Source organism: Tiliqua scincoides, chromosome 3 (genome assembly GCF_035046505.1).
Source record: "Tiliqua scincoides isolate rTilSci1 chromosome 3, rTilSci1.hap2, whole genome shotgun sequence".
Lineage (NCBI taxonomy): Eukaryota > Metazoa > Chordata > Lepidosauria > Squamata > Scincidae > Tiliqua > Tiliqua scincoides.
In genome coordinates, this window is record NC_089823.1 from 218,403,182 (window position 1) to 218,465,251 (window position 62,070).

The 62,070-nt window shown below is 41.7% G+C and overlaps 2 protein-coding genes across 7 annotated transcripts in view; both read left to right on the forward strand.

Moving 5' to 3' along the window:
• The window catches only part of RSRC1 (arginine and serine rich coiled-coil 1), a 241,903-nt gene extending 228,306 nt beyond the window's left edge, over positions 1-13,597 (forward strand). Inside the window, exons 8-10 of the mRNA XM_066621738.1 lie at positions 9,114-9,220; positions 11,294-11,440; positions 12,486-13,597. Of these exons, the coding sequence (XP_066477835.1) occupies positions 9,114-9,220; positions 11,294-11,440; positions 12,486-12,578 (347 nt within the window). The 3' untranslated portion in view covers positions 12,579-13,597. The remainder of the gene's footprint in view (positions 1-9,113; positions 9,221-11,293; positions 11,441-12,485) is intronic.
• Positions 13,598-30,846: 17,249 nt separating this feature from the next.
• Positions 30,847-58,648, forward strand: MLF1 (myeloid leukemia factor 1). 6 transcript variants are annotated; one of them, XM_066619103.1, is made up of 10 exons: positions 30,847-30,954; positions 36,134-36,284; positions 47,127-47,171; positions 47,306-47,350; positions 48,252-48,296; positions 53,405-53,491; positions 54,183-54,311; positions 55,568-55,727; positions 55,963-56,095; positions 57,329-58,648. In XM_066619103.1, the coding sequence occupies exons 1-10, from the start codon at positions 30,908-30,910 to the stop codon at positions 57,438-57,440; spliced, it is 954 nt and encodes a 317-aa protein (XP_066475200.1). In that variant the 5' UTR covers positions 30,847-30,907; the 3' UTR covers positions 57,441-58,648. The 6 variants fall into 6 exon arrangements, with proteins under 6 accessions (XP_066475200.1, XP_066475202.1, XP_066475203.1 ...); XM_066619105.1 differs by lacking the exon at positions 48,252-48,296 and having other exon boundaries at positions 30,848-30,954; XM_066619106.1 differs by lacking the exon at positions 47,127-47,171 and having other exon boundaries at positions 30,848-30,954.
• Positions 58,649-62,070: the final 3,422 nt, after the last annotated feature.

Genomic DNA, 62,070 nt, shown 5'->3' on the forward strand with positions numbered 1-62,070 from the left:
TTCATTCTTCAATTCCTTAATAACTCTTGGGTGGATGCCATCAGGGCCCGGTGACTTATTGATCTTTAATTTATCAATGAGGTCTGAAACATCTTCTCTTTTAATCTCTATCTGACTTAACTCCTCGGTCAGGAGGGGCCGTTCTGGCAGCGGTATCTGCCCGAGGTCTTCTGCCGTGAATACAGATGCAAAGAACTCATTTAATTTCTCTGCCATCTCTAAGTCTCCTTGTATCTCCCCTTTCCCTCCCTCACCATCCAGAGGGCCAACCGCTTCTCTGGCGGGTTTCCTGCTTCTAACATATTTGAAGAAGCTTTTATTATTCCCCTTAATGTTGCTGGCCATGCGTTCCTCATAGTCTCACTTGGCCTCCCGAATCACCTTCTTACATTTCTTTTGCCACAGTTTATGTTCCTTTTTATTCTCCTCATTAGGGCAAGACTTCCATTTACGGAAGGAAGCTTCCTTGCCCTTCACAGCCTCTCTAACTTGGCTGGTTAGCCATGTGGGCACCCTCCTGGATTTAGTGGAACCCTTCTTTCTTTGCGGTATACACCTCTGCTGGGCCACTATTACTGTTGTTTTAAGCAGCCTCCATGCACTCTGGAGAGATTGGACTCTTTTTACCCTCCCTTTCAACCTCCTTCTAACCAGCCTCCTCATTTGAGGGAAGTCCGCCCGTCGGAAGTCAAGGGTTTTTGTTAGAGATTTGCCTGGTATTCTTCCCCCAACGTGCACGTCAAAACGGATCGCAGCATGATCACTGTTCCCCAATGGCTCGGTAACGTTTACATCTCTAACCAGGTCCTGCATACCACACAATATTAAATCCAGAGTCACCTGTCCTCTGGTGGGCTCTGTGACTAGCTGCTCTAAGCCACAGTCATTTAGCACGTCAAGAAATCCGGTTTCCTTATCGTGACCAGAACACAAATTGACCCAGTCAATATGAGGATAATTGAAGTCCCCCATGATTACAACCCTGTCCCTCCTTGTCACCTCCCTGATCTGTTTCCTCATTTCAAGGTCCGCATCCGATTTCTGGTCTGGAGGACGATAGCACGCCCCCAGTATTACATCGCTGCACAAGCCTGGTAATTTAACCCACAGAGATTCTACGGTGGAGTCAGACCCACCTTCAATCTCTACTTTGCTGGATTCTATCCCTTCCTTAACATAAACGGCCACCTCACCTCCAACACGCCCCTGCCTGTCCCTCCTGTAGAGTTTATAGCCCGGGATTGCGGTATCCCACTGATTCTCCGCATTCCACCAGGTTTCCGTTATGCCCACTATGTCAATGTTTTCCCTCATGCTAATCCACAAATGGTGAGATTTCTTTCTCCATCTCCAAGTGTGTCCTCCTTGTGCTCTCAGGGCCTCCTGGATCTCTCTCAATCATTCACTGATTCTGCAAAGCACCTAACCTACATGGAACTGGTGGATACAGGTGATCCCATAATTTCCAGTGCAAAAGAAAAACAAATGGTAGTTTAACTTAGTATTGAGAGAACTCATCACTTAACTGTACAAAGATTTGTCATAGATCTGACAAGTGTACCAAATGTTATAGTTTACTGAGCCTGTTGTGATTCTGAAACTGTTTGTACAATTCAAAAGTACTGAAAAATTCAGATTCCCCTTGTGTTTTCATACAAAATGCAAGTGAGTTGGTCATTTGGTTTCTGAGGGAATGACTAGTTGTTTTTCTGTTTTATGTGTATTGCAATCTTAAATTTTCCTGCATAGCTAGTATAAACTTGATGTTGATATGAGTTTGATGAAGAAGAGAGATAATTTGTTGAACCTGTAAGGCAGCCATTGGAATGACTTGCTGTTAACGATAATCCTTGGGGGGGGAAACGACTGACAGTTAGGACTTGTAGGAGATGAGTGCTTCTCTGCTGTGGGACCTGTATATCTGGTGGCTTTGATAAGTTTAAACAGCCTTCAGTATACAACTTCTAATCTGTTAAAATCGTAGCGGCTTCTTATTGCTGCACAGAAAAGAATGAACAAATTCACTCACCAGTAACTGTAAATCTGAAATACAAAGACATTTTCAGTGCTTATAGTGCACACCAGATCCCATGTCTGGCCTGCGTCAGTGCTTACAGAGTTGTTACCATTGCAGTGTCAGAGGGCAATGTGTACACTGAATGCCAGATTCTGTACCATCATTCCTGTTGGATGATTTCCACTTCATTTGCAATCAAGATGATGAGAAACCACCAATCCGTACACATTCTTGGTGTGTGCTAAATTATTTTTGGAGTATAGCTGATTACCATTTTATTAAGTGGAGATCATCTCAGCTGTTAGAAAATTATCTGCTAAGCATATTTTGTCATACAATTTTTGTGTATAAGTTTCTTAAAGGGCAGGATTCACAAAATATTTCTTTTCTGATTCTGTATTATCACAGACAGCAACAATTGTCTCTTTACCACCTCCCTGCTAATTGTGCATGAACTTCCTATCTCTTTTCTGTGAACTTTAATCATTACTTTCTATACAGTGTTAGTTACTGAAAAATATGTTGATAGAAACGATGTGTATGCTAAAAGTAATTATGATGATAAGGTTTACGAAAACAAATTGCATCAAGGCAAATTTCTTAAGTTGTAAAAGGAATCACAGCCTTGAAAGACAACTCTTTCTTTAAAGAATACCATGTGGATACCAAACACAAGAGCCCTAAAACCCTGTTGCTTATGTGTTGGACTTTAACTGGTAACACACCGCCACCTGCTGCTTTCAGATCACTACTGCAGTATTATTGTGCTGAGTTATTCAAATAAAACTTAAGTGATTGGAGCTGAGAGATTGAAATTTGAAACTTACCATATGAAGGTCTTTCCAAGCCTCCTGCAGGACTGCATTAATAGTTTTCTGATATAAACATATTTATTCTACTTTTCTCACCATCTTTGGTAATAAGATAAAAAACAAAGCTGCTAGAAGCAAGTTTAATTGTAGTTCTCACAGAAGGAAATGATTTATGTATGAAAAATGGCATCAACAGTTACTAATACAAACAGTTCTGTATTTTCAGTCTGACCAGAGTAAAAGGACTTGCTGTACAATGAGTTAGTATTGATTTTTTTTGTCTCTACCCTCTTAGCTTTCTGACTCCATTATTTTTGATTTTACTATGAAACATATATCCTTTCTACTGACATCTGACAAACACTATATGGAAGTCATTTTATCTACAATAATGTGTTTGTCAACAATGTCGTAGACTAATGGATACAGCTTCCTTCCAGTCCATTTTTATCCAGTTAACGTCACTGAAATATGTTCTCTGATTTTGTTTCTCTTGGTGGCATGTTCCCACTTTGTGACTGTCATTCACAGCAGAGCACTCGTAAACATCATAGGTCATAGGCTGATGGGTTCTGAGCTGTCTGTGACAGATCAGGAGAGAGATCTTGGGGTGGTGGTGGACAGGTCGATGAAAGTGTCGACCCAATGTGCGGCGGCAGTGAAGAAGGCCAATTCTATGCTTGGGATCATTAGGAAGGGTATTGAGAACAAAACGGTTAGTATTATAATGCCATTGTACAAATCGATGGTAAGGCCACACCTGGAGTATTGTGTCCAGTTCTGGTCGCCGCATCTCAAAAAAGACATAGCGGAAATGGAAAAGGTGCAAAAGAGAGCAACTAAGATGATTACGGGGCTGAGGCACCTTCCTTATGAGGAAAGGCTATGGCGTTTGGGCCTCTTCAGCCTAGAAAAGAGACGCTTGAGGGGGGACATGATTGAGACATACAAAATTATGCAGGGGATGGACAGAGTGGATAGGGAGATGCTCTTTACACTCTCACATAATACCAGAACCAGGGGACATCCACTAAAATTGAGTGTTGGGCGGGTTAGGACAGACAAAAGAAAATATTTCTTTACTCAGCGTGTGGTCGGTCTGTGGAACTCCTTGCCACAGGATGTGGTGCTGGCGTCTAGCCTAGACGCCTTTAAAAGGGGATTGGACGAGTTTCTGGAGGAAAAATCCATTATGGGGTACAAGCCATGATGTGTATGCGCAACCTCCTGATTTTAGGAATGGGTTAAGTCAGAATGCCAGATGTAGGGGAGAGCACCAGGATGAGGTCTCTTGTTATCTGGTGTGCTCCCTGGTGCATTTGGTAGGCCGCTGTGAGATACAGGAAGCTGGACTAGATGGGCCTATGGCCTGATCCAGTGGGGCTGTTCTTATGTTCTTATGTCATCCCCATCTCTTATCTGTGGTTTTCCACTCCATGTATAACCCTGCAAAGCAGGCACTATGTGTTTATCACATATGGCAGTTCACGTATAGTATCTATGCCTTATACTGCATGAGTGCGTAATCTGTAATAAGTGTCCTCAGGTGCAAAGCAGCACTTAGACACAAGCACAGAGCATTTTAGAGATACTTCTAGAGCAGCTTAGCATGTGTTGGCTTCTTGGGCAGGCACTGTTATAAAGGCTTTTTTTACCAGCCTCCTGCCATCTAACCAACAGTAATGGCAACATTTGGAGGATACATAAGCACATACAGGTATGTATTGCTTAACAATGGGGATACCTTTCCCAAAGCCTGTTGGTAAAAGGTGAACTAAAGCATCAAATAAGCTCACCTTGCTGCTTGCTGCTGCTCCTGAAAGCCCTGTTAAAAGCACTTTAAAAGCCTTCCCTGTGATGGGCCAACACCAGAATGTCGTCCATCAGCTGGCCCTAAGTGATTTTTTTTCCCATTTCCAACATTTTTGGACATGAACATTTCCCAAAAAATTTTCCATTGCTGAATATGCTAACACAAGGTTTTCCAAATATCACTGGCTGTTTGACTGAAGAAGTGTAGTTTACATATGCAAAATTTACATGTGCAAAATTCTGTTATGTTTGCTTCTGGAAAGGCAAAAACTTTAAAAAGCAAAATCACATACAGGTTGAGACTAATTATTCACGTGGGTTCCGTTCCAAGCACTCATGTGGATGGCAAAAAATGCACTATAGCAAATCAATTTAAAAAACAAAGTTTCTTTGCTCCTGTGATATAAAAACAGCCTTGCTGACCTTTGTGATTTAAGATAAGAGTCATTAACAAGACAATCATCCTCAATCCAAGACTATCAATCCACAACCATCAATCAATCCTCCTCCAAGAGCTTACAAAGAGCTGAGAGCTTGCACTCAGCACCTCCCTTCACCAATGCAAAGAGATCACCTTTCTTTCACATGCTAAGGGGGAACGGAGAGGTCCACTGGGGAGAGAAGGATTGATGGATTGTCAGCTAGCCGCCCCCTCTGTCTCTCATTAAGGAGTCTATTGTTAAAGGACTATTCAGTTTTTTAAACTGATTTTAAAGGGATGCATTTTTCCCCTTCACCAGAGATCAGCACATTCCTTCTCATTTGCAGGGGTCATTCATGTTGAGTCAAATCCATGTATAAAAAAATCCTTGTATAAGTAGGCTGGACCTGTACATTGCTTACTCATAGACAGATACTGAAGTATTCTGCTGGATAAGGGTTGGTGTACGTAGCACCCTAAGTGGCAGATGTTGTAAACATTATCAGGGTTCTGACACTACTTGACTGGATGCCCTAGAGTCAGTCAGTCAGTCATGGGTTCGGACCTGCAGATTTGAGTCACCAGGCCTCAGAAAGCTTCCGGACATGACCAAAACATGCTTCCGGTCATATCTGGGGATCAGGTAAGCCCCAACTTGCTGATTCACTTATCTGCAAGATTCAGCAACTGCAGGGGTTCTGGTAATGGAAGCCCTGTACATGCCGAGGTCAGGTTGTATATTGATATATACAGATATATTGACAGTGAATTGGGGCCTCTTCCCCCCACATAGCTCCAGGATGTCTAGAGACCTTTTGTCATGTTATACCCCTTCTGCTCCCCTGGTGATGCTTTCTAGTATTGGACTCCTTCAGTTGTGCATCAAGGAACATATTTGTGTTGCATCTTTTTTTACCAGTGTATAACTTGACCTTATTAATTTAATTTCTAATTGACATTTTTTAAATGAAACTCAAAGGACATGGAAATGAGTCTATACACAAATTTTTTCATAACCCCTGCTAACTGGGTAAGAGGCACTTTTTCAAGTGGGTGCTCCTTTTTTTAGCAGGGGGAGAGTAACTGGCCCACCTCACCCCAGCACTGTCTGTTCTAGTGGCTGTCTGCTGGTATTCCTTGGCATCTTTTTAGATTGTGAGCCCTTTTGGGACAGGGAGCCATTTAGTTATTTGATTTTTCTCTGTAAACCGCTTTGTGAACTTTTAGTTGAAAAGCGGTATATAAATACTGTTAATAATAATAATAATAATAATAATAATAATAATAATAATAATAATAATAATAATAACCCATTTGAAATTATTAAAAGATAAAAAATTCTTAGAATGCTGTATGAAAACAATCAAAATATTAAAATGATATACATAAATACAATATGGAAACTTTCACGGAGCTTCTTTAGTGCATCACGGTTCTTTGCGTACAACCAGCCATCATTATATAGAAGTGATTCTCATGGTTGTATGTAGGTCTCTTTCAGAGGCTTTGAGGGCTGTGCACATCCTTTTTTTAAGTCAGGAGGCATAATACCCTCTGCTTCCCCTTGGCGTTAAAATGGACTATTTGTCTTTTCTTTGTGCAGTGTCTGGGAGGGGGGATGTGCTGTACTCATTGCAACAGAATCAAACTAACCATTAATGACTGCTTTTGCAATAGTGTCATCCTATGTATAACTGGAGTAAATGGCGCTGTAGCTGGGTGGTGCTGTGAGGACCACAGCTCCACAAACCAGTGCTCAGTGCTGACATCATTATTGAGCGGCCCTGAAAGTGGGAGTGTTGATAGCTTAGCTGCTGCAGGTGCTCTTGGCTGGAAAGAGGTGGGAGGGTTTTAAACAGCTGAGGGGTGAAGGTAGAGCAGAGGTGGGCAAACTCCAGCCCATAGGCCATTCATGGCCCTCAGGGAGCCCCAGTCTCCAATGAGCTTCTGGTCCTATTGGAGCCCCGTGCTGGCCTGCAACTGCTGGTCACAGCCGCCAGACGCGAGTTGCGGGCCAAATTAGAGCTAGGTCTTTTGTAGTCTTCATGTGTTTTCTGCTTTTCCCTGGTCATTATTTTTACACCCCCCATTGCCTCTGCACAACTTATGTCTCCATGTGTGTCTGACTTGGTCTGTATGTTTTAACTGTGCAAGAGGTGCGTGGCAAACAGTTAGTAGTAGTAGTAGTAACTTCATTGTCATTGTGCTACAGCACAACGAAATTTATGCACCTTTGAGGTACAAGCATAAATATAGACTACAATTCCAACAATCACACTCTACACACTCACCCACACATTCTATACAACATGCATCATAATATAAAAACAGTATAGCAGACCATAATGCCCAGGAGCATGGTAACAACTATATTGCCTTATTCAGCGTAATTATGGCTGTGGGATAAAAACTGTTCAGGAATCGTGTGGTGCTGCTCTAATAGTTCTGTATCATCTACCCAAAGGCAACAGTTCAAAGAACTTATGAGCCAGATGGAAGGGGTCTCTCAGAATGCTATGTGACTTCTGCAGACAGCAAGATGTATAGATGTCCTCCAAAGCTGGTAGATGAAGGTTGATGTTGTGCTGCGCGATCTTAATAATTCTCTGCAGAGCTTTTTTGTCCCCTGCAGAGCAATTTCCATACCACACCAAGATATCATAGGTTAGGACACTCTCAATGGTGCAAAGATAGTAAGACATAAGCAGCTGCTGTGACAAATTTAACCTCCCAAGCTTCCTCAGAAAACATAACCTCTTTTGTGCCTTTTGTATCAACATGCTGGTGTTAATAGTCCATGAGAGGTCCTCTGTGATGTAAATACCTAGGAATTTGAAACTAGCAACCCTCTCCACCTCCTCACCATTTATGTATAATGGTGTATGTGTGTTCATAGTTCTCATATGGTTCTACATGCCTGTATTATAATTCTCATGTGTATTATAAATAAGTTCAGAAAAATTCATTCATTTATATCAGTACCACTTCTAATGTATTCGTTTATGTAAATTTATTCAGATTTGAAATGTAAATGAATTCTTCCCCCCCCAGCCCTCAAGGCAGAGAGGTGATGTGGCCCACCTTCCAAAATGTTTGCCTACCCCTGGGGTAGAGGAAACAAAAGAGAGAGGGAATCACCAAGCAGAGCAGAGAGGACAGTAGCCAAGAGAGAGGAACAAGAGGCAGTGGAGTGATCAGAAGGACAAGGGAGGGTTTGAGTGGAGATAGAGGCAGGAACCAGGGATGATAGGGAGAAGGAGATGGTGAGAAAAACACAGCGAGCCAAGAGAGAGGTAACTGAGGTAGGGGAGAGACAGTGGAGCAAGTGAAGGGAGAGTTGAGAAGGTAAGTGGAGAGACAGGTGGAGGTGTTGAGAGAGGCAACAGTGGGAGAAAAGGGAAATAGAGGTGGGGTGGGTTGAAGGGAACAAGGAAGGGAGGCAAAAACTAGTGGAGGAATGATAAGGAAGATGGGGTCAGATTAAAGAACAGAGAGGAGTTTGAACCAGGTCAGATTTTTAGGGCAAAAGGGACCAAAACAGGCTTGGAAAGCAGAAGAGGAAAGACAGATGTGAAGAGCATCACTCTGTCCAAGGCCAAGTCAGGACAGCCAAGGCAGGTGAACTGAGCATACCATGTCAGGACCCTTCCTTTGTAAACTCTGATGTAAAAGTAAACCTCCCTTACACAGAGACTATGACCTCCAAAGCCTTGCCCGTATCTCATTTCCTATTCTCTAGGATGTGAACCTTTCCCCCGTGGGAGGAATTTGAGGAGGGGGCCCTGTGCCCAGAGGTACTCACATTACAGTTTCAGTGCAGAATGACAGCCCAATCCTGAGCTGCCCTGAGCACGGAGCTGTGCTGCCGAGCACAGGATTGGGTTCTGAGTTGTTTTAGACTCTGACCAAAGCAAGAATAGGTTCTCCGTGGCAGAGCCATAGTTTAACAGAGAGTTTTCTATTTCTTTAGTAATATACTTTAGAAGACTATTGCATAGCATTAATCTTAAATTTATTCTAAACCAAACTGACATTATATTCTTTTCCATAGACCAAATCAGTCTGGTAGAACAAGTGAAACGAGTAAAAGAAATTGAAGCAATTGAAAGTGACTCCTTTGTTCCGCAGGCATTCAGATCAAGTAAAGAAGTCAAAAAGGTAAGTTTTCAATCTCCTTACTTTGCATATTCCTTGTGAGTTACTTCAGAGCAGGTGTATTCTTTGAATTTACATTACCTGTTCATACTGGCAATCCTAATTCCAGTTATCAGAACTCATACAAATATAGATGCAGAGAAATATGAAGTCACTCCTGCTGGTTGTGGGGGGCTTTTTGGCCTCCCCCAAGAAGCCCCCAAAGGTTAAGGACTATCTGGAGCAGCATGTCATATGATGTGAGAGGCTGCCACCAGAGAAAATCAACACCTCTGACCTTGTACAAACAGAAGTGCATTGTGTGCATACGCAGGTTTCCCTAGATATAAGCCAATATCTTTATTAAAATCTATTTACAGTCAGACCTCATTATCCATAGGGATTCATTCCTGGACCCCACATGGATTCTGAAACCTGCGAATAAGCAAATTCATGAGTCAGTCCATTATTACCTCCAGGTGCAACCAGAGATGTTCTCTGGTCACATCCAGAGGTGTTCTGAGACCTCCAGAGTACAAGAAAGGCACTACTGAAGAAGAACCTTTTATTACGGTCACTGACCAGTACAAAGGCACTACTGAGTTTTCATAAATACTGGAAGTGTTTACCTCAGGAGGCGTTTCTGAGGCCCACAGAGGACATAAGCCTCAGAAAGGTCTCTGCAGGTACTGGAAAGGCACTTCCAGTTTTTGTTAAAATCAGAAGTGCCTTTTCCAGCACCTGCAGAGGCCTTTCCGAGGCCCAGAGAGGCTGAAAGCAGTTTGCGGGCCTCAGAAAAGTTCCCAGATGCGACTGAAGAATACTTCTGGTCATGTCTGGGAACTCAGGTCCAGCTCTCCACCATCAGTTTGGAAACCCACAGTGAGTTAAATTAAGGTCCCAAATCCACAGATTAGGAGGTCAGGTATGTTTACAAACATAGAAGGTATAGATCAGAAGCAATATTCATTAAAGGAAGTTCTGTTGCATAGGAAACATGGATTTGGGAGCAGGTTGAAGGAGCCAGAACCTTTTGGAAAGTTCAATTTCTGAGAGATCACTTTGCAACTCAGCAACTGAGAGGTGCTCTGCAAAGTGATATTCAGCTGAAGTTGTGCTACTGAAAGGGCTGCCCATGTGATAATTGGGCTCTCCCAGTTTCTCCATTCTCCCTTTTTTGCACCCCTCTTGGTCTGTCTCTTCCCTTGTACCATTCCAAACCTTCTGAGGCCTCCTTCTGTCTCTCTCTCACAATACCACCGCTGAAAGGGCAGTGCTGAGAGAGCCCAATTATCTGATGGGCCACCCATTTAGCAGTGATACCTCAGCAGAAGTGGAGCTGCTGAAAGGGCAGTTTGCATGATAATTAGGCTCTCCCAGCACTGTCTTTTCAGCAGTGCTACTTCTGCCAATGCATCACTTCAAAGCTTAGCAGCTAAAAGCAGCTGATGGTAGTGCTGAGAGAGCTCAATTGTCACATGGGCTTCCACGGACCATATTTGGCCCCCAAGCCTTATATTTGACAACCCTGATCTGGCTGTTGCTTCTTCTGCAAGGGTATTGCAATAAATATTTGTTTCAGTCAGAGCATGACATGTCATTCCTTCTGTTGGACACTTGGCAGGTTTTGCTGCACGAAACATCCCTTTCTTAAAACAGATGATTATCTGTGAGCCCTGGCAAACACTTGTTTTTCTGTTTCTGTTTTGTTTCACAAATCACAGATATTTGTACCAACAGTTTGTATCAACTGTTTTGAGACTTTAGTATAAGACTGACTACAAAAATACTTGAAACACCATGTCAAAACCAGAAAGTGCACTAGAATCTCACAAGTTCAGATGTGCTAGGCTGCTCCAGCAGCTTCATATTGCAGGATATCCTCATGCCTCCCAGTGATTAGTGAAAAACAAGTGTAGTGGGCCAGTTTAGGTTAAAATATAATAGGTGGGATTATACGGAGAGCAACACTCCTCTCCTTGATTATCCATCTGCTGCCACAAGACCATGGTGTTGACAAGTCATTCAGAGCAGAATTAGATTGTCCATTAAGTCAACTTTGTGAATTCTATTCTGTACTTGATCATTTCCCCACAGACAACAGATGCTGTTGAAGTTAAGAATGAATCTGCAACAATAGAAGTGGAAGGTGTGAGTCTGACTACGCTGGAAAAAGAAACAATTACTGGAAGTATTCCAACTGCTATCAAATACCAAGATGAGAACTCATTAGCCCATCCCAATGTAAGCATGGTGATACTTATTGTTATCACAATCTTTAACAGTGATCATTTGGTAGGGGAAGAGCTGAAATCACATGTTTAATGTATCTATATGTATATACAGTTTAAAAAAATATATAACATTACTCAAATTATAGGGGAATTAGAGGATCCAGCCCCCTTACCTTCCTCCTAGCTACCAATCTTAGAAGACTACAGAGGGGCCATAAATTTATTAAAATGAAGAAGAGAGTAGATTTCCTTAATGGTTCCTTTTGATTCAAACACTGCAACATACAGTTTTCACAAAATATTTAATATGAGAATTCATTAGAATTACTGTGTAACGGTGGAGTCCAGTTGTCACATTCAAGTTCTAAGTAGGGTGATTGAAAGAACTAGTCCTTTTCAAAGCCATTCTTTAATTTTTTTGTTTTCAAAAAATTGTGTGTAACTACATAGTATGCAAGATTGAAAGGAAAAGCTTCATTTCTCACACTTTTTTTGCTGCTACATGTCTACATTCACTTATGTCCTCATATGTTACTGTAAGTTAGTTATTGTAAGATAACTGGAGGAAGAGATAAATGTCTTCCCGGTCTTCCTTTCCAAAGAGCTTAGCAAGACTCTCTTCAATTGCAACAGCAGGGAGGCTTCTGAGATGCATGGAAGATTCAATGATCTCATATAGGCGTTTATTGTAAGCAAAGGTTCCAGACTGTCAGTCATACTTAGATGTGTGGCTGCTGATTGTGATTGTGGTGAAGAAAGTGTACTTGAGATATGCTCAGAGATATTCTCAGATTTGTTTGATTACTGAATTTTGGTTTTGAAAACTGGTTCCTGGGTTAAGATCTAATGTAAATTTAGGTAAAATTTTACAGAAATTGAGCATTCATTAAAGGGCCAATAAATTACTTATTAAGGGCTTCTGAATGTATGTTCCGCAGTGCAATACCAACTGCTTGAGGTTTCTGGCAGGGAACATCACACCCCAAGCAACACTCACAAAGCCCATTCTTCAGCGAGATGCCCATATAAGTTATCCTTTTTTCCTTCTCTTGTAGCTGTTTGTTGACAAGGCAGAAGCTGAAGAAAGGTGGTTCCAGAGGTTGATTGCTCTTCGCCAAGAAAGGCTGATGGGCAGTCCCGTGGCCTGAGTGAATTAACGCCACCTGTAGAACGCCACCATCTTCTGTACTACAAAACTGCAATGGTAGAACTGGAGAAAGGTCAAAGTAAACATGACCTGTAAGGAAAACCCTAAACTAGCCCCTACTTGAGACCCACACTGTTTTAATTCAATCCTGTAATGACATTACAGATATGTGTTACTGGAATTACTTGTTTTGTGGGCAGAATGGAAGTGGTGAGGAAAAGCATGAGGAGCTGGCAAAGCACTGCCAGAAGGGGAAAGGAGATCCCTCATCCTGCAGCCAGCAGAGACATCTTGGCTGTATTTTAAGTCAGAATCTGGTCTTGTTAGAAAAATAATCAGGGTTTGGTTTTTCAACCCATTCCCTAGGGTTGCCAAATGTGAACACAATTTCTTAGCAATTTAGAACTGAAAGTTACGCAGAATACAAGACATTCTCAATGTCAAAGTCTTTAAAATTTATACCTTTCCCTCCCAAGACAAGTAAACAAGTTTCTGAGTTTTTCTGTTCTTTAATATTGTTGCTATTAAAATTTCATCATATGCTTTGCTGTCTGTGCATCAAATTACTCTGAATACTGAATGTCGCTGAATAGAGGATCAAGAAGGAAGTGGAGAAGCTATCATTTGACCCTTTTCAAACAAGACCCTTATCTTGCACAGTTGTTTTCCTTCTTAAACTATCTGATGAGTAGATGTAGGCATATATGTGCAACTGTAAAGATACTGTTTGATAGTTTTGTGCTGTAAAAATGAAATATATTACTAAAATCTATTCTGTCTTCCCCACTGATGCTCAGTTCAATTAATTTGAACATATCACTAGCAAAGTCTAGGCTTGCAACTTCTTATAAGAACTGAGATTTGGCAATCATATCAGAATTGCAATCAATACTCCTAAACTATAGGAGGATAACACGGAATTAAAAAACTATAACCTGGTTAAGTTCCACATTTCTTCAGACTTACTGAATATTCTGTACGCTCTTCAGTCTCAAGTTCAAGTGGAACTTGAATGCCTCATCAAAGTGGAATGCCTCATTAAAGATAGAATCTCAAAACACACAGACGAACAGGCCCTGCTGAGGGAGAATCAGCATGGCTTTTGTAAGGGTAAGTCTTGCCTCACGAATCTTATAGAATTCTTTGAAAAGGTCAACAGGCATGTGGATGCCAGAGAACCTGTAGACGTTATATATCTGGACTTTCAGAAGGTGTTCGACATGGTCCCTCACCAAAGGCTACTAAAAAAAAATCTCCACAGTCAGGGAATTAGAGGTCTTCTCCTGGACTGAGAACTGGTTGAACACCAGGAAACAGAGAGTGGGAGTCAATGGGCAATTTTCACAATAGAGAGAGGTGAAAAGCGGTGTGCCCCAAGGATCTGTCCTGGGACCAGTGCTTTTCAACCTCTTCATAAATGACCTGGAGACAGGGGTGAGCAGTGAGGTGGCAAAGTTTGCAGACGACACCAAACTTTTCCGAGTGGTGAAGACCAGAAGTGATTGTGAGGAGCTCCAGAAGGATCTCTCCAGACTGGCAGAATGGGCAGCAAAATGGCACATGCGCTTCAGTGTCAGTAAGTGTAAAGTCATGCACATTGGGGCAAAAAATCAACAGTTCATATATAGGCTGATGGGTTCTGAGCTGTCTGTGACAGATCAGGAGAGAGATCTTGGGGTGGTGGTGGACAGGTCAATGAAAGTGTCGACCCAGTGAAGAAGGCCAATTCTATGCTTGGGATCATTAGAAAAGGTATTGAGAACAAAACGGCTAATATTATAATGCCGTTACAAATCGATGGTAAGGCCACACCTGGAGTATTGTGTCCAGTTCTGGTCGCCGCATCTCAAAAAGAATATAGTGGAAATGGAGAAGGTGCAAAAGTGAGTGACTAAGATGATTACTGGGCTGGGGCACATTCCTTATGAGGAAAGGCTACGGCGTTTGGGCCTCTTCAGCCTAGAAAACAGGCGCCTGAGGGGGGACATGATTGAGACACACAAAATTATGCAGCAGATGGACAGAGTGGATAGAGAGATGCTCTTTACATTCTCACATAACATCAGAACCAGGGGACATCCACTAAAATTGAGTGTTGGGAGAGTTAGAACAGACAAAAGAAAATATTTCTTTACTCAGTGTGTGGTTAGTCTGTGGAACTCATTGCCGCAGGATGTGGTGATGGCATCTGGCCTGGACGCCTTTAAAAGGTGATTGGACAAGTTTCTGAAGGAAAAATTCATTGTGGGTTACAAGCCATGATCTGTATGTGCAATCTCCTGATTTTAGAAATGGTCTATGTCAGATGCAAGGGAGGGCACCAGGATGAGGTCTCTTGTTATCTGGTGTGCTCCCTTGGGCATTTGGTGGGCTGCTGTAAGATACAGGAAGCTGGACTAGATGGGCCTATGGCCTGATCCAGTGGGGCTGTTCTTATGTTCTTATGAGTAATATTCTGGTATTTAAAGTTACTTTTCCATCTTTCACTAAACGAAGAGGGTTTTCATTTAATTTATAAAGTGACTATTCACATTTTATGGTGTTGTGACCAGGAACCAAAATGCTGTCTGCAGTATTTCACACATAAATTTTCAGCTACTTAGCAAGCAACCCAAAACCCGCTTGGAAGGTTGGGGGACCCTAGAACAGTGATTTTCAACCACTATGCCATGGCACATTGGTGTACCACAAATAGTCCGCAGGTATATCACAGGAGTTTGGGAGAGGGTGATTTATTAATAGGGCCATTAGGGAATGTGAGTCCCCACCAGCAGTGTGGTGTGCCTTGTCAGTTGTCAAAACACTGATGGTGTGCCTTCACAATTTTAGCACCTAGACAGTGTGCCGTGAGATGAAAAGGTTGAAAATCGCTGCAGAACAACACCGTCAGGAAATGTAAGGGTTTGCTGTTGAAAGTAATAATTAACCAACCGTTCCTCCATGTGCACAAGGAATTGTTTTTCATATATCTTTCTGGATTCTGTCCCTTATGTCCTGTTATTATGAAACACTTTCCCATCTTTATAACAGATGAAGCTGTACCAGGTTGGAAGCTATGCACAACAGAGAATTCTATAAATGTGGTCTGTACAATATATCCTCATGGTATCTATTTGAGAAAAGGAGGAGAGATCTACTTTTCATTGCCAACTGATAAATCTCTTTTGCAAAAGGATTAATTATTTTAACTTTCTGCATAGCAAAACTTTTTTGGGTTGTTGAGAAGCTGTTACACTAGGTGTGCATGAATGTGCAACCAGTTTGTGCACATACTGGTGAGATTTTAAGGGCATGATGAGTCTTGCGTTCTTTTCTCAATTCATACATAATGGGTTACTTACATATATCTGCTTTAGGAATAAAGTAAAATAATGGAATGTAAAGTAAGAAACGTTTTTTGCTGTCACCAGATACTTAAAAAAGGAATATATTCAAAGGAGACATCCAAAGGCTTGGGATTGATGACTGACTTTCACTGAAATAAAAAAGTAAATCTGACTCTCTATCAGACAATGATGGGTAGATTTTAAAATACTCAGTTACTAGGTGGGCATAGAAAACAAATCAATAAGCTAAAGGCATTTAGTATGGCAAATATACCTCTTGCTCAATGGGGTTATATTATCCACTAATTTTCATCCCAGCCAGCTACAAGGCATTAGATCATATCTTTATCTCCTCTCATATATTTGTATATATAGTGCACATTAGTTCTTGAAGCATCATAGTGTCAACCAAACTTTGTTTCTTCCTTTAAAACATTTTCATGAAAGCTGAATAAGAGATTGAAGAAAAGAGAGAAAGAAATTGCTTCAATCCTATACAATTTACTTGGGGTTAAGTTCCATTGAACTCAGTGGGATTTACTTCTGAATAGACATATATAGGATTACATTGTTGATCTGTTATGTAACCAATTGAGTAGCCCTATTTTCACTAATTTATAAGAACTCTGCCTACTTTAATCTTATTGACAGTATGCAACTGTTCATATTATATAGTGTGTTCTGCCAAGGTAAAGTAATTCTATGTATATAGCATGATATTTTACACATCAAGAGAAAGAAATCCCACAGCGAAGCCTCTCTCAGAACCTACTGTGTCTTATGATCCATAGTGGAGCATCTCTTTGTCTTATATTGTCAGGTCCTACATTGTCAACTGAATATGACATTAAAAGCAATCACAAAGTGCTGTATTTATGTACAGTACCAAAACCATCTGTACATAAAATCTGAGCCAGGGAGATGCATATGCAAAAGTTACATACTAGCATACTTGTCTATAGTTCAATCTGAATTATGATTTAACTTTCGGTTCACAAAGAGTGGACTCCACCACCTTTGATAAAAGATAACGTCTTGTTAATTACTGATGGCCCAATCCTATCCTCCCCCAGCTGCGCAGAAAAGGTGTGCGCTGTATTCATTGGGGGGGACGGACAGCAGGAGGCTTCAGAAGGGAAAGGGGATCCCTTTTCCCTCTGTAAGCATCCTGCCCCGCAATGGTTTTCCTCAGACCTATACCAGTGATTTCGCTGGTACAAATTCAAGGAGAGGAAAGGGGTGGGGAGGCTGCGAATCGGGAAGATAGGATCTGGCACGCACCATTGCTGCTGGATCTGCCCCCTTCCCTCCCTTCTGGGAGATAAGGACAGAGCACAGCTTCTGAAAGACCACCTAGATCAAATGAAATCCAGTCAATCCTAGAGACGTTCTGAGTAGTGTGTATTAAATGCACTTGAGATATCCTATCATGAGACAGAGCTTGATACTCTGAGCAAATCTCCTATTCTAATTAATACATCAGAAAATGCAAATAAAAGTTTTCATCATAAATTAATACTCAGATTCTTAATTTTTCTCCAGATGTTTGATGCAGTTTCATCATGTTTCCTCTTTAGCTCTTTTGAATGCCAGCTTAATTTTTTTGCTGTTCTGGTATCTTCAAAAAGTCTTCTTCAGACAGCTACCAACTGGATCCAGTGGCAAACCCACCCAGCCCCACGTCTGGGGCAAAGGTCCATGAAGCTACCACCTCCCCACTCACCTGGAGCGAAACAGAGCCTAACATGGCTCCAGGACCAACAGGAGAAACCTCCTAAGGCTTCCCCGTGGTCTTCAACTATGCTTTCAGCAAACCAGAAGCACAGTTTCCAATCCCATCGGGAGCTTCAATGAGGCTTCCCATGTGGTCCTAAAGGCACACGAACTCAGTGCCGAGGGCATTTACCCCCTTCACAGAGTGCTACATCTGCTAACTGAATCCTAGCTAGATGGCAGTTCTACTTGCTGGTTGGGATGGGAGGATAGAGTTAAGGCAGCTGTTGACACTGGCAAATAGACAGAACCAGGCTGATTTCTCCAGGCACTAAGGATGTTCCAAAAGGGGTTCTATTTCAATAACTACTTTGATACCAAAAGTACAATAGACTGTAGGGTGGCAAATATTTTTGACCAAATCCTGTTCTGTCTGCAAAAATATCTTTTTCAATGAAAATAGAATATGGTCTCTAAGAAGCAAATTCAAAGGTCATCTACACATGAGATTATATACTCCTTTGAATGGGAAGGCAGACTTCTAATGACCCCATGAAGCGACTACACAGAATTTACTATGGATTAGAGGACTTACATATGTCATCAACTTACTATTACCAATTGATCCTCATTGTAGAATAAGTTTAAAACTCCTACAGCAAATCACACTAAAATGTCTTACATTCTTTTATCGAAGGTGTTTTCAATATATCAAAGGTTTTTTAAAATTTCTTTGGCTATACATATTAACCATTAACCTTTGTTCTCCATTAACCTCTTTTCGCTGGGTTAATGAAGTCCTTATAATCTATTGAAGATGTTTAAAGAAAGTGCTGATGTAAATGAGCATCTTCTAAAAGAATAACAGAAATGTTCCAATTTGAGAGCTTGCCTTCTAGAATTGCAACCTTATGAATATTTTGTGAGAGGTACATCACAGGTTGCTGACCTCTGACACAGTATAAAAGATTTTTGTTGCTGTGACTTCAGTATATAAGCATTATTTACTTACTGGTAAATTATTGATGATCCTCTAATTCATAAGTGATGGGAGGAAGTGGGCCTGCAAGTGACTTATAAATGGAAGTGTGTCAAGAAACTGTAGAAATCAGTGATGAATCTATCTATAGTTAGTCCCAGTGTAGGTTCTGTTTATGCAACAATGATGAATGGCAGATTTGCTAATGGAGATTTTTTAAATGTCATTATCAGTGATTGATGTTATGGAACTTGGTACCTTGAAAGATGTGTTTTCTGTGATGTATGTACAGGTTTTCGTGTTTGTTTTTTTGAGCCTATATACCAGTACCAAAGGGGAAATGAACAATGTAAAAGGATTTTTTCCTCCCCAAAGGGGACACCAATTTATAGTGTATTGAGGCCTTCTGCAGTAAGTAACCTATTGGTTGTGTTGAAAGCCCTGCCATAAACATTCATAGGGATGCACAGGACACTTTGAATTCTCATTTACCGTTTGTTTATACAGTTGTTGCCTCAAAAAAATTCAGCCCAGTTTACTGTCAAATTCGAATTGTGACCAATCTGTTTGCCTTAGAACTAAGTTACTTCGAAGCAGTTTAAACACATGCTGAAATGACCAATGTTTTTCTCACTATTTTGAATGTAACTTATTTGCATTCCAGAGATCTTTACAGAGAGTCTAAAATTCTACTCTTTAAAGGCTGTTAGCAGAACACATTTATGTGTGGTCACATGCATGGTGAATGTGCAGTGCTCTGATTTGCAAAATGTGTAGTTTTATATCAGGAATTGGCGGAATTGTAGATGGTCTGCTCTTTGGGACAGGAATCTAACAACTTGTTGTTGCTGTAGTGTTGTGCTATGACAGGGGTGTCAAACTCGTTTCATACCGAGGGCCAAACAGCATTCATGATGCCTGCTGAGGGCCAGAAGTGATGTCATTAGGCACGAAGTGATGTCATTAAACAGTTCATAACCAAAAATAAGCACTTTTTCCTCACTTAGGAGCTCATTAGCTGCAAATGACAGAAGAGAAAATACACAAATCTTGATCATATTTCAAGATATAAGAGCCCAATTTTCATGTGGGCTGCCTTTGCAGCAGTAACACCTCAGCACTATTCAGCAGCTGAGGGCCAGATAAAAAGCTTCTATGGGCTGCATCCAGCCCCCGGGGCCTTATGTTTGACACCCCTGTGCTATGAAGTGCCAGGTACACTGATGGTGCTAATAACTCATTCATGTGTGGTCAAGCTCTATAACAAACATGGTATCATCTGTTTGCAAGGGCACCCCATTTCTGAAGCATAGGTGCAGTTAGGTGCATAGCATTACATTAAAATCTGAATATTACTATAGACAAAGTTTTTTTAAAGCTGTCACCCTGAAGTGTATCACAACTTGAAAGAATTTAGTTTTCTTACAAGTGAAACTAAAGAAAAAAATCATTGTACCTTGTTTAAAATTTGGTAGGACCAGCAAGAGCCAGTTAAAATTGCCATGGGAGCTGGTCTGTTCTGTAGGCTCCCAGTTGGCGTTCCTTGTCTAGAAATATGCTGACAATGTTATAGATGCTCTTTTTAGTATGCTGATTCCATTTTACACCAGAAGGTGGCAACCAACAATCTCCAGCTTACTACTTGCAGCATCTCACAGTATATTATGTTATCTATGTAAGATGTAGCTACTTAAATCTACTTAATGTAAACTTTTTCTTTTTCCTTTTTCGGAAGAAGAAAACATTTATAAATTTTAACTGACTATCAGATGTACTAATGAAATGAACTAATAGCCTTACTGGAGGACTAAACTTTTGTAAATCCTACTGGTCTCACGATGTGTAATTTTCACCTTCAAATCTAATGTATCCTTGCTAATGAAGAATAATCATTTGGGGCGGAGACAAAACAGCTGATAGTTGGCTAACTTTCAGTGACTGTACACTGTATCCTCCAGACATTTTCATAGTTTGTTCCCCTTGCCTCTGCTGTTTTAGTTTAACTAAATATAATAATATAAAATATAGCTATATAATAATCCTGCTATGTTGAAGCTATACCTTCTTACAGTAGCAAAGACCAATGAAAAGCAAAATAACCTGTGGACAGAAATAAACTTGGGGGGATTCTAATCCATAAACAAACTATTCAAATAACAATTTATAGTGAGTCCTTATCTGAATACACTGTTTTCTGTATTCTTCTTATCAAGTCTTCATGCCAGTGAAAATGTATGCATTAACGCTTGTTTTTTCTCCCTTTGTTATATGAGTAATGACTGGATGAATGGCCTTAGGGATGGACCTCAACAAGTGGGAAACCCTGGCCTCTGAGCGGCCCGCTTGGAGGCAGGCCGTGCAGCATGGCCTTTCCCAGTTTGAAGAGACACTTGGCCAACAGTCTGAGGCTAAGAGGCAAAGAAGGAAGGCCCATAGCCAGGGAGACAGACCAGGGACAGACTGCACTTGCTCCCGGTGTGGAAGGGATTGTCACTCCCGGATTGGCCTTTTCAGCCACACTAGATGCTGTGCCAGAACCACCTTTCAGAGCACGATACCATAGTGTTTTGAGACTGAAGGTTGCCAACTGTATGCAGAAGAACATTTTTTGTCCTGAAGCAAGTTCTATCCCCTTTCTCCCCCCTTCCTAGTAAAAGCTATTCAACCCCCAGAGCGGTTGTGGTCCTTTCTTTTAAAGTTGAGGGTTTTTCATTTCTAAATGTCAAAGATTGATGCATGCGCATACATACAAATATACATACATACGTTCTTTTTAGACAAATCATTTAGACAAATCATTTAGACAAATCATTAGACTGAAGGTTGCCAATACAAATGACTGGATGTTGTTCAGGTCGTTTGAATAAACACAATGCATGTATGCTACATACCTAAGCTTCTTAGATAAAGCATATGATACAAACAGATATAATTTATTGGGAACCTCTTTGCACACACCATATTGAAACCAAGTGTGTTGTAACACATTCTATTAAGAGGAACTTGTGCAGGAAATGTTCCTGATGCATTGTTAAGAAATTGAACACTATATTAACACTAACAATACAGTATATCAGTATTGTAACATGACCTTTTTGTTCATGATGAATGTGCTTAACAAAGCTGCCAGTTCTGAATAAAGATTTAAATAGCCATATCTTGCAAATGAATAGGAATTAAGAAGGTAAATTAATTCCTAAGGGGAATCATAGTAGAACTCATTAGTTCAAGAATAAAAATACCTCAAAACTTTTAATTAAAGATATTTACTCAGAATGAATAGCACTTGGCAGATTTCTGCAGACGCCATAATCTCATTTCTGCTAATTTTTTTTTTATATTACAGGCGACATCATTAATCTCATTGGAAATGCCCTCTAGACTGACAATCCTGTAGCTGGGAGATGATTTCCTCCAAAATCCTTTTATCTGTATAAAAGAATTCTAACTCAATCAGACAACAATCATAAAAAGGTCTGAGCAATTAGAGACATCACTCTTGCAAATGGGCTACTGACATTAGCATGTTAGTTTGCCTCTCATAATGAGCTTCTCTCTTATCAGGGCCCGTCTTGCCTCTCACATTCAGAAGAATTAAGTTTTGAAAGCTCCTCCTCCCCAGTTCTACAACTGTCCACTTTCAGACACTCAAGTGAAGTGAGAGGAGGAAAGCACCAGTCTCCTAAAGTGAAAGAGTATCTGGGAAATCTGTTAATAATCATGGTCCACAGCAGGCCAAAGGCCTCATATTGCTATTCCATTAATGGTAGCGAAAAGAGACATATTTTGTCCTTCTATAATGAACATCCAAAGAAGGCTGCACTGTGTGTTCTAGCCTAATTTATGACATGAGTGTCTGAACATCAACTACAAATGAATCCAGTATATTCTTTATTCAACTAACTCTGTACGGAACACATAAATTATATAACTAGGCAGAAGCAAGTTTTTCACAAAATAATACACCCCAGAAGTTGAAAATGTGTATGTTCTACATGTCTAAATTAAGGTTAATTTGATAGTGTTGTGAATTGTTTAGGAAAATATTAGGGCATTCATACAAAGAATTATTAATTGCTACAGTAATTAAAAATGAATGTATGGCATGGGGGCCTTGCCTCAGGTACTTCTGCTCTCTCGGTTGGTTTCCATCAGGCCAGGGGGGAGTTCCCCTCTAACTCCTGGGGCTGGTGAGGCACAATATAAGGGGTGTTCTGTCTCCTGTGATTCACAACCCCTGGAGGAATCTCTCTCCCAGTAGTGCCTGGTGGGGGGCATTGAGTCTCTCTGGTGGTGATCCCCTCTGAGACATGGTTTCACCGAGTCAAACTCACCATGAAGCTCTCCATGCTGGCCTCTTTACTCATTGGCACACTTACTTGTCTTTTATACATCCCCCATCCCAGCTGTGTCCAGTTTCCCAACCCTTCTGCTTTGCAGCTTCTCCTTCCTGCTCCCTGGTTGCCCAGCCAGAACTCTCTAGTCACAGAACATTCTCTAATCACATGTAGACCAGTCTTCTTTGGCTGTCTTTGGGGCATTCTTTGTTTTACTTCCAACCCTACTGAGAAGTTTCCCCAAACCAGGTCAGCCAGGTACCAGCTGCTGCAGTCCTTGATAGAGTGTGATGAAAACCCCAATACTGAACAACTCTTGGATGAGCCAATTCCACTCTTCCTTTCAGGACAGAATCAATGACTGCTGTTTCCACTGAAGAATATTTGGGACATACTTGACGGTCAATAAATTTCATGTCATTTGGGATGTGTGAAATGGGGTTCAAATATGTACATATTCTCTTCCGTTTTGCTGTCTGCTGGGATTGATCAACAACAGATCACTGGGTGTAGAAGATGGCACCCAGGGTTAAATTCTGGAATTTGTTAAGCAACTAAAGCAGTTTTTATCATCTCTTCCAATAGAGTAATGGAGAAAATCCCAGCTTCTGCCTGTGGTGATGGAATATGTGTTGTCTGTAAGAACTTAAGGAAAAGCCTTGCTGGATCAGACCAAAGACTCATCTAATCCAACTTTCTGTATCTCACAGTGGCCTGCCAGATGCCCCAGGGAGCACTCAAGATACCTGTATCCTGTTGCCACTGTCTTGAATCTGGCATTCAGAGAGAGTCAATTCTAAAACCAGAAGGTTGTGTTATACCCATCATGGCTTGAAACCTATGATGGGAGTTTTCCTCCCTCAATCTGTCCAGTCACCTTTTCAAGACATTTAGGCTAGATGCTATCACCTGTAGCAAGGAGTTTCATAGATTAATTACACACTGGGCAAAATAGTTCCTTTGTTCTGACTCTCCCACCAGTCACTTTTGGTGGATGTCTTGTGGTTATGGTGTTGTTCGAGGGGGAAAAATTTCCCTTTCTCCCTTGCATAATTTTATATGTCTCAATCATGTCCCCCCTCAGGCACTTTTTTCTAGACTTTCTAAACCTCTAAATAAGGTCTTTCCTCTAAAGGAAGGTGCTGTGGTCCACTAATCATTTTGATGACTTTCCCATGCCTTTTCCACTATATCCTTTTTGCAATGCAACCAGAACTGGACACGATACTCCAGATGTGGTCTTGCTATCAATTTGTATGTTGGCATAATAATACCGGTCATTTTTCTTCTAAATTCTTTTTTTTTTAATGATTCTGAGCATGGAATTAGCCTTCAAAGTCAGTTTACAGGACTCTGGGTTGGCACTTTCATTGAGCTATGCCCCCTCACCCCAATCTTTCTCTGATCCATGATAGATAGCACTGCGCCTATCAGTGTATCTGTAAAATTTTGATTTCTTGTCCCATTGTGCATCACTTTACACCAGGGATGCGCTCAAGTCCATAAGTGTGACTTGAGTCCTGAATCAGCTACCCCGCAACTTGATTTGCAGATTGTAACACATGACCGTTGCAACTCAACTGAAAAATTTTGAGTCATTTTGAGAAACTAGTCTCATGCAGCAAAACAAACAAAAAACCACTTAAGCCTTACTCCTCAACCCATAGACCCTACCTCCTGCAACCAACCGACCCTGCTGCTGCTATCCTGAATGCCAGCTTCTGGATCACCCATGTAGTCTTTAGGTACAATGCAGAAAGGGAAAGGGACAAAAATGTAAGCAAGAACACACACACAAGATAGAGACTCAAGTCGTTTTGAGTCCCAACTCTTAAGAGTCGCTGGCCCTGAGTTGTGGTCAGTGGCATGCATTACGCAAGTTAACACAAGTCATCCAAAAACACGTTTTCCGGCAACTCTAGTTTTGGACAACTCTAGTACTCTCAACCAGTACCCTTTCCAGCACTGACATAAGGGTAATGCAGCTCTGAGGTAAGGGAACAAACATTCCCTTGCTTTGAGAAGGCCTCTGTGAGTGACACCCAACCGCGGGATGCAGCACACGTCCCACTGGAACTGCTCTGCCAGTGCTGGAAAGCACTGACATAAGGGGTTAGGATTGCACCCTTAGTTACATTGAAACACATCTGCCATTTTGCTGCCCATTCCCTGAGTTTTGAGAGATCTTTCTGGAGCTCTTCAGAACCCTCTGTGGTTTTCACCACCCACAAACGTTTAGTGTCATCCACAACAGGGCCACCTTGCTGCTTCTTCCCAACTCCAACTCATTAATGAACAAATTGAAAAGCACTGGTCCCAAGACAGATCCTTGGAGCGCACCACTTTTCACCTCTTGGTTGTGAAAATTGCCCATTTACATCCAATCTGTTTCCTGTTCTTCCAGCAGTTCCTAATCCCTAAGAGGACCTGCATACTTTGGTATACCATACTCAGATACAGGGGGAACTGAAATTGGAACCCTCTCAAAGTTGAATATCTCACCCTGCAAGATTTTGGCTGCAATCCTAACCACACTTTGCTGAGAGTAAACCCCATTGAACAAAATAGGACTTACTTCTGAGTAGAGCTGGTTAGGATTGTGCCCTTTGTCTCAGGAAGCACAGCTTGCAAAGTGAGGTTTATCTAAGCACTTGATACTAAAAAAGGGTCAGAACACAGCAAACTGCACAACTGACCATAGCGTTGAGAAATGGATTGTTTCTAAGTATCAACGTAAGCAACTACAGAATGAACTGAGAAATCTTCTGGTTGTGTAGTTTGTTATCATGTTTGTGACTGAATTTTGTTATTAAAGAGCTGTAATAAATTTTAATGGTTAAATCACTCCTACCTTCCCACTAGAAATCCAGTCTTTGTAAATAGGAGATGGAGTAGTATAGTATTACAGCGCAAAGCTATCCATATCTACTCAGAAGTAAGCTCCATTGAGTTCAGTAGGGCTTACTTCCAAGTAAGTATTATGGGATTATAGCCTAATAAAGTGTCAAGCACGTTTCTTCTGTATGAGAACAGGGAGAGAAATGAACCCAAGGTGAGACGAATAGCTGGCCTGGCACCTCTAGTAAACTTCCAGGTTGCAGCATTATGACAGGTGTTATGTTAGTATACCTGTTACGGTTCTGCATTGTGTGCAGCTATCAATGGCACAGATGGTTGTGCCCTATTCTGGATCTGGGAACCCTGGATCTTTTAAGCCTGATCTTGACTGTTCAATTAGAAACCATTACTGCTGTCAGGCCCATTATTTATTTCATTACCAAGACTATTAAATCCAGAGCAGAGTGCTCTGCTCATATTTCTCTCTTTTTTGTGTGTTCAGATATCCACTTAACCTTGTGGTAATATTAAGGTTTGACCCTGAGGGATATTTTTTGCATATAAGAATCAGCAGGCAAGCAAGGGGAAAGGACACAATTTCAGATTTCACTGGGGGTGGGAAGGAAATTCAGAACAGTGTTCAAAATCAGAGCTTAGTGGTCAAGTTTTAAATGGCAAAACATCAGCATATTTGAAGAGCATTTGTTAAGTATTTTCACAAGTTAGAATAATGGCTGTTAAGGAATAATCACTTTACCTGAAATGCAGGAGCTGTTGTGCTCCTGCCTTCTTCTGGGTGGCCCTAGAAAAGAGTTGCAGCAGTTAATATGGGGCACATGATCCTACTTTCTTTGATTCTTAGTGCCAATTCAACAGCCCAAATCCTCATTTAACCAAAGAAGCTAATCAGAGTAAGGAGGGCCTCCTTGGGGGATGCCTGTTTTTTGAGGTGGCGCTCAAATTGTGGAATGCTTTCCCTAGATGTGATCATCTGCTGCACTCATTGTTCTCTTTGAAGTGCCAGGTAAAGCCTGTCCTGTTCTCTTGGGCTTTTAAGAGTATTTAGAATCCTTATAATACACAGTATCTTCCTTGATTTCAGCTGCCATCTGGTTATGAATATTGTTTGGCTGCTTTTATTGTTTTCAGTGCATTTGTAAACCACCTTGAGGGCTTTTAAAGTCAAAGGGTGCATATAAAATTCTTCAGTCAGTGGCAGGTCGTTTTCATGACAAATACTTGTGTAGGATTTGGACATGAAAAATCTACTCCATCAGCTAAGCATTAAGAATGGATTGTCATTTGTGATTATGTCATTTGGAGTAGGATTACTGAGTTCCTCCAGTGACCCAGCTCATGTTTCTGCTGCCATCATCATTTACAGGAATCCTGCACTCAAATTTTATCTATTGTAGCTAAAGGGGATAGGAAAGTTATTTATTTTTCACATTTTTAAACCGCCTTCCTCTAAGGAGCTAAAGGTGGTGTACATAGTTTCTCCCATCTTTTTGTTCTCACAACAACCCTGTGAGGTAGGTGAGGCTGAGATAGTAATAGAAATTATAAGTCTCACTAACAATATCTCAGTAATAAATGAAAGATGAATAGAGACTTGGAGTACACACATTATAGTCAGGTCCTGAGTCTTCAGCCCTCTTCAGACAACCTCCAATCTGTGTGGAAGAATGTATGGAATGCCCCCCCCCCCAAGATCTGTGTTAGCCCAGGCCCTCTGATGACTCACATCAACCCTGTCCTGCCCTTCATGCTTTCAGCATTTGTCCGTAGTGGCAAACACTGAACATGGGGAGAATTGATCTGTGTGATGCCATCTGGAACTTCCCAGAGTGACAGTTTATAATTCTCAATATGTTCAGTATTTGTTGTTTCTAATAGCCCAATCCTACCCATTTCCTTTCCTCCCCCCCCCCCATCCAGTCGCACCCAAAAGGCTACGGCTGCATCCTGAAGCAGGGCAGTCACAGAGGTCTCCTTCAGGTAAAGAAACATTTGTTCTCTTCGGGGGGGGGGGGGTAAGCTTCCACAGTCTACTCAGACTTGTGCTATCAGATTTGCTGACACAGATCCACGTGGACCCACAGGATTGGTAACAGGATTGGGTCCAGAAAGGGAGCTGGGATTCGGCTGCCACTGCTGCCACGGAACCTGATCCCTTCTGGAACCCAGTCCACCCGTTCCCTGTCATAAACAAACATGAATTGCAGCATATCAAGTTCCATGGCACATCACATCCAAACAGGTGCTACAACAGACTGCATGCATGCAAAAGGATGCTATGCCCACAAAAACAGGCATAGTACTCAAATGTGTGCTGCAGAACACCACAGGCACACCACCCAAAATAGGTACTGTGCTACATGCGTGCTGTGTAGACAAATGAGTTCCACCAGTGTGGGCAGTGCATGAAGGCTGCCAGTGAGCACAATATGAGAGGCTGTAGTGTTTACTGCTTACAATGTGTGGGAGTTAAGGCAGAGACAGGCTGCCTAGGGCAGCCACTTCCAATCTCTATGCCTTCTCAAATGGTAAGTGAGGGGGAGACAGGACAGTGGTGGCTGAATTGCAGCCTGTGCCCCAATGCATCTCCAGCAAGCGCTAGGTTGACCGTTGTACTATGTACCATGCGGGCTTTCTCCCTGCAGCATTTCACTGAAGGTTCAGGCCCTGACTCTTTCAGCAGGATTTTTCTGACCCTGTTTGACCTTTTCGTTCCTGTGTTTTAGTAGGTTTTCTTGCATTAACAATGATTTTTAATTGATATTGTCAGCTGCCCTGGGTCTCTGAAGGGGAAAGCATTAATAATAATGCCTGGCACATGTTGACAGGATCAGCCATCCAGCTGGCCCCAGTGGGACCCGTAACAGGTGGGTGACTCCTCAGCTTACTGTCTATCACTGCCTTGGTTGGCCATGTGACGATCGTCAGTGGGGCAACGCTTCAACTCCTGCTCACACATCCCCGGCAAGAGAATGCAGTGTAGGGGTGCCCGTGAGACCTGGGCATGAACTGCTTGCAGGACTCCTTTCATGAGTAAGCATCAGTGGCATAGCTAATGGTGTGCAGGGGGTAGCAGTCGCACTGGGCAACAAGCTTTAGGGGGGCAACAAGCTGAGCTTGACACGAGTGGCCAAAATTGTGAAAATCTTGGTATGTATGAATAATACCATCATGTTATAGATAATTGGAAAGGTAATTTAATGCAGAATGCAATGGAACAAACCACATTAAGATATCTGTTTTCTATCAAACGTTATGGCCAGTTAAACAGCAAACAAAAACACAACTGCCTTAAGTAACAATACATGGTTGGCAACCTTCAGTCTCAAAAAACTATGGTATAAGCCTACAGCACCTGGTATTCCCAGGTGTTCTCCCATCCAAGTACTAACCAGGCCTGACCCTGCTTAGCTTCCGAAATCAGGTGAGATCAGGCATGTGCAGGGTAACTCTTATACCTTAAGTAACAAAAAGTGCATTTTCGTAACTCAAAACTGACCTATAAGACTGATTGTTCTGAGAGCCTATGAGATGTTACTATGATACAGCATGGAACCAATAAGGTGTTAATATGAGTCAGCTCTCATTTCCATTTATCAGCTACTGCTGCTAACTTGTAAAGAGGCACTTTTTCAAGTGGTGCTCCTCTTATATGTAGCAGGGAGAGAATAACAGTCCCTCTTCACCCCAGCACAGTGTCTCTAACCAATAAGGGGCACACTTTTTATTTATTTTTTTACTTACTTAAATTTGATTTTTTGTCATGGGGGGGCTACAAAATCTTTGATCCCAGGTAGCAGATAGATGCCTTAGCTATGCCACTGGCTGGGGAGAGGTGACAGATCAAGTGGGTGGTAAACTGCTGGGGGGAGGAAGCAGGTTCCCCCCCAATTTGCACATTTTGTAAAGCCTGGGCATGATGTCACTTCCGGTTGTGACATCGCTTCCGGGGCATCATTTTGAACTCTGTACCGGGCTACACATTCATTAGCTGCGCCACTGGTCAGCATGGTTGGGAGATTCCCTTTCTTGAGTTGGGAGAGTTAGAACAGACAAAAGAAAATATTTCTTTACCCAGCATGTAATTAGTCTGTGAAACTCCTTACCACTGGATGCGGTGATGACATCTGGTTTAGATGTATCATGTGGTGGGAGTCAGGGTGACCAGACATCCTCTTTTTCCAAGACATGTCCTCTTTTTTAGCCTCAGGTCCTGGAGAAGAACTTAAATGTCCTCCTTTCCCCTGTGAGCAGGCAGCACAGAGCCTCCTTGGAATTAATAAATTATATGAAATAAATGATGTATAATATAGCTTTAAATTTAATAAAATGTAACCTAGTGTTTAGATTAACCACAGGAAATCAATAAGTAAGTGTTTTCTAGCTTTTATGTTGTCATGTCCTACATTTTTCTTGAATGTCCTACATTTTGGGGTGCCTTGTCCTCTTTTGCAGTTATGACATCTGGTCACCCTAAGTAGGAATACTCCTGCTACCCAAACAGAATTGAGTTAAACCCTAAGAGAAGTCCAGAGCTGACAGTTGTGCTTTGGGGCAGGATGCCCAGATGCCCTCTTTTTCCAGCCCCATCCTGTGCGTGTGTGTGCAATGGAAGTAAATTCTATTATAGCCAATGGGACTTACTCTCAGGTAAGTGCATGAGTGAGGGGTCTTACTCCCTGGTGAGTGCTAATCCTATGCACGTCTACTCAGAAGAACGTCCCATTCTAGCCCATGGGGTGAGGACAGGATTGCAGCCTCAGAGCCAGTCCTTTGCTTGCCTACGCAGAAGTAAGTCCCATTCTAGCCAATGGGGCTTACTCCCAGGTCAGTGAGGACAGACTGGCACGCTCCACCCAGCCAGTGCCAAGCTGCTGAGTCAGGAGGCTCTGGGGGGAGCAGCCGCACCGAGAGGGCAGCCAAGCGGGCGAAGCCCCCCCCCGCCCAACAGGGCCTGGCCTTGCAGCCGGTTGCCATGGCAGCAGCGCCGCCCCCATTGACGCCCGCCAGGGCCAATGGGAAGGCGGAGGAGCAGAAGGGGGCGGGGCGGAGGAGCCTCGTCTCTAAGAGCCGGAGACCGACGCGCAGCCCCCACGGAGAGCGGGACGGAGCCACAGCCATGTTCGGAGGGCTGAGCAGGGTCTTCGAGGACGACCCCTTCTTTCGGTACGTCGAGGGGAGCCTCAGCCAGTGTGTGCGCCCCCCCACCCTGTTGGGGGACGGGAGAGCATGCCTGGGAGCCCTGGTCTGCCTGCCTGGAAGAGGCGGCTCCAGCGGGCTGGTGCAGTGGGAGCCCAGGTCGGCCCAGCAGGTGGGTCTGGGCTCCAGGTGTGGGAAGGAGCCCAGGTCTACCCGCCTGGAAGAGGGCAGTCGGAGGGGAGCCCGGGTCTACCCACCCAGCACACCCTGGCCTCAGAGGCCATCAGGGAGCCCAGGTCTACCTGCTTGGAAGAGGGGGCTCCAGAGGGCAGTCAGGGGAGCCCAGGTCCACCCAGCAGGTAGATCTGGGCTCCAAGCCCAGGTGGTGGTGTTACACAACGGTGGTGGTGCTTTTTGGAGGACTCCAGTGGGTCAGGAGGCTAAGCCTCCCCACCCCACTGCATGTCCCTGGCTTTGAGGGGGGTTTTGGGGGGGGTGTGCAGGGTAACCCCCCACCTCACAGAGGACGCCAGCTGGATTCTGAGAGAAAAGTGGGGTGTCAATCAAATAAAGAAGTAGGTATCCTATTGATGCAGGAGGAAGGAAGGTTGAGCATTTCTTTTGCATCCTTCAGAGCCTGGGCAGGTTTCCTCAGGCTGCAGTCCTATCCACACTTTCCTGAGAGTAAGCCCCATTGACTCTAATGGGATGTGCTTCTGAGTAGACATGATGCATAGCATTGAACTGTCAATGTTTTAGTAGTGCTCTCTCTCTCATGTACTGGTCTACTGTTGTTATTACTTTAGTTTAGAATCTATCTTCCTCCCCATACAAAGTTGGAAATATCTCTATACAGATAGGTTACCCCTTAACCAGACTATCCCAAAACCCAGACCTTTTTTTGGTCCACACTTGTTTTCTGTAGCTTGAATGCTAGAAGGTCTTGTGCTCATTCCCATGTACAGTGCAGGCACGGGCTGTAAGTTCAACTCTGTGGTGTGTGCCTACACAGGCATTGTTGAAAAATGTCAAAGAGGACAACAGACACTCAAATGGGTTACAGTGAAAAGAGCAGGAGGAAGCATTCCTCATTCTGTTTATGCAATGATTCCAAAATCCAGACAAAGCCAAAATCCAGACCCCTTCCTGTTCCATGTAGTCCGGATGAGGGGCAATTACCCTGTACCAATTTTATTTCAGGGCACAACTGTTAGCAGTTGTATGTGTGAGAGAGAGAAAACTTGCCAAATATGTGTACTGTATTTAGGCAGAGATATGCAAAATGTGTGTTTCTCTCAGTAAATTTCATTTCCTGATATGCCAAATGAGGATAACCTTTTGTGTTTTTGATGAAGTGACTCTTATCATTTTAAAATATATTATTAAAAAATACAGTGTTTATATACTGTACTGCTTTTTCTGCAAAATATTCACAAAGCAGTGGGGGTGGGTGGGTCTCTATTACAAAAGGGGCTTACTATCTTCACATACACCCCAGAACCACTGGAAAGATACTATGCTGAGATGGACTCCCCTGCTGAAGTTGAGCACCATGACTTGAAAAGAGTCTTTAAAAAAACACACACAGTGTTAACTAGGGTAGCTGTAGTCGAAGTTTAATCTAGGGGTAACTAATCTAGTCCCAGAAAGTATCTTTCCTAATCTTTTTGTCTAAGGCTTTTGTGTGTGGCAGGATTACCCTCCTGGAACCTTCTCCCTGTTAGTAGAACTGGGTCACTGACCTCTATGCTTAGTTGTCAGATACCAGCATTGACACGCACACAATGGTTCTGTGTTTACAGTTAGGAGACCTTGTATAAAAATGTTCCCTGTTTCTTTGACACTTCTTCAGCATACCAAACCAGGTAGTCTCTTGTTTTAACTTGAAGGGTAGGGGAGGAGGATTAAAACTACAGGCACACAAATGGAAAAAGACTTGTATTTTTAAAAAGTTGCTTATTGCGTAATTAATGACTTGCCTTTAAAAAAAATGGTTGTTTGTTCATATTGAAAAATGCTCAAAGCAAGAAGATTGACCAAATGAGACAAAAGATTTCTGTTTTATTTCTGTCTTGCCCTATCATATTTCACAGTATGCAAAAAAAGGAGAGCGTACTGTTGATATTTTTTTGTTCTCATTTGAGATATTTTGGTTACATTGATTCAAAATTCTCAAGTAGGGATCTGATTTGTTTTAAAATGGTGTTACCATTACAGTAGTGAACACAATGGTGGCTCATTATTTCAGAATACAACAGTGATGCAGAGTTCCTTGTAGTAGATATTTGTAAACATTTCTAAACTACTTCAGTATTTGAGATAGCTGGGTGTGTGTGTGATCAGAACTGCATAGCAAGCAGCTTCTTGGTAGCCTTCTACTTGTATGACCAAGTTCAACCAAGGATAGTTTTAAGTATCCATCTGTGATGTTAAAATACTTTATGAGTGCCCAGTCTGAAATCGGTTATGCAACTTTGAGGTCCAATTTCATCTTTGTGTGTATACTTTGTTTAATACAGCTTGATTATATGGCTCAGTTTGAACTGACCACCCATCGTTTGTGTTAGTGAACTCCCTCCCTTAGTGAGGGCACACCCCATCCTACCTGTGGTGTATCTCCTTAAGCTAAAAAGTACAAGGTCACCAGGCTTTTGAAGTCAGAGTGGAACTTGCCTATCATGTTTAGAGTGCGTCAGCAGCTTTTCAGTGCTTCTTTTCTAGAGCAGTTGACAAAGCTTTCAGCTCTGCAGACAACTCCCTCTTCCTTGAAATTCCAGGGCACCAATCCAAAGACTTGCATGCATGGGCAGGTTCTTCTCCTTGTCCTTGGTCCTCCCTCTTCTGAACCTCCCATCTTGTCTTTTAGTCATGCAGAAGTTAGTGGAAGAATGGATGCCAAAGCCATATGTCTGTGCATGCTCTCCCTTACAGGAGAAGAAAGTAGTCCTGCTGTATCAGGGCTCAGTGCTGGATCTGAGTTTCAGATTATAGTGTATGTAACCTAATTTCTTTATTCTAGTTCCCTTTGCAACTTAGCAGGGGGTTAAACTTGAACAATTCATAGCAAGCATTTGTGTTAGAACTGCAAATACAGTTCTGCTGTTTTGCTCTGTGGATGTCATGAAGAAGTGTCAGCAGAATCCATGCTGAAGGAATAAACTTTTATGAATGCACAAAGTTAAAAATGGCAGCAGGAACGTGCCAAGATGTGTTGCCTTTGTAATGGGAGCACCAAAGGGTAATAGCAGGCTCAAGTTGATAATTACACTGACAGTTAATATACTTCTGTCTGCAGGCTGGGTGTACCTTTGTTGCTAAGGTGAAGCAGGAAGTCCCCAGTTCAAGTATCATCACTTGTCAGGATCTCATTTTTCCAAATCTGCTTTTCCAGAGTTCTCAGTGAGGGCTTGCACTGCAGAGTGAAAGAATCCAAAATCTGTGCAGAAGGTTCAAAGTTACAGTATATGCCATAACTCAGTGTGATCCCAGTGGATAAGTCTGGGATGAAACATAAAAGGCTAGTAGTAGTTTTTTGAATCTCATTTCTGGTTTGTAAAGTCATATTCAATACAGATGACTAGCCAGATGTAGGAGCAAAACATAATTTGTTTCCTTTTTTAAGGATTTGTAGTCGCCTTTCTTGCCACAGGAGAACCAAGGCACACAATAACAAAAATAAAAGTGGAGACATAACAAAGATACCAAAAATCCCAGCATCAGCACCAAAAGGCAACACTGGAACCAGTAATCCAAAAGCCCAACAGTGCCATAAACATCTCAGTTCCCTCCAAACTTTCATTATAAAGTCTGAATTTTGACTGGCTACCCGGAAAAAGCACAGGCCATACCAGCATCTAAAGAGAGGGCATTCCACAAGGTAGATAGTACCCCTGAAAAGGCCCTTCTCTTAATGGATACCTTTTGTTCACTGATGGCACCTGGAGCAGGGCCGCAGAGAAAGAATGAACAATGTGTCTTGTATGTTAGTCTTTTACTGGCTGCATCAGTTCCAGATATTCAAATGACAAAGAACGTACCGACACCGTTGGTGCTGCATGTAATAATTACAGCTCATGCAGTTTTGCCGTAATAGATGGCAATTGTCTGATTTAGGAGCTGTTCAGAGTTTCATCTCTACTGTGGTTTTCATGTTGCGTTCACAGTCCACATAGCAGATCAGGCAAATGGATTGGGCTACTTCACCTTTGGGTTAAATTAACTTCTAAAATAGTGTACTAATACGAAAGCTTCCGCTGCCTCACAAGGAGAGATCTTGGAACTGCAAGCCAGAAATACTGTCTAGGATAAAATTGGATTTATAAATGCCTTCTATTCAAGCAGCTGTTGCTGGGAAGCTCGAGTTGATCTCGACCAAAATGTTTCCTTTGCCTGCCAAGTTTTTTTCTGAATAGCTCAGACAGGTTGCAGAAGTAGTTTTCCTCCTGTGAAAGGCAGCTCTGTGTGTTTTGGTTGTCAAGGAAGAGTTTGTGGTATATCCCTCCTGATACCCTTCTGTTGCGGCCAATGTCTTGTACCAAACCAGCTGTTCTTATAAAACTTTTGTGTAAAGCACTAATGCTGCAAGCCAAGCTTATTTTCAACAAACAAGCATCTTAGCTTTGGAGAGGAAAACAAACACTGCCGACCAGCAATGTAATGTGACATAAGGTATTCTTGCTCCTGTTTTCTTGTTATAATGATGTATGTTCAGGTGCCAATGATAGATAACACTGAAATATGTACTTTGTTATTCCCAAACTGTGTACCAGGACACATCAATGTGATTTGGGGGGAAAAAACCCCCACTAATGTTCTTAGAAAAAGGAATGAGACATTGAGCTCCTTTCTAGTTTGTTTTCTTTGGAGAAGAAATAATTGCAAAGATACAGCATATAGGGGTAATTGAATAAACCCATCATTGCTGATGCAGAGATACACCAGAATTGCCTAACAAGAGGTGGTGGTTTGTTCCATCTGCATATGAGATGCTGTTCATTGTGCTGCCATCTAATGTTTTGGGGGTGCAATATGCTATCTGTTCTAAACTGGGAAAAACAGTGTGCCTTGGCTACAAAGAGTTTGGAAATGTGCACTCACCTCCAAAACAGTGACTTCTATAACAACATAGAAGCGTGCCTATTTTTTAAATGCCTCGTTATATATGAGCTGTTTTTTCTCTTTTTCCTCCCTCCCATATCTTCATCAGGGATCCCTTTGCTATGCATCATGAACGCATGTGTCACCTTTTTGACCCTTTTGGGCGAGATCCATTTCCTGCTCTTAAAGATAGTAGAGAAGGAATGCTGAATCAAAGAGCAAGTCCTGATTCCCGCATTGCTCCAAGAGACAATCACAAGGTATGTCTTCGTAGTCTTGCATATAATAATAATGTATAATTAGTGGCAAGGAATGGCACTTCTCCGAGCCCAATCCTGAGCTTGGCACGCCGCCTTCCCTCCGGCGTGCACTGTCACAAACGTGCCATAAGGCATGTTTGTGAGGCTTACAACCTGGCCAGCGCTAGGTTAGTGCCGGGTGGGCACCTGTCCTCCACCTCTCAGTGGTCGCACGGATCGCCGAGCTGCAGCACAGTAAGCAGGGGCTGGGAGGAGGCATTCCGGGGAGGGGGGAGGCAGGCAGAGGGCAGATTATGGGCGGGAAGGAGGCGTGACAGGGAGGCAGGGAGAGGGTGAGCAGGAGGCATGCTGGGGGAGGGAGGCAGGTGGGTCCGGCACGTTTGTGTGGGGCTTAGCGCCCTACACACACACACCTTTGCCTTTGAGTTAGCCCCATTGCGGAGCTACTTCCCTTACCCAGGAGAAGGGGATGAAAGTGACACGCAGGATCCGGCATCGCCGAAGCTGCATGCCCCAAGCAGCTCAGGATTTGGCTGCCCGCTGGGTTTTTGGGTGCCAGTTTCTGCTGATTTGCTGCAAGAGCAAGTTAATTCAGTTTTGGTGTACAGGTGGAACCTATTTATCCGCATTAGTTCTGTTCCATGACGGCGCAATTGACAAAAAAACGCGTTGTGCTAAATTCCATAGAGTTATGCAAATACACTGCAGCCTGATGCTTCTTGATGGAAGGAAACTAAGGCAGCTGTTATCAATCCCCTCCCCTCCATACTCAGCCCTCCCCATTGCCAGCTGCCCAGCTTCTTTCACAGTTGGGATGCTGATCTTTAAGAGTCCAGCGCTATGCGTTTCTACTCAGATGTAAGCCCCATTTCAGTCAATGGGGCTTACTCACAGGAAAGTGTGGAGAGGATTGTAGGCTGTATCTCATGCTTTGCTTGGTGGGAAGGCTTGCTTGTGTTGGTGATTGCCTGCACCATGGGGGGGGGGGTTGCTTGTGTTGGTGATTGCCTGCACCATCTCAATGGGGGGGTGAATTTGGCAAACACTCTCTGGGTTTTTTAAAGCAATTCCCTCTGTTGCTACCACACCTGCCCTGTGTGAGTGAGTGAGAGAGCTCCACCTTGCTGCACATGGCTACAGAGATTTTTGACCCCCCCCTTCCCCTCTTCAGCCTCTTTGCTGGCTCAGGGGCTCCAGGAGTGTTACTGTTCCTTTGCAAGGGGAGCCTCTTCCAGGGCTGTTTCCCTGCCTGGGTGAGGCAGAGCCTTTTTGCAGTGTTTTGGGCTGCCTGGAAATGGAGTGAGATGCCAGCACAGGGCAAAGGAGGCAAAGGTGTGTGTGACTTTTGGTTCCCCCACCCCATTCTTATTGAGACAAATCTGCAGATAAAAAATCCGTGGATAAATAGGCTGCACCTGTACTTAGTTTCTTGCATGTTAATTGGTGATAATTATGTTTAACTTACTATGTAACTAGTCACCCAGAACTAGAATGTTAACAGAAATACTTAACACTTAAGGACTTGAAACTTGCATTTCACTTTTGCTGGTGTGTCCAATATGGCATATGTTTTTAATATTATCCCTGTTCCACTGTCTTAACTGGTAACGTGCTGGTAAATTAGATATATCTCACCATGCAGAACAGTTATAAACACTTACTAGGAAGTCAGTTTCATGGAACCCGGTGGGATTTACCTTTGGTTCAATATGCTTAAGGTTGTGCTGTGTAAGTCACTGACTTGCTGATATGGTAAGAATTCATTTATAAAGTAAACTTATACAAATAGATATGCCATCTTCAAGTATGCAAGTGCAATAACTTCGGGGGTTTTAATTTATTATCGACTATATTTGTGTTGCAAAATATTGTGCCTGAAAAAATACTAATGTTAGTTTTGGGGTTTTGAAAGGCATTTGAAGGAACTTCTTGAATGTCTTTTGTTGAATGGCCCAGACCTATCCAACTTTTCATAGCTGATACAGCCACAATGCAGCCCTGAGATAAGAGAACAAACATTGCCTTACCTTGAGGAGCCTCCATGAATTCCTCCACCCCACCCCTGGATGTAGCACATGCCCCATTGCATAGCTGCATCAGTGTTGGAAAGTTGGATAGGATTGGGTCTGAAGCCCTTCAAAGGCCTACTTAGTCCTGATTCAGAGGTTGGGTGACACAATCCCATTTTATAGCCTGACTTGATTACAAACTGGTTAGAAGAAGTTGGGGTTTGCCGAAGTTGGGCTTCATAATAATATGAATTGTTCTAAACTAAAGGTCTCTAAACTTTTAGGCCAGAGGGTCACATTGAATATATGGCATGGTGTTGAGGGCTGGAAAAATAAATAAATTTTAAATATAAAATTTAAATAAATACATTAGAAAGGCTCAGAAAACCTAAGACCTTCAGATGGCCCAAAAACATCACTTCTGATTTTTCAGGAAAACCAGGAAGTGATTTTTTTGACCTTTTAGAAGACTTTCTGAGGAGAGGTGAATGGCCTTCCCTGCCCTCAGAACACTCTCTAGATGCGACTGGAGCACAGCTCGGGGCACATTCAGCGCCCAATCCTATCCAACTTTCAGCCCTGGTGTAACTGCAATGTAGTCCTAAGGTAAGGGAACAAATCTTCCCATACCATAAGGAGGCCTCTGGAACTGATGCCCCACCACAAGATGCAGTGCATGCCCCATTGGCACAGCTGCACCGACACTGGAAAATTGAATAGGATTGGGCCCTCAGATGAGTGGGTCAGAGGCTTGCTGCAGGCCGGATAGAGGCTTGTTGTGGGCTGCATCTGGACCCAGAGTGGGGTTTGGAGACCACTGCTCTGAACCATATATGGAGGTTGAATATTTCTTCGCCTTGGGCAAGGTGGGAAATGTACAAGCCCAAGGCTTGTTACTGTCACACTAAACCAGGGGTCTCCAAACTTTTTGGCCAGAGGGCCGCATCAAATATCTGGTGTGGTGTGGAGGCCGGGAAAAAAATTTAAAGTTTAAATAAATAAATTAGAGATGGAACTTAGATAAGTGAATAAATTAATGAATGGGCTTATTCATTCAACCTCCTTGGCCCTCAAAACACCCTCCAGACACAATCAGAGCACAGTTCTGGTCATGTTCAGTTGAGTGGGCCAGAGGCTTTCAGGGGACAAGAGGGGACTGGAAAGAGGCTTGCTGTGGGCCGCATCTGGCCCCCGGGCCAGATTTGGAGACCCCTGCACTAAACAATTATTAATCCATTGTTTCATGTGACATCTGAACCAGGCCACAGTGTCAGAACTAATCCCCTGGAATTTGTGTTCAAGGATAACACCACCAGGAGGTTGTGGAATTGTGCCAGGGTCAGTAATCTATATGCTGAGAGCTGCTCTAATAAAGCTACTAGCTGCAGAAACTGTCACCTGCAAGTCAGAAGGGTAACAGCCAAGTCATTTTTTCTCCTTGTGCTTATACTTAGGTTGCTACTTTCAAGTAGAAGTACAATTAGACTCACTCCAGATCCAATTCTAGCTTTGAGCAGCACCAGGCTGTTAGGCATCTGTTTAATACAGATAAAAGATAACTGTACATGTGGTTTTCTCAATCTTTTGTTCCAGTAACAACCCTAGGAATTTGTATTTGGTAGATACAGTCTATTAACTTCACTATTGCACCTCTGCCACCCTCTTTAACCACATAGTCTTGTCTGAACTTAAGAGATAACTGTTCACTTCTATTCAAACATAACAGGAGGTGGTGGTGGAAAATGCTTGCTGTTTATCTAAGCCCTAATTTCAAAGGGACCTTAGACTGTCAGTTGCCATTATCATCATCATCATCATCATCATCATGTTTCTAAAGCCCCTCTTGGTGCTTCGAATGAAGTGCATTCAGGATTATCTAGCAAACCTTATTGCAACAGGAGAGAGATCTTAGCCCACAACCCAGTTTTGGTGAACTCTTGGTAAATTTGCAAAACCTTCCTGCTCTATCACCAGAAAGCTATCCAGTGCTCTTAACCTTTCTACAGGGCCATAATGAGTCAGAGCAGTTGAATGACTGAGACAAGTGAGGCTTTTGAAGTACATGCTCAATGGAAGCATGAAACAAATGAAGACTTTTTTCCCCTTTGTGGATATGATCAAAAAAAGAGCTCATCTCAGCTGCAGTGTTTAGACTTGCAGGGATGTGCACAGGCATATACAGTACCTGTACATGCAGAAGTGCAAATGCAGTATTAAAATGGTATCTCCAGTGATATTCCATTTAATTCTAGACTTTGCATTTGCAGAGAAGATATAATAAAGGATTTACTCCACTATCTGCTGAGTTGCTTTGGAGCAGTGGCGTAGCTAAGGGGGTGCAGGGGGTAGCAGTTGCACCGGACATCAAGCTTGGGGGGGGGCAACAAGCTGAGCTTGACACTAGTGACCAAAATTGTGAAAATCTTGGTATGTATGAATAATACCATCATGCTGTATATCATTGGAAAGGTAATTTAATGCAGAATGCAATGAAATAAACTGTATTAGAATATCTTTATTCTTTCAAAAGTTATGGCCAATTAACAGGAAAATGAAAACACAACTGCCTTATGGAACAAAAAGTAGATTTGCTTAACTCCAAACAGACCTATGAGACTGATTGTTCTGAGTGCCAGTGAGATGTTATTATGATATAGCATGGAACCAATATCTTTTTATTTATTCACTTAAATTTGATTTTGTCATGCAGGGGGGGCTACAAAATCTTCTTTGACCCCAGGTAGTAGATAGATGCCTTAGCTATGCCACTGATTGGGGGGAGGCAACAGAGCAAGTATGTTGAGAGCTGCTAGGGGGATGAGGTGGGTTCTTCCCAATTTTCACTTTTTAAAAAGCCTGGGCGTGATGTCTCTTCCAGTTGTGACATCACTTCCTGGGCAACATTTTGAGCTTGGCACTGGACTACACAATCATTAGCTACACCACTAATTCGGAGAGGTATATTTTCACAGAAGTTCACCCTGATCATGTGGTGGATCAATAGATCTTGACATTCTTAAATTGTACGAAACATAACTTTTATGCTTTGACTGTGAGCTATTGTCCAAACAGACTTTGGTAGTTTTATTTGCCCTTTGCAGGCTTTTATTTAATATGAGACTGGGGAAAATAAAAGCTAGCTGCTAATTACTATGTACATAAAAATACATAGGGCTGTAGCTTATATCCAGATTGCTGTTCCTGAAAAATCTCTAATGTCTAGTTGAGTACTGATGATTACGCCAAGCAATGAGAGAGAGATTGATAGATAGAATTACCAGGTTGGAGGGGCTGTGCATTTGGCAAGTATGGCTGCTATAATGAAGATCTATTACACATAACTTGCACATAATTCTGTTATTAGATCATGGATTTACATAGTCTCTATTACTGCTTTTATTTTACAAGGAAATAACTGTTTTGCAGCAGTGTGGGTTCAGTCATGTTCTTTAAGAATTAGGCTTAAACAGGGTAGTGGTGATGTCATTGACCCAAGATGGCTGTGTTACCATGTGGGTATAGTTTCCGCAGCAAGCAGCTGTCCGGCTGCACTCTCCACCTATCTCTCAAGGCCAAAGCGTAGGCACTCCCGGGAACAAAGACGACACACGGCAGAAGTCCTCCACCAAACGTCTCTTTACTATGTACAATATATACAGCAACAGTCCAGATAGCACACAATTCACGGATCACACTGACATAGCCTTTGGCACAAACTCTACTCTGCATCTCCCACAATCCAGCTTGCCCTGGCTGGCGTATATACTTGCCACTGCCAATCAGAGTGAACTAGAAAGTGCTTAGTCACTCTGATGGCACATGGGGTGACATACCTGGTGACAGTCACCTGGTATGCATCACCAGATGTTGCATCATCTCTTCCCATGATGCTGTGCGCAGTCAGGCCAAGGCTTCAGGGCCTGATACTATCCAGCCTGCAAATTACCTGCAGGCCCGGGGATGATCCCTTAACAGGATGTCTGACTCCACACCCCCCAAATCAAACTTGAAAGTTAAACTAAGGAAGTGCATTCCAAAATAATTGCAATAGAAAACTTATCTCCATAGACCACATCAAACACTAAGAACAGTCACTAGAGTTCTGCAAAATGGTGAAAATCCTTCTCACACCAAGCTGTGTTACTAGGAAGGTCCCAAGCTGTACTGGTAGGCCATGAGCAGGAATACAGGTAGACTTCAAAATGATGTCTGAGGTCAATCTATCAGATAACAATCGCTGAGACATGGGGAAAAAATGAACTCTAGTTTAATCTGGCAGATCACTTCAAGAAACTTAGACAAGATGTTATTAAAGAAACATGGGTGAGCTAAAGGTGTACTTGTTGAATATAAAAGGTCTTGGGAACCTAATTAAGAGGCACCACTGTGAGTTGACAACACCAATATTTCTTTGAGACCCATCAGAAAAAAGTCAGATCAGTCATAAACCAAGGAATATTTTGGAGAATATTTCTGAGCCTCAGGCAAGTTGAGAGAGTTAGCAGTTTTATTTTTTTAAGCGAAATGTTGGGCTCATGTTTTATTTTTATCAAAGGAACTATTAAAGAAAAAGAACTCACTCAGAATCTTATTTATAGTTCCAGTAAAGAAAGGAGCAAGCAACGTTCCTCCCTCAAACACTGGAAATGTGTTCATCCTTTGAAGAGTAGAAACCCAAATAGGAAAAGTAACCTTAGGTTGAAGGTGAAAGGGAGCTGGGCTAGGATTTGTCCGTCAGACTGGAGTACATCAAATTTTCACAGGCCATAACCAAATGGACCAATAAATAAAACAGTGCAAAGATTGTGCAAGTTATTTTCAAAGACATAACTTGTATTCCTGCATTGATTACACTGGCCCACACCCATGTTGGTGCCTTAAACATTAACCTATTACTGGGTATATTTGAGGTGCTGAATCAAAAATGCCATCTGTTTTGCCCTGTCACCATGTTTCGGAGATTCTGCTTTGCCTAATCAGTGAATGGATCAGGCAACTTCCTCATGAGGAAGCCCACAGCATGGCTTGAACCAATCAGTATCAAGGCCATGTCTCCAAAATAGAGGTGATAGGGCAAAACGGATGGCATTTTTGCATTCATTCAGCACTCATATAAATTACCATAAATTTTGGAAAAAGTTTTTCTGACCATCAGTTTTGCAGGCCTGTGTTATGTATTGACGTCTGGGGTGAAGGTGGGTGCAGAGAGTGGGTGCAGAAGTAAATGTCACTTTACTTGCATTTTGCTCCCAAACTATTATGATTATCACCCCATCAAAATGTTTAGCTAGATTGTTATTATTAGAAAAAGTAGTAATTTCTAGATGGGAATAAATATTCTAGATGGGAAACAAGATCCACCATATTTCAACTGTTCAACCAGGCAGGGAGGTCTAAGTGTATCATTGCCATATCACCCCTTTGAATCTGCACCCTATTTTCAATCTACTTAGCCTTACTTTTTTGAGAACTTGTGGCCAAAAGGGTTGTGCTTCCACAAGTGGTGTGTTTGCTCAGCTATCAAGCTCTTATTTTCCAAACCAGTCAGTTAAACCTGCTTCTTGGTTTAATCTTGGCTTTGCTTTTGTTTGAGGAGACAACAGAATTGCAGAACTTGATATTGTTGCTACTTGCAGCCACTAGAATGGAGACAGCCAAGCATTGGACATTATCAGGAAATCTTTAACTCATCATGGCTTCAAAGAGTATGGTAAATAGCTTAGATGGATAAACTTAACATAAAAGGACAACAAAGCAAGAAAAACAGGCTTCTTTCCTGCATGGTGGTATAATTATATTACATTTTTAAATAGGAATTCTCACTTGTGGTCTCCTCCTTTAACCCAATTTCTTTCTGGTTAGATATATTAGGCTTAAATTCTCTTCCATGATATGCTTAAGTAGTATAGTAAGTAATGTGTTAGCCTTGTACTAAGTTTGAAATAATGAAAAGCTTTCTTGTTTTTGTAACTGATGCCTTCTCCTTCCTACCTGCTGACCCCCTTAGCTTTTCTTCTTCCTCATGTACAATTTAAGTTAACAAGTGTTCTCTGTGGTTGACTCTGTGGTTGACTCTTGCATGTATACAACATGCAAAACAATAAAAATGTATTTTGTAAAAAGATAAAAAAATTATATTTAGTTTAAATTTTATTCTTTTTTAGAAGATTGTGTTGATTCCAGTGATCACAGTGCTTTTGTTTTGTCATTTGATATTACATTTGTTGACTTAAATGAGATGAGGCTTGATCATAAGTATAGAAATACCTGCTCTATGGACATGTTCCTGGAAAACAGAGTGCATTGTGAAGCAACACTGTAGGAGGTTATAACACTGATCTAATTTTGGCAGTACATTAGATTGGAAGCTGCGACATGATTGTCCACTGCTATCAGTCCTCTTACACTGCAGCAGTGAGAGTTTACGGGAGGAGTCGTTCCCAGTAGGCTGAGCCAGATTGTGGCTCATCCTTGGAAACTAAAGATGTCTTGTTGAAGAAGTCATCTATGGTAAATTGCCTTGCCTACCGTTTTCTCTCCAGAAACATTTCGAGGTAGCAAGTAATTGGCCCCATGCTAGCCAGAATTCTCCATTCTCATTGGTATAGCACTAGACAGAATACTCAGTTCTTTGGGGTGGCAGTACAGATAGTTGTATTTTTTTCTGCACTGATCTTTGGAACAGTTTTATGGATTTTAACTTTTTTTTAAAAAATTGTAATACTGTAAACATTGCACTCAAGAAACTGTTAACTGTTGCTGTTATAAAGAAACAGTGTTATAGGAAACAGTGTTATAGGAGGTATTGCTATTTACAAATGTGCTAAGTGATCACATTGCTAAGTGATTGAGTCTTAACAAACAAAATTACCAATTATAATCTAGATTGTTCAGCAGCAAAATGTTGCTTTTGTTTAGGTTTCTAGTCTACGGAAAGGTAATAAATGTTACAAACCCAGCTGTTGTGTAGTTGCTCCTGTGGCTGCAGTACTTTACCAAATAAATACTCCATCTCTGAGATCCTTCAAATACATGACTGAATTTCTTCTGCACTCTAATTGTTATAGTGAATCACTGCTAGGAGGGCTGAACTTCCCATTCTCCTTTGGAATGGGAAGCCATAGGTCTGAAAAAACGACAGGGTTATTTTACATATAACATATGTGGTCACACTGCAAAAAAGTATTGTGAGTTTACTGAATAAGTACAGAATTGCTGTTCTAATGGAATACATTTCCATGCGATAGTTTGGTATAATTCATGTGTGCTTTTGCAAATTGAAATTTATATCCAGACTCTCAAGTAATTTTTCCATGCAGAGATATTCAAAAATAGTTTGCCAAATTCTGATGGTCGCAGCATTACATAGTGTTTATAGCATCATCTATTTATATATGTGTACTAGCATATAATTTTTTCACTGTGGATTTATAAGTCAGACCCTTCTGTATATGGTGATAGATTTACTCAGAACTCTTTTGCAATGACCTTTGAAACTGCTGACACGAGAGAGATTATTTGGTTTATCGCCAGGGTTCTATGAATATTTTAGAGAATACGTATGTATTTCATTGCTAACTCTACATTAATCTTTTGCTCTTACATAAAGTGAGTGCTTGTATGCAGACTAACTGCATTGCTTATTTTAATTTTTCTGACCTGCAATTTATTCCAGCCCTTTGAAATTTAGTTACCAAAATTTATATGTTGAGTAGGAATAGATTTGTTGGTTTTAATCAACATCTCTCCATCTGACCTGGCTAATCTTGACTTCACTGAGTCTTGATTGAATTGAGTGTTTTAGGAAAGCAGGAGGTATGTAAAGTACAGAGGTTTGTTATTTCATAGGACAATGTTTTTGGTGTACTAAAATACATTTATTTAAATACAATATAAACTGTTAATTTAAAATGTCAGTGTTGGAGTCAAATGATTACAGCAGCCATGTTATGTTCACATATCTGTCCTGATAGCATATAAAGCAAGGGGTTGAATGGTCTAATTTTAACATCAAAATGAGTGCACAGACAAGGAGTAGAATCCCCCGCCCCGCTTCACCTATCACCCCACTATTTGGCTCACTTCAAGTGTTTGAGCCAGGCTGGGGGAGAGAGAGTTCAGAGACAGAGAGAAACAGTGGAGGAAAGGTTCCGCTCCTCTTGTCCCTTTTAGTGTTTAACAGCCCAATCCTAAGCTCGCCAATGCCGGTGCTGCACTCACTTCTAACAGCAGAGGCCAGTACCAATTGGCACTGGGCTTCAGTACCAGAAGGACACCAGTGAAGAGCTTTCGGCTTCCACTGGTAAGTACCCCTGCCAAGCGGCAGGGAGGCTTTTCTGGGAGGAAGTGGAACTGGGTAGGGGGAGGGCAGGCTGGTGGGTGCATGGGGCCCAGGAGGGCAGTGGGGATGGCGACAGAAGCTGCTCCAGAGCTGAAGAACCTGATATGGGTGTCCTCAGTTCTGCGCCAGCTTAGGAGTTGGCACGGATCCAAAAAGACCCATTGGGGCCAGCAGAGTTCTACATGGGGTAAGGGAACAAATATTCCCTGCAGCAGCCATTTCAGCAGCACTGTACCATGCAGCTCTGGCAGCCCATAGAATTCGGCTGTAAATGTGTTAAAATTAGGCACTCATGCCCAACTCTACTTTTCCATGTGAACGGGGTAGTTACATGAATACCAAATATGTCTGCTGCCATCATATCTAATTTCTCAGAGTTTATTATATTGAGTCTTGTTTAAGCTTGCATTGGAATATTCCAGATTTCGTCTATTAAATATGAACCCTTAGCAGTATCTTGAATATTCACATAAGTTGATATTTCTCTTTCAGGCAATGAATTGTTCCCTTATGCCATTTGGCAGTTTTGGTGGCATGGTTAGTATATTAAAGAAATGCAGATCTGTCACGCTTGGTGATATGGGCATGCCTTCTTTCTGTGCGCATAAAATTAAATCGTTATCCCATGTTATTGATGCAACAATTTTACCTTGACTAATGTTCTTTTTCAGGCAATGAGTTTTCCGCTTGTGCCTTTTGGCAGTTTTGGTGGCATGGTCAGTATACTAAAGAAATGCAAATGTCTAACTTTGGGTGATGGGGTTATGTTACTAGAGCCCATCCAGACCAGAATTCTTGTTGCATTTCATTTCAGTTTGTGTCCCCTTGATTTAAGGGGGAAAAGCTGCTTCTGTGGCAAACTTATGAAACTACCTTCTCCTAAGTCAGTTCATTGGTCCACTTATGTCACAGTCATCTACTCTGTGGCAGCAGCTTTCCAGGGCTTCAGTCTGACATCTTTTCCGCATCTTCCTGGAGATGCCAGAGATTGAACCTGGGACCTGATACATTCAAAGCATGTGCTTTGCCACTGAACTATGGCCTTATCCCTGACTTGCTTCCTCCTCCCCCGCTAGTAGTTATACCCTTTGGGTGTTTTTGGTTTTGTTCCTAATAAACATTAAACATGTACAGTTGCATCTAATTGTGTTTCTCCCCCACACTAAACAGATTTTACCCAATCTATCCAGAGTGGGCCTAGGAATCTTAAGTCAGATCATGAAGTGACTGTCTTAACTTGTACTAAAATAAGTCTGCAGCTGGAAATGTATAAAGCTTCCAGTTATATGAGTGACTGAATAGAACAGGGAAACTGGACCATTTTAAAAAGTGAGAAACGGGGAGGGGCTGCAAGGTTTCAGAGACAGGGCAGGACAGTGGCCGGGAATAGGGACTGCAAGGTATTTTGGCTAGATCAATAGCTAAAACTTGTGTGCATCTTGAATGAGGCAAAGCTTTTACATGAAATGCAGGGAATGAGCTTGGCAGCTGGTAAAGCTCAGATTGTGCTTCAGTTTTATAATCTGCTGCTGAATTTTGCCGGCAGTCTGCATACCTTCAGTCTTTAGATTACAGCACTAATGTGGCAATTGATATAAACTGCCCTTTCTCTTTCAGACCATGAGTTTTCCCTTTATGCCTTTTGGCTGTTTTGGTGGCATGGTTAGTATACTAAATGCACACAAATTCTTAACTTTTGGTGATATGGGCATGTCTCCTTTTTAAAAGAAACCTTTGTCTAAGCTTTTTGCAGTATCCTTTATGTGTGTTAGTGTTTTTCAGCTATGCATTTTTCGTCCTGCTAAACTCTTTTTTATGTTGCCTATTACAGGTGGGGCCACGGTATTTGTGAGAGATCCCCATGGATCTTGAAAACCATAGATAAGCAAAATCTGTGGTCTTTGGCCCCTTCAACCCTTTTAGCAGAGGGTTTAGTCACCTCTGGAAGGCTTTCTGAAGCTTCCCTGGGCCTCCAGATGTCTTATAAGGCATTAAAAACAACATTCCGGTTTCCCTATGGAAACTGTAAGTAGCGTTTTTTGGGCCGTAACGGCCATTCTGAAGCCCACAGAGGCCGCAAGTAGAAGCGCTCAGCTTGTGCAGGTTACAGACAGCCCTCTGGACGTGACTGGAGCAGAGCTCCAGTCTCCCTAAGGTGGAGCTGAGTCTGGTTTGACAAAGTCCAGGGAGCCAACATGGAGCCAGATCCTATATATAAATAAATAGGATCATGCTATTTCTTTTGTCACAATTCAGTTAACTAAAGACATAATGCACATTCTAAAATAGTATATAACTAAGGAATGGCAATAGCTTTGGGTCTCCTGTGCTAGTGATATTTTCCTTTGCCGTTGAATTATCGTTCTATCTGTAAATATGGTAGGTACCCAGCGACTTCTGAGGAAGACCCCTTTAAGGTCTTCTCGAGCCATTTTCACAGGAATGTTTTTCACAGAATAAATGTATCATTATTTACAGGTACATTACTGAAGCATTACATGTAAATTACAGCCCAATCCTAACTTGCACCGGCACAACCAGCTGCCTGGCCTGCGCTGTATTCAGCACAGCTTAGGAGGCTTCTGGTCATCTCCTTGGGGTAAGGGGATATACTTCCCCTTACCCCAAGTAACACCCCAGCCTGCCCTATAGGGCTTCTTAGATCTGCGCCAGTTAAATAACTGGCGCAAATCCAGGAAGTCCAGTGTAATGCCAGAAAGGAGGTTAGGATACAGCAGAGAAGGCCTCAACTGATCCTGCTCCGCTTTCGGGCCTGATACATTCCCCGTTCTACCCTCCTCCACCCAGAAATGCCCCTTCCCTGCCCTCTTCCCCCTCCCCGCACCTTGTGCTGCCCAGCACAAGCCTACCTGCTCTATCTGGTGCTGCTCCTGGATGCAGGGCCAGTGCTGCCAGTTCATGAGTAGTCACAAACGTGCTTTACGGCACATTGGCAACACTTAGAGCCAGTGCAGGGACAGCTGTGGCGGCTGAAGGAGCGATTTTGATTGTGCACTCATTTATAATAGCTGCTGTTATGAAACTAGTGCATTTCACCAGAACTCAAGCTGCTGTTGGTTTATGGAAACGTTGTTCTTTTATTGTGTATATTTATATTTGGCATTTACTATTTGGCTTGAAGTACCTCTTTTCTCTTTAACTAGCGTGCCTGCCACTATTGCAAGTGTCATGTGGATTGTGGTGGTCTTATGATTCCCTCTTGCCTGTGATCTCTGCTTGTGTGGACTATCTTACGGCCTTGCATACTCTCTCTTGCAGTATCAGTCCAGTATGGGATTGCTGATCTAGGTTTGGTTTGGTGTGTGTGTATGTTGGGTTTTTTTTGTTTTTTGTAACAGTGGCAAGCTCACTGTTTGCCAGGATTACCCCACTTCCATGCAGCCATGTCATGGTATTCTGTTAATACTTGGATTTCTTTTTTCATGTTAGTTTTTTTGAGAGGTGTGGTCTTCACCCCAGTGTTAGAGGGCACTACATTTGGCCTACATTTTTTTTTTTTGCAATGAACAAATAGCAGTAAATCTACTGTTCTCCTGCCTACAGTCCCTAACCTGTAAGATGGATATTGCGCTATGCTTTTAACTGAGACTTGGGATACAGTCCAACTAAATAGGGTTGGGGTATGCTTTGAAGTTTGTCTACATAAGCACTGGTACTTCCAGTGTTGACTCTTAATTCTAAAGGACATTGTTTTGACACTGTGTTCCTGACTTCATGCTGAGCATGAAAACTTCATTTCAATTTCTGTCATTATTTTTTCTGGGACAGTCAATTATAGCATTGAAATTTGATTCTTTATGCATATGGAAACGATTAACTAAATTATCTCTCTGCTATATTTCTCCAGTTGGAACCATGTGTAGAAATTACCAAACCTGAAGTGTATCACCTGGTAAAGAACATGGCACCTGAGAATTTTGAGTTTCATTTCATACAACTTTGTATCTACAGCCTTCATAGTTTTACCAGACAGTTTAGTAATGCATAGCTCAGCAGTTTTCAAATTCTCAGGGAGAGTTTGAACCGCAGTAAGTTCTTGCAGGAGCGGGAGGGAGGCAGTGACATGTTCCCCAGGGTGCTGCAGGGACTGGGATGCACTCACCAGTGCCTGCAGCAGCCTGTCTGCAGGGCTCCCCGTAGCTTAAAAAGTGAAAGTGGAGCAATCGTGCTCCGCCTCCGCAAGACCAGAAGTGGAGCATGATCGCTGTGCTTTCACTTTTTAAGCTTCAGGGAGCCCTGCAGAAGGTCACGCGGGGCTTCCCGCACCCCTAACAGGCTGCTGCAGGGACTGGTGAGTGCATCTCAGTCCCTGCAGACCCCTTAGCGACGCAGTCCTGGGGATCGTGTCACTGCCTCCCCCCTGACCCTTAAGGGGAAAGTGGCCAGAGCTCTTTGGCTGGGGCGTCATGACGCCCCCGTTTGAAAAACCCTGGCATAGCTGCATCTGTGGTGCACAGGGTTTGATTGGGCTTCCAGGTATGGTGGCTCAGAGGTTAAGTGACTCAAAATCTCTTGACCTCACTGGAAGTTTCACTAATTATTTTTGAACTTCATTTTTCCTGACTTTATTATTTACCATATTTCTATCCTGCCTTTCTCCCCCTGAGGGGAACCCAAAAGCTTTCCATCCCTTAACTTAGGGACTGAATATTCCTCATACTTTCCATGAAACTACACAGTATATGAAAATCTAGTGTAGAAAAATATATCTTGCCCACAAATCTGTATGACTTGCCCAATTCTACACAGAGGTTGGATTTCATTATCAGTGACTGGGAGTTGGGGGTTGGTACATATAGTCACAGTTGTAAACTGCATTAAACCTATCAGTAAGTCCTGTTTGTTTCCTATAAGGCTTCTGCATGCTTCTGCTAATGTTCACTGTGTTTCTTGTGGTGCAAATGCATTGGTTGGAATGCATGTGACAAATGGTATCTATGTAAATAGTAGCCTTGGTAACTGTTAAGTCATAATAGACACAGAGGCCAAGTTAACAGTCTGTCATGCAAGTCTCCTTGTCTGGTGCCTCTCTCTTTCTCATCAGACCATATCTTCCTCCATAGCAAGTAAAAATTTATTTTTACATTACAAATAAACACACAACAGCTTCTGAAATGCTGAACTAGATCTAACCTTTAAATACTAGGGACTTTTAAGAGCATTTTAACTATAACCTAATCTGGCGCTATAAAAGAAAGGCTTGATTCTGTTTATTTTATCTCAAAAGCCTACTGCCTAGAACAGGGGTGTCAAACTTGTTTCATAACGAGGGCCGAATAGCTTTCATGATGCCTGCTGAGGGCCGGAAGTCATGTCATTAGGCAGGAATGGATGTAATCAAACAGGTCATAATCAAAAATAAGCACTTTTTTCTTACTTAGGAATTCATTAGCTGCAAACAGAAGAGCAAATACAATAATAATAATAACAACAACTTTATTTTTACCCCGCCTTTGTCAAGGCGGCTTACAACAGGTTAAAACAGATTAAAAACATAATTTAAAAACAGATTAAAGCATATTAACACATATCATAAAAACAGTCAGATAAAAAGTAGTAAAAAGAGCATAGAGCAGCAAGTCATAAAATAATCAGGCCTGTAAAAAATTCAAAGATGTTGAAAAGATGTTAAAAAGGCAGAGAACTCAGAAGGCTTGTTTAAACAGAAGGGTCTTCAAGGCCTCGCCAAAAAGTCTCAAGAGAGGGAGCCATTCTTAAGTCAAGGGGAAGGGAATTCCATAGCGTTGGTGCCACTACTGAGAAGGTCCTGTTTCTAGCCGCCGCCCCACGTACCTCCCTAGGCAGCGGCACTTGTAAAAAGGCCTTCTCTGATGACCTAAGAGGACGAGCCAGATTGTACAGAAATACACAAATCTTGATCATAATTCAAGATATGAGAGCCCAATTTTCACGTGGGCTGTCCTTTCAGCAGTAACACCACAGCACTGCTCAGCAGATGAGAGCCTGAGGGCCAGATACAAAACTTCCATGGGCCACATCTGGCCCCCAGGTCTTATGTTTGACACCCCTGGCCTAGAAGTTGTATGCACTAGAAATCAAGCTGTGTCTCTGAATTCCTTGTAACATTCTCAAAGCTATGTGGGAGGGCATGTTCATTTGCGTGTTCCTTAATATGACCATATGAACTGGCTTTTGTCATTATTGTGTTGCTTTGGTTAGATTTGTGTGATAGCTTCATAGCTGTCACTATGCTTGAAAGCTATCTAAAAATCCAAGCATGAAGTCAATCCATATTTTAACTGAGTTCTTTTGAGGTTAATAGGGAAAGTCTCCCTGATTTCTGAACAGACCTGTAGTTTAATTACCTATTTTACTTTCGGCTCCAGCAATCTGAGAGCCAAACAAAAGGGATGTTAGCAGGCCCATAGGGCTATTAGCTGGGCAGACACAGATCCAGTCTATTCAGGTCCTCCATTTCATCCTGATGATGATAATAAAATGACCAAAAAATGATGCGCTTGGTATAAACATACCCCCAAACCCACCAAACATTTTAAACCTTTTTTGTTGTTATACCTTCTATTATGCTTTTTACAGTGGTGCTCTTCTTGTTGCTTGTGCTTTTCTTTTTTTGACTGGGGATTATTTAAACTGCTTCCCTCCTCTCCCCCCCCCCTTGGGTCAGATTACAAAACTGTAATGTTCATCATGATGCATGTAGGTAAACTCTGAGGAGAGCACTGAGCTATTGTTTCTCACTAAAAAATTATGATGTTCTCTTCTGGCAGAACATGGACTTCCGGGATCCTTTCTCTGCAATGGATAAAATGATGTCAAACATGAGAAACAATATGCGAGAACTGCAGAGAAGCTTTGTAAGTGATCCTCGCATCACATTTATACCTAAACTGCACTAGAATTTCAGGGGAAGAAAGTTATAAAATATGAAGTGCTGACTGGTATAGCTTGGTGCAGAAACTTTTTAGCAATGCATTTTGGAGACTGAATTCATTCTTGCTTGAGTTTCCCCCTAATGGTGCAATTTTAAAAACACTGCAGTCTCCATGTTTTTTTATCTGTGTGTTGTGTATTTTGTCAAAGGAAAGCTTTATTTTTTCCCAACAGCCACCATGTCTCTAAGTCTAATTGCTGATGGAATAATTTTTGCAAATGAAAATTGTTTGTTCAGACTGGTCAAAATGCCTTAATGTATGTGCGAGAAAAGAGGAATCAATTTCTGCAATGCCTTTTTATGGTCTCCTAGGGTCTACTTTTACTTGCCAGAGGTGCCCAGGCTGCTGACCATTTACACGCCTCCCCTGTCCCATAATAAATCCAATTCTTGCCTTAAAAAGGGAATCTGGGGTAGTTACAGTGCTCAGTTACTTTGAACACTCTACCCTTTTAAGTGTGCCATGACTCCAGATCTGTAGACGGAGTTGCATTCACCTACGTTTTTTGTCTTGCATTGTCTAAATGAATGATGCCACACTGTACCATCCTGGCTTCTGTTCTGTTGTCCTGAATTTTACTCTGTTTTTAATAATTGATTGTATTTAATCATAGGATAAAATGGCTACTGATCCAAATGCACACTCATTCAGTTCTTCCTCAGTGATGACCTATTCCAAGATGGGTGATGAACCTCCAAAGGTCTTCCAGGCTTCGTCTCAGACCCGCATGGGTCCAGGAGGGGTAAGGTGTTTCTCCTTTGAAATGAATCTACAGCCTTCAAGTGGGAAAATATGTGTAAAATCTGGTTTACAGACAAGTGCAAACCATCAATTGCTATTCCGATGTAATGGCAAGCTGGCTTACTGAAAACCAGAAAGTAAGTGCATAAGGGGAGTGGGGAGTCTATGAGTACAGGGTTGGTTCCTGTAGTGAGCAGACCTTATAGCCATTGTGTGTGGCACACTCTGTGTGCATTGCTTCTCATAATATTCATCAATGAGATTAAAGAGAAACATCAAATGCTGAATATCTGAATGTAATGGCATCATTTTAGGTTTAAAATCCTTCATACAAGTTAACTGGGAGTAACACAAAATAGCTGTTTTGAATCATCTGTTCAGACGAAGTCCTTAGTTCTTAAGAACTTACATACTACTCAAGATGCCCTTTCATTGACTTCCTCACAGCTGTTGCATCTAATTTGGCTAAGAAATTTAAATTTGAACTATGAAGTCAGGTTCATGAAAGATTATATGCAAGCAGGAGAAGGCAGTTGAAAATAACCCAGAGTAGATCACTTCAGGCCTCAAACCAGCACTTGGTTATCAAAAAGTTTCTAATAATACTTATGAACACACCGATAAGTGATAGCCAAGATTTTCAAGTTGGTTAGTATGACATACTAATCGTTGGTGCCCCTTTCATGTAGCAAATACCAGTGTGCACTTATCTCTGTAGTTGAACGGTCCATTCGCAGGCTATATTTAGATTAAACTTTGGAAGGTTTTGAAACTGTTCTAACGGAATACTATTATAAAGACCTTTGAGATGGTGGCAAAAAATTTGTAGCTCCTTCCTGTGAAAAACATAGATTTGCATGCTGTAGCCATAATTATAAGAAGTGATGATACATGGAAAGCAGAGACTTGTGCACACAATTGGATATTTGCCTGCTGTTCTTTGTTGCTGCAGTTGTTACTGCTGAAGGGATAAGCCAGTTCTTGAAGAGGCAAGCAGCTGTTCAATGTAACAGTGGGAACTGCTGCTGCAAAAATAACACGTAATGTACCAACCTTGTGCAGCGTTCTTGCTCAGATTTTAGCTTGTTTAGACCTACACTCTTTTTTTTTCCCTCCTCACCTCGTTTAAATCTGAAGCACAATACATTGGCTACATATGCTGTTTCTATAACCTTGCAAACGTTTGGTTCCAAAGGAAACATCAAAAAATGGACTGGACATATTATTTTTCAGTGTTAATTCCTATTTGTTATGCAGATTAAAGAAACCAGGAAAGCACTTAAAGATTCTGAAAGTGGACTGGAAAAAATGTCTGTTGGCCATCACATTCAGGACCGTGCTCATATCATTCAAAAAGCAAAGAACAACAGAACTGGTGATGAAGAACTGAATCAAGAATTTGTCAATTTAGATGAAGGTAAGAAACCTTGTGGCTGACATCTGTAGTATTTTGCGCTTTTAAAGGTCACATAATGTGTTACATGGTTACTTCATGCATGCCCAGTATTCATGCATGCCCAGAAAAAAGACTGTGTGTGCATATTATATATTCCTAGTTATTTTGTATTAAGATGTAGCAACTTTAAGCACTTCTGGTGCTGATAGCATCAAACAAGGATGTTCACATTTTAAACATGTTGCTTCTTTTACAGCTGAAGCTCATGTGTTTGATGAAGAATGGCAGAAAGAGATTCGGAGGTTTGTGCCCTCTGGAGCGAGAAACACTATAGATGCTCCAAGACATAGACGTGTCCATCATGCAAACAAGGAGGATGCCACAAGAAGGTATAACCCCTGCTTACCCTCGTCCTGTTGTTCTCTTGCCTCTTTTTCTTGATGGAAAAAGATACATAAATTATCAAAGAGTAATTTGTATAGTGCTTTCTGAGCAATAGTTCTTAAACTTTTTCAACTGGCAGCTCCCTTGACCTACTGGGCCATTGGCTACGGCTCCCCATTAGGGCTACAATCCTATACATTGAATAGGGTGGCAGGTTTTTCATGAGGATTCCATGGCTCCCCTGGTGGTTTCTGCAGCTCCCCAGGGAGCCCCGGCTCACACTTTGGGTGCCACTGTTTTTGAGTGTGCTCATGTATATGAACTTGATGTTGTTCTTACAACAACCTATAAGATATTTAAGCAGTAGTATTTGCAGAGTGCAACTGGGGAGCTGAAGCTTAGAAAGAGTGGCTTGCCCGAGGCAGTGCATTCATGGCAGAGGCAACATTCAAACCAGGATTCACAGCTGGACCAATATGCTGCATCAGCTTTCTTTGTATATCTACAGATCTAGGTGTAGATCTTTAAGATACCTTAAGATACTATCGATCAATTATATTTATTGAAGAAGCAAATGGTTGTGGTATTGACACCTGGATCACCTATCTGTGCATGTAGGCATTATTTAATGCTGATGCCTGATCTTGGAAGCTAAGCAGGGTCAGGCCTGGTTAGTACTTGGATGGGAGACAGCTTGGGAATACTGGGTGGTGTAGGCTTATACCATAGTCTTTCGAGACTGAAGGTCACCAACCAACCATACAGGTTAGATTGAAGGTCTGTGCCCCTGATCTGTTGGCTGTGCAACTTAAGAGCTATGTGAGAAGGACCTGCAAGAAACAAAGCCTATGGGAAAACCAGAGGTTGTCCCAACATCATCTGTCCCTACATAAACAGAGAGGGTTGCATTGTACTTGGCCTCTTGCCCACCGTCCCATTTAGTAGGATCTCATCACTTGATCATGAATGTAGACTGATTTCTAGGCAATAGTTCTTTTCATGCCAGGGAAGGTGAGGTTTACATGAATTTGAACCCAGGTTACATCCTCTTTGTGCAAAAACAGATAATGGTGTAGCTTTAGATTCCTGTTTCTTTGGGGTACATTTGTCTGTGTGTCTGTATCTGTTTTTTGTCTTGAGAAAAGGCGTCAATTGCTTTCAAATATGTAATAGTTACTATGCAAGATAGCTTTGTATAAAAATCTTGAAATTCTAGTATTCATTTTTTATTATTTCAGAGAGAAGACCCACCCAAGAACAGCCATTGAGGGACCCAGGAGGCCTAGATCTTTGGTGGAGAAGCTCAATATAAAGGGATCACACGTTCCTCTCAAGAACAGCAAAAAATAAAGCCTGTGTATTATGTATTTGGCTGATTTGGGCGGAGGATAACCATGATTCTGGATCAATGAATAAGACCAAGCTCTCTGTCTTTAATAGTAGTGAATTTTGCTCTTCAACTACTGGATGTTCATGACAGCTCCAACTTCTTGGTAACATTTGGCTTTGAGCAGTAAAAAATAAAGCATTGATAGTAAAAAGCACTTTATGGGATTATTATATTTTAATAGGAAGTAGAATGTTAAAGCACGTAGCTTCCATTTAACGTTGAACATTTTGGCAAGCATGGAGAGAAAATGGTATCATTGGAGCTACATGTGTGCATTTCTCCAAAGGAATGCTATTTGTAACTCAAGCCATCTTGGTCTGGTTCTGGTGATGAGCCAATCAATCACAAAGACTAGGGCATTGTAAAGGAATATCTGTAGCTTTAAAGCAATACTTTACCGAGTAGCATGTGTACTATATTTTTATTACATAGTCTGTTGATAGCTAAGTCATGTAAAAAAAAGATCAATTGCACAAAAAAATTGAATTTTTTACCATTTTGTTTTGCATATCCCTTAACGCAGCCTCCTTTCCTACACTCTTCGGTCCTTTTTCCTTGGAAAAAGCTTTCTTCTCTTAGTTCTGCTATATTCCTTGGTGCAGTTAAGCAGCATGTTGCTCTTCCCTTTGAAATAGGAATAAGCTTCTGTCTTACCCATTACAATAAGCTGTTCCTGTTTAGCAGTGGTGTAAAGAGCTGTACTGTTGGCTTAGAACACTTAAAATTCATCTAGTTTTCATGTTGAATCTGACTGTTACTTAGAACGTTACCAACATGATTATCTATAAATTGCCTAAACAAAAACAATATCACAGATAATGTTTTCAGAAGTAGAAAACCCAAGAATCTAATTACAGCACTTAGGTAAATGAAAATGCAGATAAGAGTTTCAGAACTTGATTTTAACTGTATAGCTGATGCAGTTTTGTGACTTTGAACCATAATTTTAATGTCTGTTCTTAACAAGTCCTGCTTAGGTATCTTTTTAAGGTTTGTACTAGTATTCCACTGGAACAGATTTTTGGTTTTGCAGTGTCATAATAAAGTGGGTTTCTTTCCACTACCTAAGGTTTATAGTTTGACATGCTTTAATGTTAATAAGTCATTTTAAATTTATGTTAAAAGTTGTAACTTGTATGAATAAACATAATAATTATTACTTGGAAAATAGGCTTTGTTTATTTTTAGTGAGTTAGAATGAGTCAGTGATCACTTTATGCTGGTGGCACAAGTAGGAATTCAGCAGGATTTGTGACCACTGAAGCCCATTTCACCACATTCAGTATGATAGATGAGAGCAAGAACACACAAAGGCATTTAAAGGTGATTGATGGCTGTTTCTAGCACTATTTAAATGCATTTTAAAAGATGGGCTTTTGTGCCCTTCACGTCTTCAATTTCTCTCTTTTTCATTATTTGATACTAGCTTGTCTGTTCATTCTCATTTTTGTGATCTACAAGTTGTAATGGTAAAGTAAGGGGTCAGGGAGGGGTGTCTGGGGAGCTTTTGATTAAGTTTGGGGTTGAATTATTTCATATATATAATGTTTACAAGTAAAATGAACATAGCAAGAATTTCATACTTGGCACTGAAAAATCTACATTATCATTATGATTGTTTTTTGTGTGAAATAGTCCTAATACTTCCGGTCTGTTTTTTTTATTTGTTATATCCCATTCATTCAAGAGATGGGTCCTCTGAAGCATTTAAATATATATATATTGTATGTGCACTTGTTCGTGGGCATGCACGCGCGCACACAGTCTAAAATACCAATAATTTGAGACCCAATTGTCTGGCATTCCTGACAGTCTGGCATCAGAATTGTCCAGAAGTGCTCCTGGCTTAAGTAAGGACTCCAGCCCTTGCAGGTGCAATTACAGTTACATCGGCATGATTGGTGATGGTGTCATCAAGACAAACTACAGAAGCTGCTCAAAGACTACTTGAGTAGCTTGAAATTATTGTAAGTAGCAACCCCATTTCTAGATCCAGGTGGGCTAGCACCCCCTGATGGTCTGGCTCGTAGTACCACTTAGGCCCTGAATGTGCCGTACTATTGGAGTTTTGCTATATACGGTACTTAACCTTTCATTTGTATTATATGTAAGTACACCCGATTTAGTGCCCAATCCTATGCTTTTCCCTCCCATAGCATGCAGCTGTGCTTTGGGGGGGCAATTGGGAGAGGAAAGGGAAAACATTTTTCCTTACCCTTCTGCAAGCCCCCTGACCTCTGCCTCTGCCAGGTCTCCTCTGACCTTTGAGGAGACAAAGGGGGTGTGTAGACTCAGTCTGGAGGGGATAGCATTTGGCACAAGTCACTTGGGCTGGATGCCATCCCCACCCACCTCCATTATGCCCACCCTGCCGGCTTACTGAGGACAGTGGGCCTTCTTGCAGCTGCCACATGCAGGTTCACAGTGCCATAAAGAATGTTCTATTGCCGGATTGCTAGTTCTGGCAGTGGCAACACCACATAGGATTGAGCAGTTAGTGAACTGGTGAATTGCTCTGCAGATGGCTGTTTTCAGTATTACCTTTAAATAGGAATACATTTGAGAAGGTTTGAACTATATCCTGGAATATCTCTGTAGAGACACACACACACACACACACACACACACACAACATATTACTGTGCTTGATTCACATATCTGCAAACGGTATCAAACCTTCCTTTGCACATAAAGGATTGGAATCTTTTTTTTCCAGAGTTTGTCATATTGTGCTAATGTGGCAAACTATAGTTTGCCTTCAAGCCAGGATCCTATGATCCAGACTAGATGGAAAACTGGTTTGCTGCAAACTAGAAATGGAAGCTTCTAACCTTCATGCTTGGGGATAAAAGGACAGAAGAAGCAAGCCCAAAGTTTGCTACTGTTCATCCTTTAAAATGACAAATTGTGGTTTGTTTGTATTAGTATTGAACCAGGGTCCTTCAGCCTTGTTGATTGTGACCTGCTCTTTCAAGATTGGTTGGAAAGGAAATTATACATATGCCTATTGGTGCTGAATGAATTACTTTTTGCTAATTAAATAAAAACTCTGAAGTCTGATGGGACTTGGAATAACACTGTCAGCGCTACTGTAAGAACTATTCAACATAATTCAAATTCTGATTGCTAAATGAACCAACCTTCTGCTAGAAAATAGATATCTACATACTGAATATTTAAGTAGCAGCATAAATATATTTAAGGGGGGATATTAGTTTTCTAAAGATACATGCTTCCTCAAAGTAGCAGTGAATTTATGAAGGTGCAAAGACTTTTGTCTAATGCAGACTTGTGAGTTGGCACAGGAGACAAATTGTTCATGATCTTATAGGCATTATAATGAAGCTCATCCTTTGCTGGGCTGCAGTTCATAAATGGTCACCTTGAGTGCAGAACTGCCTAAAACAGAGCTTTGGAGTCCAGCTCACAAAAGTTAGTTCAACCCCTTATGGTTCATAAATGCTAACGGCTGCTGCTAGGAACATGATCCTACAGAGCACTAATCCCCTGATTTATTTCCTTCTACAATCAAGACTGTAGGCTGGCATGCTGTCAGTGATCAGGCCAAGAACTGCAAGAGAGATACTGAAATTGTCACCTGTTCAGTGCACTTCCCTGTTCTTATAGAGGTCCCTCTAACAGGGTTTAAAGCACGTTTATAGACAACAGGTGGTCAACATATATCACCTTTACACTGGTTCTGGCCAGGCCACTGGAATAGCAGTGAAATCTAAAGGAATTTCTGCATCACTATTTGTGATGAAATGGTAATTCATGTTTAACATCCATCACATTCCTCTGTCTGGGACAATTTCAGGACAGGGAGAAAAATGTTAGAATCTGAACATGGTGTTGCATGATCTAATTGTGGCTCAGTGTGTGAGCTTGGGAAGTCACCCACTTCAAATTTTGCTTTAGTAACAATTCTGAAGGAACTTATTTAATAGAAATGCTATGTCCTATTTGGCAATAATGGTTTGTCAGCAGTTTCTTTGTCCTTAAAATATAGGTAGTTTTCATCTCACATCATGATTGAAGTTATCCCTCTGGTACTAATTAGCTGACTATACTTTCCAATTTAAGGACTCCCCAAATTTTGCAAAATTTATTTAAAACACATCTTCTAAGAGTAGACATACATAGTTACAGCAGTGCATTCAGTCTTGAACTCTGATTGTCATCTAGGATTAACCCACTAGCAAAAGCTTCAGTTGGAAAAGATTTTTCCCCTCTTGTACACTGGGAAGATGTTCGAAAGCTTTATCCGTGCTGCATGTGCTTATGGTATTCTGCATTGTGTACACTCTTTAAATTCTCCATTTAGAAGTGCCAAACTTAGAGTGGTGTGGTGTGGCTGATGAGTTCCTGGCTGGATAAATTGTTTGGCTCTAGGCCAGAGTTGTTTAGTGGTGTTACAATTTGACTTCCCAAAATATTCAAGAACTTAAATTGGAATAATACCAACTAAAGTATATATATGAGCCTTCTACTCAAAGAACTAGATGGATTTTTGACATTCCAAAAGTATTTTAAAGTTAACTACTGTAAATCTTCTACAGCAAGACACAGTGCAGGACAGAAGGGCACCAC

Excerpts from the sequence above, each read along its gene's own strand:
- MLF1 (XM_066619103.1), top strand. The coding sequence starts at position 30,908 with ATGTTCGGAGGGCTGAGCAGGGTCTTCGAGGACGACCCCTTCTTTCG. Across the intron at positions 36,285-47,126 it reads CTCCAAGAGACAATCACAAG|GCAATGAATTGTTCCCTTAT; the intron begins GTATGTCTTCGT and ends TTTCTCTTTCAG. Across the intron at positions 54,312-55,567 it reads CCCGCATGGGTCCAGGAGGG|ATTAAAGAAACCAGGAAAGC; the intron begins GTAAGGTGTTTC and ends TTTGTTATGCAG.